A 69,832-nucleotide genomic window follows, 5' to 3' on the forward strand; every position below is an offset into this window, starting at 1 on the left:
CTCTCTGTGTCTGGATTTTTTCACTCAGCATAATCACTCTGAAATTCATTCATGTTGTTAGATGTATCAGTCCATTTTTATTGCTGAGTATTATTTCATTCTATGGATGTATCACATTTTGTTTATCCATTCGCCAGTTGAGATGTTTGCATTGTTTCCAGTTTGCGGCTATTATAAAAAATGAATAATTAGGGGCGCCTGGGTGGCTCAGTTGGTTAAGCGACTGCCTTTGGCTCAGGTCATGATCCTGGAGTCCCGGGATCGAGTCCCACATCGGGCTCCCTGCTCGGTGGGGAGTCCGCTTCTCCCTCGGACCCTCCCCCCTCTCATGCTCTCTCTCCCATTCTCTCATAAATAAAATCTTTAAAAAAATGAATAATTAGCCTTTTTCAAAGCGGGAAAAAGGGTAAACCCATCTAAAGCAAGTTGGGTTATATTTTATTTTCTTCTCCCCGTGAGGTGTTAGTACCATGATAACATCCTTTTACTTAAAAAAGGATAAGGAAAACAAATCTCATACATTTTGGTCATATCACTCCTCTAAATATCAGTGAATGGTAAGTGTTAAATAATTAAGTATCTGTGAATCCTAATCAATGTAAGGAAAAGAAATTCCAAATTTTCTGAAAGTACATTTAGAGTCGATAATAGAAATCTAAAAAGAAAGAAAGAAAAAAAAAAACACAAGTCTTTCCCCCAGCGAGGTAAACTTTGGATAACATTGGGTTACCTGAGGAAAACGAAGCCTACAGAACCTAGCTTGCTTTCTTTCTTACTTTTTTTTTTTTGCAAAACCTATCTTTTGATCTGAAAATCACTAAACTTTTTTTTTTTCATTTTACTTATTTATTTTTCAGAGAGAGAGAAAGCAAGTGAGTACAAGCAGGGGGAGCAGTAGGCTTCCCGCCGAGCAAGGAGCCCGATGGGGGACTAGGATCATGACCAGAGCTGAAGGCAGACACTTAACTGACTGAGCCACCCAAGCGTCCCAAACACTAAACTTTTTATAGTAAAGATTCTATTTACTACAAATAGAGACACTGAGCTAAGGCTCCAGAAAGCCCGGCCAGAAGCGGCTAACCACTTTGTATGCCGGGATTTGTAGTCCGCGAAAGAGTCGTTCTAGCCAAGATGGCGGAGTTGTTAATGACGCGAGAAGAGCGGCCCCGAGGGAGTATGGGCCGCGAGGGGATTGGGCGGTGCGGGGATTCGATAGGCGGGAAGTTAAGACCAGGTGCTAAAACCTTTCCATCAAAGGAAGCCTGGCGCCCTGAAGTCTCGCGAGATCCTGGAGGGGCCCAATGGAACGTGGGGCCCGGCTTATCACTAGGGGCGTTTGTTGGGGGCGGAGCTCGACGGGAGTGGGCCGGGCGTCGTAGGTGCCCGGCGTAGCGGCGTTTAGGCCCGGCAGCCGCTGTGAGGAGCGAAGCCGTGGCCATGAAGGAGGAGAAGGAGCATAGGCCTAAGGAGAAGCGAGTAACCCTGTTGACTCCCCCGGGGGCCACAGGCAGCGGCGGTGGGGCTTCGGGGGACAGCACCAAAGGGGAAGATAAGCAGGATCGAAATAAGGAGAAGAAAGAGGCGCTGAGCAAGGTGCCTGGCCGGCGGTTGGCCCGGGAGAGGGCGGGACGGGTCCGCCACCCGCGAGGATGGTTGGGAATGGGGCTGCCCTCTTCCTCCCCCAGTCTGCGCTTCTGTTTCTTCACCTGAGTGAAAATCGCGTCACCTTCTCTTCATCCATTCGCCCGAGATGGGGGCGGGGGGAGAGCCCCCTTCGGCCAAGCCCCGGGGTGCGAGTGAGGGAAAAGGAGGGGATTCCCAGACGAGAAGGTTTAGGTCAGAGCCGTGAGATGATAGTGGGAGGGGGAGCGATAGTAAAGAGAATGAGGAATTAAAAGGTTAATTGGGGGGAATTACTAAATAGTGAAGGGGCCAGCAGGGGTGGGAGTAGTTTGTGATAAAGAGTATTAATGGAGGCGAGTTGAGCAAGAGTGGGGGGATTAATGGTCGGGGGGCCAGGTCAGTTTCACCCTATCTGGGGAGCAACGAGGGAACTTTTGAGTATTCTGTGGAGTTTTGAATTCTTTACGCCGAATGAGGAAGGATTTTGTTTTAGGATGTGTCGGATGTGGTAGGGCGATAATAAGTCAAATGTTCGTGGCACCTACGAAGATCAGGGTTAGCCTACTAATTTCTTGCTAATATATCTATTGAAAAATGGGTGCTAGAAAATGATGGCGAAAACCAAGTGAACTGCGGGGCTTCCGTTTAACAGAACCTGAGATTTTCCTTGCTCCTTGCAGTTCTCATTTCTAAGAGTTTATTAAAAAAATTAATATTTTGTTTGACTAATTCTCAGCATTAGAATAATATTCTCCGGGTTTTTATAAGTGAGCTCATCTTTTAAAGACCATCTATTTTCAGAGACAGTGATTCTTTCGGGTATGACAGAAAATTGATCTGTTCTAATTTTATTTTCCTTATTCATTTCTTAAGGTGGTAATTCGGAGATTACCTCCCACTTTGACCAAGGAGCAGCTTCAGGAACATCTTCAGCCTATGCCGGAGCATGATTATTTTGAGTTTTTTTCTAATGATACTAGGTAAAATGAATAAATAAAAGAGGGCGGGGGTAAATGAAAAATTTTCTTCCATTCTTTTTTATCCTGTTTTCCATTTGATTTTTGAACCTGTCTCTTTAATATATGCATACTTGTAATTCAGCCAGACACCTGCAAGCACATTTACATAATTGCTTTCCTCTCTGCAGTCTGTATCCTCATATGTATGCCAGAGCATACATCAACTTTAAAAACCAAGAGGACATTATTTTGTTCAGGGATCGCTTTGATGGTTATGTATTCCTTGACAATAAAGGTGAGTCCTTATAACTGAAGGGGAGTTTCTTTGTCATTTGTATGTTTAAGACAATGTGTGTATCGCTGTTTTCTCAGTGCCTTCGTAGCTTTTCTAAAATTCTGGGTGATAAAGTTTTACACATTTGCTGAGCTTACTGTAGTCTTATAAACAGATGTGTGACTTTTCACAGCCCTTGGGTATTTTTATTAACCTGTTACTTCTGTAGTTTGATCAGCTGAATGAAATTGCCACTATTTTCTCTTCCTGTGGCAAATTTTTTTGCCCTGGATTAGATGATCTGTTGTTTTGACTATTTACTAGTTGGAGCAGTAATACTGATAAATGACTCTTTGAACTTGTATGACACATTTTAAATACTTACTTGTCATCTTGCTTCAAGGACCAACATTGATTTATTTTAATGTAAATCCTTTAAGCCAGTTGGAATACTGTTCAACTTTCTGATTTGTGTTTGTACTTAAAACATCGAACTTGATGATTTCCCACTTTGTATCCAGGAGTCTATAGAGAAGAAAAACTTCAGCCTTAACTCTCTCTCTATTTATTATCTCCCCCTTGCAACATTTAGCCAGAGAATGTCCAAGCTGCCATTTACCACTTTTCTTTTGGCTTTGTGATCATAGGTAAATGACGTGTCTTTTTGTTGGGCTGTTTCTCAGTGTCAAATTAGGTAAAAATGAAATCTTTGTCAGGGAATATGCCAGTAAAAGTTGAAGAATTGCCACCGGGTTTGACCAACTTTTATTAATCTCTGCCCCCCCTTCCCCCACCAAAAGCAGTTACTTCTCTACTCCAACTTTATTCCAGTAGATAGCAGTGTGTTCCTGGAAATCTGAGTTGTGTTTTAACTTTTTCTGATCTTTCTTATCCCTTATATTTAAACACGTGATGAATCTTGTCAATTTATTGTTTTTAAATATCTCGCTCATCTATTTATACTCTAACACTGTGTCCTTCCCTCCTAATGCTTAGACAACCATTGTCTCTAAACTTACAGAATTTTCCTTTTTTTTCATTTTTGTCTAACTCAGTCTGTTATATTGCCATGAAATTAATGTTTTTGAAAATAGTGATTTAAGATAGCACTTGCAGGGGAAAAAAGTCCAAATTCCTTAGCCTGGTAGTCAGAGTCCTTCAGAGCCTCGCCTCACTGCTGGTTTTTTGTTTGTTTGTTTTTGTTTTTTTCAGCCTCTCTTCCACAGTTCCTTCTGCTTCAGTCTGGTTTATCTGTTCCTTCTCAAATAGATCAGTTAATAAGCTAATCTGATTCTGCATTCACTAGGATTTCCAAAATCATGTTTTCTCCCTGACCGCTTTGTGATGCCTTCTGGTCACTTCTGCTTATTCTATTCTGGCTTACGTCTACGTGCCAATGATAGTATTTTATACCCTTTATGACATTATTCTATAGCAGGGATCTGGTGTATTTTCTTTTTCCCGCAGTCACTTGGTCTTTTGTATTGAGATATAACTTACATACTGTAAAATTCAGTGGTTTTTAGTATATTCACAAAGTTGTACAACCATCACCACTATGTGATTCCAGAATGTTTTCATTATTCCAAAAAGAATCCTATAACCGTTAGCAATCATTTCCCCTTCTCCCTCTTCTGGACGAGTCATATAATATGTAGCCTTTGTGACTGCCTCTTTTACTTAGCATGTTTTCAAGATTCATCTGTGTTATTGCATATATTACCTGATTTCTTTTTTTTGGTTACATTTTTGAATGTAAAATACACATAAATAAAATTTACCATCTTAACCATTTTAAGTGTATAGTTCAGTAGTGTTGAGTACATTCACACTGTTGTGCAACCAATCTCTAGAACTTGTTTATCTTGCAAGACTGAAACTCTATACCCATTAGATTAAATTTACCCAGTAAATCCCCATATCCCCATTTCTCCCTCCTCCCAGCCCCTGGCAACTACCATTCTGTCTCTGTGAACCATCATTCTGTATAAAGTTGACCATTCTAGGTACCTCATATGAGTGGAATCATATACTTTTTGACTTTTTGAGATTGGCTTATTTATTTAGCATAATGTCCTCAAGGTTGATCCATGTTGTAGGGTGTGTCAGAAATTCCTTTTTAAGCCAGAGTAATACTCCATTGTGTGTATATACACACACTGCATTTTGTTTATCCATTTATCTGTTGAGGGACATCTGAATTGCTTCCACCTTTTGGCTATTGTAAATAATGCTCCTGTGAATGTGGGTGTACAAATATCTGTTCAAGTCTCTGCTTTCACTTCTTTTGAATATCTACCCAAAGGTGGAATTGCTGGGTCATATGGTAATTCTATTTTAAATTTCTTGAGGAACCACCATATTGTTTTCCAAGCAGCTGCACCATTTTACATTCCTACCAGTAATGCACGAGGGTTCTGAGTTCTCCATGTCCTTGCCAACACTTGTTATTCTGTTTTTTTTTCCTTTAATAGCTACCATTCTAATGGGTGTGAGGTGATACCTCATTGTGCTTTTGATTTGCATTTCCCTAATGATTAGTGAGGTAATATTTTAATCTTTTCATATGCGTGTTGGCCATTTGTATATCATCTTAGTAGAAATGTCTATTCAAGTCCTTTGAACATTTTTTAATTGGGTTTTTTTGTTACTGAGTTGTAGGAGTTCTTTATATATTCTGTATATTGACCCTTAATGAGATAAATGATTTGCAAATATTTTCTTCCATTCTGTAGGTTGCCTTTTTACTCAGTTTTGTCCTTAGATACACAGAAGTTCTTAATTTTGATGTAGTTCAATTTATCTATTTTTCACTTTTATTGCCTGTGCTTTTGGTGTCTCCTGGTGTAAAAAGAGCTTTATTGAGATATAATTCAGATGCCATAAAATTGACCCTTTTAAAGTGGTTTTTAGTATATTCATAGAGTTGTGCAGCTATCACCACAATCTAATTTTAGAATACATGTAGCACTCCAAAGAAACCCCATATTCATTAGCTGTCATTCCCCACTCTCCCCCAACTATGCCCCAGCTCTAGGCAATCACTGATCTTCTTTGTATCTTTATAGATTTGCCTAGTCTAGAGATTCATGATGTATTTTTGAATGAAAATTGATTTGTAGATTGTTTTTTCCCCACAAATCAAAATATCACACTTTACAAGTTGAATTTAAATGAATATTTTACTTCCCTGCCGTATCTTTTTCATTATGTGAATTTGGGGCTCCTTTGGTAACACATCGATTTTAGTTGTGCCCATGTGATTTGTGCTCATGTGATTTATGCCCATTGAGAGGCCCTATTCCGATGACTCCCATCAAAGGCCTAGAGAGCGGTGGGTTGACTCTCTTGTATCCACTTTTTGACTTTTTTATGTTATAGCAAGTGTGGTATTTTTTCTAAACAGGTCAGGAATATCCTGCTATAGTAGAATTTGCACCTTTTCAAAAAGCTGCAAAAAAGAAGACTAAGAAAAGAGATACCAAAGTTGGGACTATCGATGATGGTACAGTATAGCTCTAGTTATGTAATGCTATTGCCATTAAAAAATATTATCTTTGTGGGATTTAATTGGATTCCAATCTTCTAATAGGAAAACATACAGAATAAGGTTCACGAGAAATGTAATTCACTGATGAAAGCTTTGTTTAATTGTTAGAATGGAAGTGGGTTTCCTGTGGAAGTCCCACTCTTCCAACTACTGCCATTTCATTCCTCCAGCATCAAGCAATGTATTGTTGACTGTTGAGCAGTAAATTACCTTTGGTTTGTTGATTAGAAGACAATGGGGAAAAATGAGATGTATCAAAGTACAACAACTCCTTAAGGTCTCATACTATTTTATGACGATTTTTTTTGGTTTCCATTTTTGAAAGGGGGGAGGTTTATCACTGAGAGGTGGGATGGAAAAATTTCTATACTCCAGTAACTCAAGTAACAATATAAAGTAGCTGAAGTGGCCTATTTTTTTTTTAGGCTTTAAATATGCGGCTAACTGCACACATAGTAATTACATTGAACTGGAATAGAGGAACTGAAAAACTAGAATAATTGCCATGTAGGGTAAACTGGATCCAGATTTTGAGCTCTGTAAGGTTATGTTGGATAAGACTTACCTGTAATATTTTATATCTGATTGACACTTTGGAATCATCTAGTTTGATTTCCATTATTTATTATAGTGGGTATTTTATAAAGAAAACATGGAAAAGATTCACCACACAGGTACTTACTGATTGTATCAAAATTCAGATATGGGAGACTAGATCAGTGACATGCTCCACAGTGTGCAGAAACTCCACAAGTACAAGCAATGGAATGACTCAGATGTGTTACCCTTTCTGATGTCGGATGCATCTAAAAAACAACTCCAGGAATTACCATAAGCTCCAGTGCAACATCTAGGACCTCAATTTATCTTTCTGGAACACCTGATTTTCAGACGTTCGGTTTACTTAAAGCGAGGTGTACCCATACAGGAATTGCTTACATGCTATCTATAATACTGTGAAGGTCCCATAATTATAACTTTCAATTCTCACATAAGTGTGACTTTGGGTTGGTTAGAGCAGTGACTTTTAAAGCAAACTACTGAACATTCCTGTGGTGTCTGATTATCCCTGACTCCGTATTATACCAGACTCCCTTAGTGCATATAGGGAATAGGAGTTCTGAGAGTAAGGGACCGATAAAGCCCTAAATAGTCTAGTGGGTATGTTTAGGTTTATTTTTAATCTTCCATGATGTAGAAAGTTTTTTTAAGGTCTATATTTTCTGTTTACTTAAACAATGGTTTAGATCCAGAATATAGAAAATTTTTGGAAAGTTATGCTGCAGATAATGAGAAAATGACATCTACTCCAGAGACACTGCTAGAGGAAATAGAAGCAAAAAATAGAGAATTAATAGGTAAGTGGGCAACAGGAATTAAGGACAATGGCTTTTTCCTCAGAAGACTTGTCTGACTCCCACTTCTGGCACTTGCTGTGTGACCATGGGGAAGGCATTTACTTCTCTGAGACTGTTTCTTTTGCTGTAAAATGCATATAGTACCTCCCTCACAGGGTTATGTAAATGCATTGATAAGATGGGAAAAATTCTCTGTGACCTGTTTTAATGCCACATAAATATAAGTAGAAAAAGTTTAAAGACTCATGGGACCTTTAGATGTTGGTAAGCCTTTGAAGATCAACTGGTATTTTCTAGTAACAAGCAGCTCACATTGCTGAAAAAAATTTGAAAATACCAAAAGGTGAAATTAGTTACTGCAAAATTGAAAACTTTTTGAGAAAGTCTAGTTTGGATGTTCTAGTAGTAAATTGTCACTCTTCTAGTAATAAATGGTCACTCCTCTATCAGCTCTAAACATAAGCAAAGCCCCTGACCCAAGATTTCCACTCCTAGGAATTTATCCAAAGGAAGTATGCTTTCAAAAACCTAACTATAAGGCGGGGTGCCTGGGTCGCTCAGTCAGTTAAGCATCCCGACTCTTGATTTAGGCTCAGGTCATGATCCTCAGGGTCATGAGATCAAGCCCTGCGCCGGGCTCCACACTGAGCATGGAGCCTGCGTAAGATTCTCTCCCCTCCCTCTGCCCCTCCCCATTCTCTCTTTAAAAACAAAACAAAACAAAAAACCCCAAAACATTAAAAAAAAACTATTTACAAGACTAGATAGCATTATTCAGGATATTGAAAATTACATATTCTAAAACTTTTTTTTTAAATATTTTATTCATTTATTTGAGAGAGAGTGCGAAAGAGAGCACGAGCGGTGGGAGGGGTGGAGGGAGGGGGAGAGGGAGGGAGAAGCAGACTCTTCAATGAACAGGGAGCCCATAGGGTCCAATCTGAGGACCCCGAGATCATGACCTGAGCCAAAGGCAGACGCTTAACCAACTGAGCCACCCAGGTGCCCCTAAAATGGTTTTTATTAATAGATGCAGAGTATAAGCCCATCTCTGATGATTTCCTTAGAATAAATTCCCAGAAGTGGAATTGTAGGGTCAGAACGATTAGATGTTTTTAGCTCCTTCCTCCAATTTCTTCCCAGTTGAACAAATTTATATTCCCATCTGTAAAACAAGAGAATGTCCTTTGCACTCAATTCTCACCAACACTGGGAATTACTGTTTTAAGAAATTGTTTTAATTTGAATTTCTTCACTTTTTAAAAAGTATTTTAAACCTTCAGAATTGAAGTAGAATATCGTGAAACTTCTTTCTGATAACGTACTTGTGAACTGTTTTAAGGGGTATACTTTTCCCACCTTGGGTGGTTGGCAGGGAATGTCAGAAAATGGAATCCTTTCTAGGGGTTGATAAGTATTATTAATAATCTGTTTACATTTATGTAGCTAAAAAGACAACCCCACTTTTGAGCTTCCTGAAAAACAAGCAGGTAAACCTTTTGTTTTTATAGTTCTCTCAGTACTTTTATTTCATTGGTTCATAGTCTGTAAACATACGAGCATTGGGTTCCTAGAGGAGAAATAGCTGCTTCTTCCACCATTATTCTTTAAAGATTTAGCTCATTGGCCTCACTCTCTGGCCCTCTCCTTCAGTCTGGTTGTTGGACCAAGGATTCACTCGGCAAACCCAGAGAGTCTTTAGCTTGTTCCAGAGACACTCCCTTGATTTTCTGAAAGCCTCTGGAAATATAGCAAGGCAACAGTGGGAGACTCTGATACTAGCAGGCTCTGGTCTTTATTCTCATATTCATAATGGGATGGGGAAGGGGGTTAAAGAGATAGGATGCCACTTTGTAGAAAGTAGGAAGGAAGGACGATCCAATTTAGTGGGTTCTCACTATACCTTTGGGATTAAGTTTTTGGTGATGATTATCTTGTTTGCAGCCTTATGTTGATGTTTCTTTCCAGAGAATGAGAGAAGAAAAAAGAGAAGAAAGAAGGAGACGAGAAATAGAAAGGAAAAGACAAAGAGAAGAAGAGAGGAGGAAATGGAAAGAAGAAGAAAAACGAAAAAGGAAAGATATAGAAAAGCTAAAGAAGATAGACCGAGTTCCAGAAAGGGAAAAATTAAAGGATGAACCAAAGATTAAGGTATGGAAAATCACTTAAATAGACTGCATGTTGCTAAAAATTGCATGTATCTACTTCTTTAAATATGCATGCATCTTGTGTTGGTGTAAATACAATTTTTTGGTTTTGTTGTCTTTTTGGGGGGGGGGAGGTGAACCAATAGGAATCTTTACTATAATGCTAATAGTATTATTTTTTAAAATTCTTGATAATTTAAACAGATTACATAACTTATATATTTCTTCAGTGAATATCTGTGTTATTTTTATCATTGAGAATGTTCAATGTTTGGATTATTATTCTCAGTTCTTCATAAGTAAGGGCTTAGGGCTGGCTGGCATGAATTATGGGTTTTATGCAGCTTTTCCTTCATATTTGATACATGAAGTTGCCTCATCTGTTTGTTTTCCACTGTCTTCAGGTACACAGGTTTCTGTTACAAGCTGTGAATCAGAAAAATGTAAGGACCAAGTACATGATACAGAGCACCTAGTATCATGTCACACACACAGGTCTTAGTTAATAATAAGTCCTTTTGGTGGTGGTGGTAGTGATACCTGTAGAAAACTCCTTCAGACTGACTTGAGTCTTATTAAAATCTGAGCCATTTTAAATTCCTACTTTAGAAGGAAGCCCAGATGACTTCCTGATGCTCTGCTGGGACCCAGAAGCTTCAACAGTATACAGCTAGAGGATAACTGTGCCTAAATAGCTCTTTCTCTTCCTGTGCCTCTCCTAACGGGCTGCCTTATGGGAATATTAGGGATAAATATCCTGTATCCCATGCTTCCCCTCTCACGTGATTCTCCCTGTTACCTTCTCTCATCTACCTGGGAATCTGTGAGCGGCAGATTCTGATTAACACACTGCATGTAGGAAGAGGAAAACTTGTAGAAAAATCCCAGCCTTACTGCTTCCCTTCTGAGGGCATGGCTTAGGCAGCTTCTGCTCCCACAAACCTCCTGGGGAAGTACTAGTACCTAGTACTTCAGAGAAAGTCAGAAAAAAATCTCACAGAAATGGTGGCAGGGTCTCCTTTTACCTCCTCAAAATTAAGCACTTTCCGTGGCCAGGGCCTGTTCCCCCAAGGCTCTCCCGGGCTCATTATTGGCGATAAGGAGCTTGGTAGTGGGGTGGAAAGGTTCCCATCTTAATTCCTTCTAGTGATCTCTCTCTCTGCCATGCCACAAGTGACCTGACTGGCTATTCCTATCAGCAAGGCAGAAGGTAGAGCCAGCCATACTAGAAACATTCATTAATGTTCTTAATAGAGTAATGAACATCCTGGCTTCCAACAAAGATGTTCATTAGAAAAAAACACTTCCAGTGAAACCTGCCTCACTTTACATTGGTGCCTCCTCAGTGTCCAGTCTGGACTCGCCATTTGCAGTGGCTATGTGCTGAAATACTTCATGCTTAAGTCTTGTGGTGCTTTGCCTTTTGCTTGGTGACTTGTGTGATGCCTTCACCCTGAGATGAAACTTTGTATGATGCCTTCACTCTGAGACTTGAAATTCTTCTATTTTGCCTAAGAATCTCTCTGAATATCCAACGCTTGGGGGTATTCTAGAGAGGTTTGTGGCAGTGGTGACAAACTATTTTGATAGCAATTTGGACTTTATAAAGCACGTTTATTTTAGAATTCCATTCTGTCATATATATGTGTGCATCTCATATATATGTATATATATGTATGTGTGTATACATATATATATGTGTATATACATAGTGACATTGAGCAGAGTTCCTACTCAGTAGAGATGGAACTTCACTGTTCTGTGAGGTATTTGGATTTTTAAATCAAATAATGAAAACTGTGATTGTACCATCATAAGTGTGTTATTCTCAGGCTCAAGGCAAAGTTATTCTTGCAATGGATCTCTCCTTTGGTGACAAAGGTATTTGTCATTCCAAGTACTACAAGAAAACGGTCCAACAGTGATCTGCCTAGAATTTTAAATTGTGGCCAATTTTCTCATCAAGTTATATCAATATGCTAGTTGGCTACAGAAGGCGTACTTGGAAGTGGGCACTGGTTCACTGAAAGGTTGACCCATCTAAAGCCAAAGGAGTCTTGATCCTGTTGCCACAAGTGACTAAACCACTTTGAGTGGATAACACTTTCACATTAATAGCATCCTTTTAGTCAATCACTGCTCTTGTGCACTATTCACCTGTAAGTTGAAGAGTACCTGCAGAAAGAGGCCTTCTATAGCCTAGATTTAAAATATTTAGTATATTGTTTTCTTTATAGAATCAGAAGAGAATGTCCCACCCTTCAAAATAATAAATTTGTTCTCTTTAAAGCTACTCAAGAAGCCAGAAAAGGGAGACGAAAAAGAATTAGATAAAAGAGAAAAAGCAAAGAAACTGGACAAAGAGAATCTGAATGATGAAAGAGCCAGTGGGCAGAGTTGTACACTGCCCAAGCGCTCTGATGGTGAACCTAAAGATGAAAAGCCTAAGAGGTCGGTAGCTGAGGGCTCTTTGGTACACTTGTTTTCAACATGTTTCTACGTGCTACTTTTCCTGCCCTGTCCTGGACGCGTGCCTGAATTATGAGGGGTGGGGGGATGAGGAGGAAAGGTTTCAAATACTCTAGCATCTTAACTGGGTGAATGACTTCTGGTGTGCACTTTTTGGTTTGTTTGTTTGGTTTTTTTTTTTTTTTACTGGTTTTCAAAACGCTAGTAGTTTTTGACTCGGCTCCAACAGTGCCGCCTCACTGTAGCAGCCAGGTACTAATCAGAGCACTGGTGCGTGTGCGACTAGATGGGCTCTGAGGGCCCGCTCAGCTCTGTTTCCCAGCAGGCCCGAAGAGGAGAGTGGCAGAGACTACCGGGAGCGGGAGCGGGACTACGAGCGAGACCCAGAGCGCGTCCTGCGGGAGAGGGAGAGGCTGAAGCGGCAGGAAGAGGAGCGCCGCAGGCAGAAGGAGCGCTACGAGAAGGAGAAGGCTTTTAAAAGGAAGGAGGAAGAGCTGAAGAAAGAGAAAGAAGCGGTCCGGGATAAAGGAAAGAAGACTGAAAGTACAGAAGCAGTAGGCGGCTCCGAAAAAACTGAAAAGAAAGAGGAAGTGGTTAAGAGAGATCGCATAAGAAACAAGGTGCTGCTTTTCGTTCTGTTTTCGTGAGGACTTTTTTTTCCCCCCTGCAAGTGTAAAGGAAAGGGCTAGCTCCCCGTTTATGACAGACTTTGTAAAGGGCAAGTTGAACTGTCTGCAACTTTTTTTCAGTCTCGGTTGGGTCCTTTCATTAACATTGTGGAAATTTCAAACGGACACAAAAGTAGAACAGAGTTTTTAAAGATAGATAGATAGATAGATAGATAGATCTATTTATCTATTTATTTATTTATTTATTCATTCATTCGAGAGAGTGAGCACAAGCAGGAGGGACAGAGGGAGAGGGAGAGAGAATCTCAAGTAGACGCCACACTGAGTGCAGAGCCCGATGCGGGGCTCGATCTCACAACCCGGAGATCTGGACCTGGGCTGAAATCAAGAGTCAGATGCTTAACTGACTGCGCCACCCAGGCGCCCCTGGATTATTTTTAAGCAAATCCTAGACATACCATCTTCTTTAAATACATCAATATTAGAGACAGATTTTTTTTTTTTTTTTTTTTTAAGATTTTACTTATTCTTTTGAGAGAGAGAGCACAAGCAGGGGGAGAGGCAGGGGGAGAGGGAGGAGGCTCCCCACAGAGCAGGGAGCCCGATGTGGGACTCGATCCCAGGACCCTGAGACCATGACCTGAGCCGAAGGCAGATGCTTAACCATCTGAGCTACCCAGGCGCCCCAGATTCTTTTTCTTAATACAACCCCAATAGCATTTTCATACCCCCCAAAAAAACCCTAATAATAATTCCTTAATGCCCTACCTTCTGTGTTGTTTTTTGCAATTGTCTCACTAATAACTTCTTTATAGGCTCTAAACATGGTCTTGTATCCTTAAGTGTCTTTTAATCTAAACAATCCCCCCTTCTTTCGTTATCCTGCCATTTATTTGCTACAGAAACCTGTAGTTTGTCCTGAGGAGCTATCGGCTCTAAATTGGTTGGGCTAATTATATCCCTGTGGTACCATTTAACATGTTTCTCTATCTTCTCTGTTTCTTTGAAAACTAGTAGTTATACCTAGGGCAGGGGTCAGCAGATTTTTTCTGTAAAGGGCCAGATGGTAAATATTTTAGGCCTTGTGGGCCATATGGTCTCTATTAGAACCACTAAGCTCTGTAGGAAAGCAGGCATAAATATGTAAAAGAATGAGTATGGCTGTGGGCCAATCAGACTTTATTCATAAAAACAGGTGGCTCCTCACCTACAGGCCTGAGTATATTCAGGCTCAAGTTTTGGCAAAAATACTTCATAGATTGGGGCACCTGGGTGGCTCAGTCAGTTGAGCGTCTGACTCTTGATTTCAGCTTGGGTCATGATCTCAGGGTCGTGGGTTTAGGCCCCACCATCAGGCTCTGCGCTTAGTGGAGTCTGCTTCTCTCCCTGCCCCTCCCCCTCTGCCCCTCCCCATGTACTGTCTCTCTCTCAAATAAATAAATAAATCTTAAAAAACAAAGAATACTTCATAGATAGAGGGGCGCCTGACTGGCTTAGTCAGTAGAGCATGCGACTCTTAATCTCAGGGTTGTGAGTTCAAGCCCCACGTTGGGTGTAGAGATTACTTAAAAATAAAATCTTAAAAAGAGAATACTTCGAAGATTGTGTTGTGTACTTCCTATTGCATCATATCAGGAGGCATGGGACATAAGGGTGTCTTTCTAGTGTAATGTTCTGATCAATAGCAATTGTATTGTGGTTATGGAACAGGATGTCCTTGTTTTTCGGATATACAAGCTGAAATATTTAGGGATGAAAGGTCATGATGTCTGCAACTTACATTTCTATAGATTTAAAATTTCTCAAGGTGATAAAGTTGAAAAAACCATTGATCAGTAGGTTCAGGTATTGTAAGCCTGATCCATCTACTTGTGTATTGATATATACCAAAAACAACTCCTACGAGATCAAAAATGTGAGGGCACAGTCCCTGACAGTGCTGATGGTTAACTTGCCTCTTAACTGCCCACTTCCTTTCCTTAAAAAACATTTTTAGCCTGAAATTCAGTTTATATAGGAAAGGCGGGATAAACACTTTCCCTTTATGTACCAGCATTCAGAGTAATGAGTTGGTATCCCAGCCGCTTCTAGGTAATCAGTGTTTTGTTTTGTCTGTAATAATTTGTGGATTTAGAAATATTTGGTGTATTCCAACTTGTTATTATCAGTTATTGTCCTTGTTGAGGTTTACATTGTCCCATCTTTGCACAGTGGGAGCCCCATCATCCATTTCTTTAAATACTATGCAGGAATCTTACCTGTTTCAACATTTTGTCTTATAAAAATAGTGAAACATTTTGCTGGAATTATTCAGTTGAGAATAATGCTTTAAGGCTAACTTTTTTTTTTTAAGATTTTATTTATTTATTTGAGAGAGAATGAGAGATAGAGAGCACGAGAGGGAAGAAGGTCAGAGGGAGAAGCAGACTCCCTGCTGAGCAGGGAGCCCGATGTGGGACTCGATCCCGGGACTCCAGGATCGTGACCTGAGCCGAAGGCAGTCGCTTAACCAACTGAGCCACCCAGGCGCCCTACGGCTAACTTTCATACACTCGGGAGAAAGAGTAAGGAAGGCTCATGTAATTTTTTGTTGAATTCTAAAAAGGGCCTATACATCTAAGTTTTCCAGGATCATACTGTCATAAACCACACACGTTACTTGAACTGAGAGGTACGTGATGACTTTAATTGGGGCTTATTTAGGAATCTGAGATCTAAAATGCCACCTAGAGAGTCTCAGGCTGGGGTGTTAAGTTGCCATACATGAATTAAGAAATAATCATGTTTGTGGCAAGTTGCATGGGGTCTGAGCTCGTAATTTCAGGGAGGTCTCCATTTAAGACTTTGCATTCTTTATTTACTATTTTTTTTTTTAAGATTTTATTTATTCATTTGACAGAGAGATAGAGAGCACAAGTAGGCAGAGTGGCAGGGAGAGGGAGAAGCAGGCTCTCCGCTGAGTGGAGAGCCGGACGCGGGGCTGGATCCCAGGACCCAGGGATAATGACCTGAGCCAAAGGCAGCCGCTTAACCGACTGAGCCATCCAGGCGCCCCTCTTTATTTACTATTTTACTCCAAAAATTTTCTTACGTGGTAGCGAATGTTAAAGTCAATTTAGTGATGGGGAAGAGAGACAGGCAATGGCTGAGGTTTTGAAGTAAAGGAAATTCAAGCTAATTCAGTTCATCTTGAAATGGTTAAGAAAATTACTGAAAACGTACCGTAGGCTTAGAAAATAATACTTACAAAATGGTTGCTTTTATTTGGAGATAGGGGAAAGGAAGTGGGCAGTTAAGAGGCAAGTTAACCATCAGCACTGTCAGGGACTGTGCCCTCACATTTTTGATCTCGTAGGAGTTGTTTTTGGTATATATCAATACACAACGTATGACTCTGAAAATCCCCTGTAAATGTTTAGTAGCAATGTTGTAACATTAACATTTAATTTTATTTTAGGATCGCCCAGCAATGCAGCTTTACCAACCAGGAGCTCGAAGCCGAAATCGACTCTGTCCGCCTGATGACAGCACCAAGTCTGGAGATTCAGCAATAGAAAAAAAGCAGGAAAGTGGTATTAGCCATAGAAAAGAAGGAGGAGAGGAGTGATAAGTCCAAAAGGCCTTAGGTGTCCTGACTGTCTAGGCAGCCAAAGAGCATGTATTAAGCAATCCAGAAGTGCCTTCAGGGCAAAGGAGTAGAGAGAGAGAAAGGGGATCGCTGTGCTGGTGGGGTACACTGCAGAGGAGTATGTTTTTTTCTTTGCGTCAAAGCAGGAACCTGATCGCAGGTTCAGGTTGGAAGTTCAATTTCATTTTTTATGCAGTTCCTACAAATTAGTTTTAAAGTGTCAGACAAAGATGAGGGAGAGGACATGCATTGCAGTTTGCAGGCAGGAAAGGTCAGGTGAGGACTTAATTAGGTATGACATGAGGAGGGGGAAAAAAAAAGACAGCTGGTTCTAAAAGCAAGGTTTTGTTAAATCCTGGATTGAATTTTCTTAATTTGAGTGGAACAGAGTCACTGTGAAGTCTTGTTCAGATCTAGTTACATTCATTGTTGATGATAACTGTTGACTTTGTGTAGTGTAGATGCAGCAAGCATGTAATTGTAGTACAAGGACAGTGGAGGATATAACAAATTTTCGTCTGTACAAAAATTTAAAGTCATGTTGTGTCTATATCCTGTGTCCTAAAATTTTAGGATTTAGTTTTTTGTTTGCTTACGTGAGCTTAGCATAAAGAGTATTTTTAAACATCTCCTTTTGCCTTTAGCAGTTTTTATATTAATAAGTAAAATTTAACCCTTGTTTGTTTCTTGACAATCCAGTCTTTGTTTTAATCTTAGGTCTCATGATCTGAGTGCATACCCTCTCCAGGAAGGAAACCGTATCAATATTTGTTCCTGTCAAATAGCAACTTTTAGTCCTGGCTTGTTTTGCATTGATGTCAATAAATATCAACATCACTCAAGTGTGAAGCCAAGTGTATTTATTAACTTTACTAAATTAGCTATTCATTTTGAGACATTAAACTTTTGATACTGAATTAACCCCTTGGGTATTTTGAAAGGGGAGGAAGGATGCTCATTTCTGCCTTCACTAGCATTATTTTATTTTGCCCACCAAGAAGATCAAATCATGGTTCACTACTCTTGTTCCACAAGAACCAAAATGTGTGGACAACATCCTTGAGCTGCTGCTTAATATTCATCCTGACAGCTTCTCCTAATGTGGCGTCAGTCTGCCTTTACTTAATAAGCCACTGCTTTAGTTTTACTCAGCTTTTAGAAACCGGTATCCCAAGAGGCAGGTAAAGAGGACTGAAGATGACTAAAAGAATGGTCCTCAACTGGGAGAGAGGACTAAAATACAGGAAGGGAAAATTTCAAAGAGAATGGCTGGCAGTGGTCTGTGCCACAGAGCGGTCAGGGAAGCTGAGACGCGCTCACCGGGCTTGGCAGCACTGAGGTCAGTAGTGAATTGCCGAGGCAGCAGAAACCATGTTACGGTGAGGGGTGAGTGGCGGGTAGGAAATGCAGATGGGGCAGCTGGATAATTGGACCTTGGAGCTCAGAGAAGAGATCCGGGCTGGAGATAGAGATTTGGAATTCATCTAGTTCTAGGTGATCATTGAAGCCATGGGTCTAGATTTAGTCACTTAGGGAAAGAGAGTGAAGAAAGAACAAGCAGACCTAGGGCCCAGCCTTGAGGAACCCTAAGGTTACAGGTGAGGAAAGTATCTACAAAGACAGAAAAGGAGGAGCCAGAGAGTAGGTGGGAAACCAGAAGACTCCGACATTCCCTAACCCAGGAGAAAAGACTGAAGAAGGCGAAGGAAGTGGCCATTAGGGTTGGATGCTGCTGGAAGGTCAAGTGTGATGCTCAAATAAAGGCCACAGGTTTCAGTGACTTAAAATCTCTGATGACCTGGAATCATAGGGCGTGGAAGCCAGACGAGGTTGAGAATGGAAACAGCACAGAGAGAAGTTTGGCAGTGAGAGAATGAAGACCGGTGAATGGTGGTGATATGAAGGATTGTTTTAAATAGAACTACTAAAGCCTGCTTGGAAGCTGAAAGGAAAGCTCTGAGAGGCCCCAGGGGAAGCAATCATCAGTAGCGTAGGTCTCCCGGGAAGGCAGGCGAAAGCGGGGCAGCACAGGGGACAGCAAGGCCTGCAGAGAAGTGGAGAGGCGACGCTCCGCAGGCCGCAGCCCGCAGCCCTGAGCCGATAGCGCCTGCCTCCCTCCCCAGCCTGGGACCCACAGCCAGCCCTCTCTGGGCTGTTTGCCCATCGGCACCTCCCTCGTTCGTTCTGCTTGCCTTGCCAGTCCGACTCGGTAACCACACTTCCCTGCACCCCTTATATTTTTTCCATTTACGTTCATTTTAGCCAACATTTACTAATCACTGACGGTGTGCCAGGCCCCGGGGCGGGGGTGGGTGTCAAGGACTCAAGTCGTTGTCTTTGAGAAACCATGGTCTAGTGGTGGCAAGAAACAACTAGAAATAACCAGAGCACGGTGCCCCGTTGTGAGCAGGGCTATGATGGCCTGGCCGGGTGTGGGAGTCTCCCGCCCCTAAGCTGCCAAGTGTTGCTGGAGAAAACCCCGAAAGAAGATTGGCTGCTGAGACTACAGGCGGGCCCTCCATCCTGCTGAGCAATTTAAAACATCCATGCTCACTTCCTTTTCCACAGGGCCGCCTTGCTTTCCCTAGTTGGCTCCCCTTCCTCCTAACTCATCCTTTCATGGTCTTAGTGAAAACCAACTGCTGTAAATAATGCAAAAGTAAGCATTCATTCCATTTTTGCCTACTTCAGACAAAGGTTTGGTTTGTTTGGGAACAACGACAGGATGGAGACAGCTGAGACAAGGGGTATCGGAACATTCGCTGAGCATCTCGTGTGTGCTGGCACCAACACTGTGGTAGTGAACAAGGTCCCTGCCCTCACGATACTCACAGCCGTGCGGAGCTAGCTGCTCTGGTGGACAGTGACACTAAGGGAAGCAGGCAGGAAAAATTCAAGGGGCGAGGGCAGTGGAATTCGGTCCCTTCAGGGCAGTGACAAACAGATGGCTTTGGGCATTCAGGCCTTCAAAAACAGAAACCGCACCCCCTTTCCCCAGCAGGCCTACATAAGGTAGTCCTGAGGCAGTAACTGAACTCGGGTAGTAAATGAAGATCTAACTCTCCGTGGTATTCACAGATGCCATCTTTAATTCCATAGGAGAAAGGTTAATAAGAGTTTTGTAGCCTTTTGTTGGTATACAGAAACTCCGTGTATGTTTTATGTTTTTATGGGGCCTGCCCAGAATTTTCTTTATAATCTCTGGGGCCGTATTCTATACCACAAAAATCTATTATGATCACTTACGTCATTATTAAGGAAGGCAAGGTAGCAAAGATAGGTTCACATGTGGTGAGTCCTTGGAAAGTATATATTGACAGCTACGTACATAGGATTAGCCATCCTTAGAAAACTCATGTTCATTCATTCACCAAATAATTATCAGTAATGACCAAGCTCCTACTATGGAGACATGGGTAAATACATAATTGTTCATTACTACTGTAATATATGGTAGATTATATTTCCAGACTTTAAGGTTCTCTTCCGTATCTCCGGCCCTGACCACCCCCCTAATCTCAGATGCAGCTGCCTGCTAGACATCTGTACCCAAATGACCCACAAGTATTTCTGGTCCCAAACAACTCAGGTTCCTCCCCCTCCTGTCGAGGATGTCAACCACCTATCCACTCAGCCCTGAGGGTCATACTTGACTCCATCCTCACTCCCTACAGCCAATCACTATCGTTTGTCCAATTCCTCTCCCTCCTCTCCATTCCTTCACTGCCCTTGTTCAGGTTACCATTATTCATTCATTCATTCACTATTTTTTGAGCATACACCATGTGCCATTTATGTTCTAGACTCTGGAGTTACATCAGTGACTAAAACACAAAATTCCTGCCTTCGTGGAGCTTACATTCAAGTGGAGAAAGTCAATAAAACAAGCACAATAAGCATCGTTAGAAAGTGACAGTTGCGGGGCGCCTAGCTGGCTCAGTCAGAGCATGCGACTCTTGATCTCAGGGTTGTGAGTTCGAGCCCCATGTTGGGTGTAGAGATTATTTAAAAGAAAGTGACAGGTGCTTGAGAGAAATAATAAATGAGGGAAAGGGAATATGATGTTCATGGCTGGGGAGTTGAGAAAGGCCTACATGAGAAGGTGACTTCGGAGTAAAGACTTGAGAAGGTAATGAGGGAGCTAGCTCCATGGGCGTCGGGGGGTACAAGCCTCCAAAGGAAAAAGTATGTGAAAAGGCCCTGGGGCAGAAGCGTGCCTGGTCTGCTCAGGAATGGCAAAGAGGCCATAACGGCTGGAGTAGAGTGAGCAAGGAGGAGGGCAGCCAAAAGGGATGGAGTGAAGTCGGAGAGCTAACGGGCAAGATCCTATAGGTCAGAGTTAGGACTTGGGCTTTTCCTCCCAATGATATAGGAACCACCACAAAGTTTTGAGCAGAGGTGTGATATAATCTGACTTAATACTTTAAAATAAACAGATCCCTCCGGCTGCTGTGTTGAAAACAGACCAACGCAGGGGAAAGAAGGACAAAGAGAGGATAAGCTCTCTAGTGGAGAAATGATGGTCGCCTGGACCGGATGGTGGCAGTGGAAATAGTCAGAAGTGATCACATTCTGAACATACTTTGTAGGTAGAGCCCACGGAATTTGCTGACTGACCAGATTGGGGGAGGGGGGTGAGAGAGTCAAAGATTTTTTAAGCAACCGGAAGGATGGAGAAAGGATTCAGATGGGGAAAACTGCAAGAAAAATGGTGTGTGTGTGTGTGTGTGTGTGTGTGTGTGTGTGTGTGTGGTTGGTTTGGTGGTGCAGGGGTTATCAGGGGCTAGGTTGTGGACATGTGAAGCCATGAGATGGAGATCATCATGGGAGTAAGTATAGACTGAAGGGAAGAGATTTGGGGCTGAGGTCTGGAGCGCTCAAGCATTTAGACATAAGATAAAGAACCAGAGAGGGCGCCTGGGTGGCTCAGTTGGTTAAGCGACTGCCTTCGGCTCAGGTCATGATCCTAGAGTCCCGGGATCGAGTCCCGCATCGGGTTCCCTGCTCAGCAGGGAGTCTGCTTCTCCCTCTGACCCTCTTCCCTCTCGTGCTTTCTCTCTCTCATTCTCTCTCTCTCAAATAAATAAAATCTTAAAAAAAAGATAATTTTATTTACTTACTTGAGGCAGAGAGAGACAGCACAAGCGGGGAGGAGGATCAGAGGGAGAGGGAGAAGCAGGCTTCCCACGGAGCAGGGAGCCCGATGCGGGGCTCGATCCCAGGACCCTGGGACCAGGACCTGAGCCGAAGGCAGACGCTTAACGACTGAGCCACCCAGGCGCCCCTCTTTTTTTTTTTTAAGATTTTATTTATTTGACAGAGTACAAGCAGAGGCAGAGGGAGAAGTAGGCTCCCCGCCGAGCAGGGAGCCCGATGCAGGACTCGATCCCAGGACACCGGGATCATGACCTGAGCCGAAGGCAGACGCCCAACCCCCTGAGCCACCCGGGCATCCCCCAAGAGAAAGAGATTCTGAAGGAGCAGTCAGCAAGAGGGGAAGCAAACCAAGCAAGTGTACTGTCCTGGAAGCCAAGTGAGGAAAGTTGATTTCAAGAAGTCAACTAAGACAAATGTTGCCGACATGTCAAATTAGATCCTATCAGAGAAATTAAGTTGGGATTTAGCAACAGAGAGGTCACGGGTGATCTTCAGAACAGTTTCAGTTTGCGTGCTAGGTGAAAACCTGATTCGAGTGGGTTCCTGAGAGGATGGGCACCCACTAGGATGGCTATCAAATTTTTTTTAATGGAAAATAACAAGCATTCACAAGGATGTGGGAAATCGGAACTCTCCTACATTACTAGAGGGAATGTAAAAATGATGCAACCACTGTGGGAAAAAACAGTCTGGGAGTTATTCAAAAGGTTAAACATTAAGTTGATAAGTTATCATGGGACCCAACAATTCCACTGCTAAGTATATACCTCCAATCACTGAAGACAGGTGCTCAAACAGATAACTGCACACCAGTGTTTACGGCATTATTCACTAGAGCCAAAAAAATGGAAGCCACCCTCGTGTCCATTGACTGATAGACAAAATGGTATGTCCATACGGCAGAATATTATTTAGCTGTAAAAAGGAATGAAGTACTAACATGCTACAACATGAAGGCCCCCTGAAAACATGATGCTAAGTGAAAGAAGCCAGACACAAACGGCCACATAACGTATGGCTCCATGTATATGAAATGTCCCGAATCTACAAAGCCATAGAGAGAAAGTATCTTAGTGGTTGCCTAAGGCTGGGCAGTGAAGGGGCATGGAGGGTGACTGTTAACAGGTACAGGCTTCTTTTGGGGGTAATGAGGTATTCTGGAATTAGTGGGGATGGTTGCAAGCCTTGTGAACCTCCTGAAAAGCACTGAATTGTATACTCTGAAGTGGTAACTTTTATTGTCTGTAAATTATATCGCAAAAAAAAAAAGGGAAGAGAGTGACCGGGAATGGCAGCTATAGACAAATCTTTCCCAGTGTTATTGTAAAGGGAGGAAGGGAAAGAGCTGTAGTTGGAAAGAGAGCTGGGGTAAAGGGCAGGTTTTTAAGATGGGAGAAGTGACCCTGTGTACTCAGATGTGGATGGGAACGATGCCATGAGAAGTGGGGACAGAAAGCGAGGAATTGCCAGAGCCAGGTTCTCGAATAGGTGACAGGGCTTAAAATAGAGGCTGGTTGTGGCAAGGACACTTCATCTGTAGGAAGGGGGACAAAGGCAGGGGAGATGGGCACAGATGCCCGTGGCTGGGACGTGGTGGGTGAGTTAGGCAAGTTCTCCCGTGATGGCTTACGGTGCCTCTCGGACTAGGGAGCAAGGCCATCAACTGCGAGAACAGAGGAAGGACTGCAGGTCTGAGGACAGGCGAGAGGCTTGAAACTGTCATCCAGGCCACAGGCTGGCTGTGGGCCACACTTGGCCACTGCACATTTGTGCACAGCCTGCAAGCTAAGAAGGGTTTTTGTATTTTTATATGGTTTAAAAAAAATCAGAAGAACTGCTTGCGACAATCACAAACTCTCTGAAATTCACATTTTAGCCTCTCTAACGAAAATTTTATCGGGACACGGCCACACCCCTCGGTTTACGTATTGTCTAGCTGCAACAGCAGAGTTGAACGGTTGCGGTAGACGCAGGTCGCCCGCAAAGCCTAAAATATTTACCATCAGAAGAAGTTTGCCAGCCTCTGGTCTGGGCCCTTGCTACTAAAAGTGTGGGTCCCCGGCCCAGGGTCACACATATCACCCGGGAAGTTGTCACAAATGCAGACTCCGAATCTGTATTCTGCCAAGACCCCCAGGTGACTGGCTTGCGCATGAAACCTTGAGAAGAACTGCTCTAGGAGAATGGAAGCGAGGCTAGATGAAAGGGATGTAGGGCTAGTGCTGAGGGGGCCGAGGAGCTGAGCGGCACGGAGAGCGAGAATGGACTAACGCCAAGGTCAGAGGTATGGCAAGGGATCGACTGGCTGCGGTGTGGGGAGGACAAGATCACCGGAGGACAGGAGCCCAAGGAGCTGGAAGCATCTTCATGGATATTGCACTCATCAGGAATTAGGACAGGCTGGCTCAGTCATTAAGTGTCTGCCTTCGGCTCAGGTCACGATCCCACCGTCCTGGGATCGAGCCCTGCATCAGGCTCCCTGCTCAGCGGGGAGTCTGCTTCTCCCCCTCTCTCTCTCAAGTAAATAAATAAAATCTTAAAAAAAAAAAAGAAAAAGAATGAGGACATCAGTGGTGTTCGAGAGAGTGCCAGCGAGCCAGGAGCTAAGTCGCCAAGGAGTGAGAGGGAGAGACCCAGGGACCACTAGGCAACTGCAACAAAAGAACATGGTGGCGTGGGGGCTGTGGCGCTAGCCCCCCATGGGTCTCTTTGTTTCCACTCCTGCCTCCGCCCCCATCTGCTCTCCATACAGCTGCCCATAGGGTCTCTCTAAAATACTTCCATAATTGCCGCTTACCCTTCCAAAGCTTTCAATGGCTCCCATTTGCCTTCAGTAGTTATTTTCAAACTACACTGAGGAACCTTTTTAGCTGGGCCGAAGTGCCTCAGGGGTTCCTCAAAACAAGAAGTGCCCAGGCCAAGCAGTGAAGATGTAAACTGCCCCGAGGAGCCTGTTCTTGTATTTTGGCTGGTTGGTGTATTAGACTCCATTCATCCATTCTTCAAATGTTTACTGAGCACCTTCTGTGGCACTAGTCTAGGCTCAGGGAAAACGGCAGTGAACAAAACATAAGACCTCCCAGGATTTACATTTGAGCCCCATGTTGGGTGTAGAGATTACCAAAAAAAAAAAACTTAAAAAAAAAACAAAAAACCCACAGGGGCACCTAGTCAGTTAAGCGTCTGCCTTCGGCTCAGGTCATGATCCCAGGGTCCTGGGATCGAGCCCCCATCAGACTCTCTGCTCAGGGGGGAGCGTGCGTCTCCCTCTCCCTCTGCCCCTCCCCCTGCTTGTGCTCTCTCTCTCTGTGTCAAATAAATGAATAAAAAATCTTTAAAAGAAAGAAAAAAAGAAGTTGCAGATTGTTGGCCTCCAGGATAAAGCTCAGACTCCTGGGCCTGCCCTGGGAGGCCCAGAATACCTGCTCCGGGTCTCTACACCTTTGCAAATATAGAGTTCCCTCTTCCTGGAAAGCCAGAAAGCCGTCCCTCACTCCCCTTGTCTGCCCCTTCCTATTCCTTCGTCAGGATTTCCCTCAAGCAGCCACTTCTCTGAAGACCTTTGCCCCGACCTTCTCCTGCCCGGGCTGGGGGAAGGGGGTGCTCTGCGCTCTCCCAGCATCCCATGCGTCCCTCTCAGCACATGGGCTACACTGGGCTGCAGATAACAGTACCGTCCATCCCACTATTGCACACAGTAAGGGCATTCGACTTCCCCAGTAAACACACGCAGCCATTCCACATCCTTTCCCCTTCCTCCAGATGCCTTTCCTCCCCGCAGAAGGCTGGTGAGCCTCATTTCCTACACTCCACTCCACCTGCCGTGCGCTACCCCGGCCTCCTTCCATCCACCACAGGCTCTCTTGTATGTGCCAGGCTGCTTTTGTCATAGGAAGGCAGGGGCGGGTGTTATTCAAACAAATATATGAATATCTGAAATAACATGAAAATGAAAATATTCAGGGGGCGCCTGGGTGGCTCAATCGGTCAGGCAGCTGACTCTTGGTTTGGGGCTCAGGTCATGATCTCGGGGTCATGGGATGGAGCTCCAGGTCAGGCTCCATGCTCAGTGGGGAGTCTGCTTGAGATTCTCTCTCCCTCTCCTTCTGCCTGCCCCTCTCCCTGCTCATGCTCTCTCTCTCTCTCTCAAATAAACAAATCTTAAGAAAAAAAGAAAATATCCAGATATTTTCCAAAAGAAACAATGGAAGGAGAAATCGGCAACCAAGAAAAACTACCTATGGGGACAAACTAGCCGATGGGGTGGCTGGGGCAGACTGGGATGGCAGAAAGTCCTCTGTAAATTGTTTCATCTACAGCCTCGTCTGCAGACCCAGGGAGATGTGTTTTGAACTTTACGTTGAAACAGAACCCCCATACAGAAAAGGGCGCAAACCCAGAGCGTACAGCCAGATGAACTATCACAAAAGTGAACACAGCCACGGAAACAGCACCCAGAGCGAGGACCAGAGTATGACCAGCGCCCCCTCCCCGCAAGGATCACCACTATCCTAACTTCACATGGCACAGAGTCCGTTCTCCTGGCTTGGGCCTTTCCGTAAATGGAATCGTACGGTATGCGTGCTTTTGTCTGGCTTCCTTTGCACCACGTTCTTGCGGATGTTTATGAGATCAGCCGTGCCGCTGTGGGTAGTTGGAATTCATTTTCATTGCTGGAGAGGAACGGTTGGCAAATGTTTTCGTCTTTTTTTTTTTTTTTTTAAGATTTTATTTATTTATTTGACAGACTGAGAGAGAGAGCACAAGTAGGCAGAGCGGCAGGCCGAGGGAGAGGGAGAAGGTGGCTCCTCGCCGAGCAGGGAGCCTGATGCGGGGCTCGATCCCAGGACCCTGGGATCGTGACCTGAGCCGAAGGCAGATGCTTAACCCACTGAGCCACCCAGGCGCCCCCAAATGTTTTAGTCTTAAGCCTCCTTTACACTTAAAAATCACTGAGGAGGGGCACCTGGGTGGCTCAGGCATTAAGTGTCTGCCTTCAGCTCAGGTCATGATCCCAGAGTCCTGGGATCGAGCCCCACATCGGGCTCTCTGCTCGGTGGAGAGCCTGCTTCTCCCTCTCCCACTCCCCCTGCCTGTGCTCCCTCTCTCGCTGTGTCTCTCTGTCAAGTAAATAAAAATAAAATCTTAAAAAAAAAAAAAATCACTGAGGACCCCGGAGGACCTTTGTGTGGATTACATCTACAGATACATACTGTAGGACACATACTGTATTAGAAATTGAAACAGTAATATTTAAAACACACGAGCATGCATTCTATTGTCGATCAGATCAAGGAAGTCATTCTGAGGCGTGGAGCCTCTTGAAAACTCCACAGTACACTTAGGAGAGCATGAGAGTAAAAGAAGCAAGTAGCTTCTTTGTATTATTATAAAAATAGTTTTGACCTCGCGGACCCTCTGAAAGGGTCTTAAGGACCGCTCCCTAGCCTTCTGTGGATCACACTTCGAGAACTGCTCCTGTCTAGCAGCTCTTGGTAAATGTGCAATGTATCCGTTTACCTGGTGATAGATTTGGACCGTTTCCAGTTTGAAGCTGTTACAAAGAATTCTGCTACAAGCAATTTAGTATCTACCTTTGGATGCACATGTGTTCACCTTCCTCTTGGAGAAACACCTTGGAGAGGAAAGGGAGGGTTATATAGGATGGAACCATGTGAAATATTTACAGAATTTAAAAACTAAGTTTACAAAAAACATTCTCTTCATGTCTTTCTTCTTCCCTCCCACTGCAGGAAACGACTGTTCTCCTCTCCAAGGGAAGCTCCTCTCCGGATGCCCTTCAGCCTGCCCCCACGTGTCCTCCGAGCTCCCCCCCAGGACCCACTATACCTGCATTTCCTTGCATCTTTAATCTCTTTGCTTCCCATCTTCTCCAAGATCTACCAAAAAAGACCAACTCTTGAGCTCACCACCCTCTCTTACGGCCCTTCTTTAGCTCCTTCCCTTCACTCAGACGTCCTAAAAGCATCTCCTCCCCTCAAGCCCTGCCCCACCGCACCACCCACTCTTCCCCCTTCTTGCCACCTTCCTCACTTCCTATCTATGTGGCCCACCTTTCACGGGCACCAAGGAACACCTGAGGGCAAATCCTGGAGCCTCTTCCCAGCCCTTGTCCCTTCTGACACCTGTGGGACCCAGCTCTGCTGGATTCTGGTCCCTGAAATTTGCCTCTCCTGGCTCCAGCCAATCGCAGTGTACTGCACATCCATTCTTGGGGCGTGCTGCACCTTCTGGCTGGAACGCCCTGCTCCCCAACTCCCCACGTCCTGTTCCTACCTGTATTCGTCTGGTAGGGCTGCCATAACAGAACGCCAGACTGGGTGCCTCAAATGACCGAAATTTCTCACAGTCCTGGAGGCTAGAAGTCCAAGGTCAAGGCATCAGCAGGTTTGGTTTCTCCTGAGGCCTCTCTGATTGGCTCGCAGATGGCCGGACACCTTCCACTGTGTTCTCACGTGGTCTCTGAGCATCCCTGCGGTCTCCCTGTGCATCCTAATCGCTTCTGATAGGGACACCAGTCGGATCGGACTAGGGCCCACACTAGCAAGCCTCATCTTAACTTAATCACCTCTGTTAAGGCCCTAACTCCAAACAGTCACATTCTGAGGCCCTGAGGGCTAGGGCTTCCACGTATGAATTACAGGGGAACTCAGGTCAGCCTGTAACACCACCACTCCCCTTCTAAGGCTGGATTCAAATGCCACCCCCTCCCCTTAGCTGGCAATCAGCACCCCTTCCACATTCTCGTAGTAGTTTATTTGGCTCCGAGCACTGTCTGCCCTGTTACAATACAAGGGAATGAAAGTAATCGTGACTGCTGTGTACGGAGTTGGGTGGCTCTGATGGGCCAGGCGTATCCGGACGCAGGGCTTACTAGGTGCTTAACATGTCTTTTTTTTTTTTAAGATTTCATTCATTTATTTAACAGAGAGAGAGACAGCGAGAGAGGGAACACAAGCAGGGGGAGTGGGAGAGGGAGAAGCAGGCTTCCCGCCGAGCAGGGAGCCCGATGCGGGGCTCGATCCCAGGACCCTGGGATCGTGACCCGAGCCGAAGGCAGACGCTTAACGACTGAGCCACCCAGGCGCCGCTTAGGTGCGTAACATGTCTTACCAGTGACCCTGAACCCTCGCCACAGCACTAGGAGGTAGGTAATAGGATTTCTCCCCATTTTCCAGAGGAGAGAACTGAAGCACAGACAGGCTCAGTGATGGATCCAAGGACACGTGGCTAGTGTTTCGCACTGCTGGTATTCGGACTCAGGTTGTCCTGGCTTCACAGTCTACCAGCCTTCATTTAGTGCCCTTTTCGGTTCAACAGACACCCAGGCCTACCATGTGTCAGGCTCAGGTCTTGGTGCTAGGGATACAGGAGCAAACACATCCAACAAACAAAAACACAAACAAAACCTGCCCTCGTGGAGGCTTGTGGTAACGGTACAGTTCTGTATTTTAGCGTGGTGGTAGTTCATGAAGTTACACATGGAATAGAACTCTATAGACCCATCCATACACACACACAGACAAGGTGAAATCTGAGTAAGCTCTTTGGATTGTTCCAACGTCAATTTCCTGGTTTTGCTATTGTATGTTAGTGACACAAGACACTGACGCTAGAGAAGGCTGAGTGAAAGGTGCACGGGACTTCTCCGTAGATTTGGGGGAGTTCTTACGGATCCCCGATTATTTCAAAATAAAGGGTTAAAAAAAATCTCTCTGCCCTCACTGAGCTTCATTCCACTGTGGACTTAGATGATAAATAAGGGATATGACAGGATGGGAGGTGTTAAGTATTACCAAGAAAAGCAGGGAATGGGGCTACAGACTGTTGGGGGGATGGTCTCTCTTAAATGGAGACATCTGAGCCTTGACTTGTAGGAGGCGAGGAGACCAGCCACGGGCTACCTGGGGAAATGGGAGTCCCAGGCAGAGAGAACACCTAGTACTAAGACTGTGAAGAGAACTGTGTCTAGTGTATGTAAGGAAGGGCAAGGAGGTCGGTGAGGCTTTAGCAAACTAAATGAGAGGTAGAGTAGCAGGTGGTTGGGTCAGAGAAGTAAGGTAGTCCAACCTTACTTATTTGCCACAGCAAATTCCTGTACTTTCTTTTATCAGGAGAGGGAGAGGGAGCCATTGAAGAGTGTTGAGCAGAGGAGTGAGGTGATCTGCCTTAGGTCTTGAAAGGGTCACTCCGAGCCAGAACAGAAGCAGAGAGACCAGTGAGGAGCCTTAAAATCATCTAGGTGAGAGCGGGTGGCTTGGACCTGTGGAGAGGTGATGAGAAGTCCTCAGATTCTGGATAAAATTTCAAAGTCAAGCTGACCAGATTTGCTGACAAACCAGATGCGGGATGTGAGAGAGAAGAGTGGAAGATAAATTTTGGCCTAAACCACGGGAAGAACGGAGGTGCCATTTGTTGTAATGGGGAGACTTTGAGTGACCCAGTTGGGGGGGGAAGATCAGGAGCCCTGCTGGGGACATATTAAGTTTGAGGTATCTATTAGACATCCAAGTGGCTGTTGGGAAGGCAGGAGTCAAGGAAGGTCCAGATATATGTTTGGGTATCATCAACCAAGAGTATTTAGAGCCATGATACTGGATGAAATTGCCAAAGGAGGGAGTATATATAGAAAAGAGAAGTCCAAAACGAAACATTGGGGCTCTCCAATGTTAAAAAGGAATTGAGATAAGGAAGAATAAGCAAAAGAAACTCAGAATGGGTAGCGTGCAAGGCAGAAGGAAAACCAGGTGGAACGAAGAGCACCCTACAAAGCTGTAAGAATTAAAAAGATGATTTCCCCTCCTCAGTACCTGTTCCCGGTGGCCCTGAGGGTGCGCAGGCCAAAGAGTAGGAGGCAGAGGGGAGCTGGTGTGTGGACCTAAGTACCGTAGAGGTGCACTCCTGGCAAGAACTGGGAGCAGGAGGAGGAGACCGCAGGAGCAGGCTCAGGACCAATGGCATCCAAAGAGTAACAAACAGTAAAAAAATCTCAACGTGGAAAATGCCAACCAAGAAAACAAAATAAAACAAAAGGACGGAAAGGAGCAAGTTGCCAATAAAGGAGAGCCCTTGGCCCTCCCTTTGGAAGCTAGGTGAATACTGTGTGCCTAGAGTCAGTGGTCGGTGGTTCCGTTAGGCAGCCCAGCCTGCAGTATGGGTGGGCCCTGATTCAGAGGCTTGGAGAGCGACAGGTAAGGATGAGAGAAGAGAACATAGAAAGGACTGGGGAGAAGGGGAGACAGCCGAGGGAGAAGTTGAAGGGGGGGTGGGGAGCAATTCAGTCACAGTCTGTGGGTGGTTAGCGCCGACCCTCCTTACCGTGACCATCATGATGAGGTTCGCCTTATGTCTTGAATCTTGATGTGTTCCCTGAAGTGAACAAAGAGACACACCTGCTTCCTAAACTTACATGTTCTCAATGTATCCTTGTTGTAATCCTTTTGTTACATGTCTCCTGTGGGTCTCCTATTACTTCTCCCTCTGCCCCTCCCCCCCACTTGTGCATGTTCTCTCTCTCTCTCAAATGAATAAATAAAATCTTTAAAAAAAAAATAAAAAGGCAAAAAAAAAAAAAGATTTAAGGGCACCTGGGTGGCTCAGTCGTTAAGCATCTACCTTCGGCTCAGGTCATGAGCTCAGGGTCCTGGGATCGAGCCCCGCGTCGGGCTCCCTGCTCTGCAGGAAGCCTGCTTCTCCCTCTCCCTCTGCCTCTTCCCCAGCTTGTGCTCTCTCTCTCTCAAATAAATAAAATCTTTTTTTTAAAAAGGATGATTTATATAAGCTCTTAGCAGTGTCAATCACACCTTAAACCTGAGGTAAATAGTAGCTATAATGATGATGATGATGATGATGATAATTTAGCAACTAAAGGTTTATCTGCTGCTCTTTGGGCCACCAAAAAGAAAATATTGGCTCTCAAATAAACAGTAAAAATCTAGGTTAAGAAGCCTGAAGTCTCACTTCAATTAAATGTAAAATTATCTGGATGATGAAAAAAATTTGTCTGGATGACAGTCTGAATTTAAAAACTGGATGGGGGGGCGCCTGGGTGGCTCAGTTGTTAAGCGTCTGCCTTCGGCTCGGGTCATGATCCCAGGGTCCTGGGATCGAGCCCCGCATCGAGCTCCCTGCTCAGCGGGAAGCCTGCTTCTCCTCTCCCACTCCCCCTGCTTGTGTTCCCTCTCTCGCTGTGTCTCCTCTCTCGCTGTGTCTCTCTGTCAAATAAATAAAATCTTTAAAAAATAAAAAAAATAAAAAAATAAAAACTGGATGGGATTAAAGTAACTAAACATTTGCTGTTAAAAAATGCTTATTAAGTTGGGCTCAAGCTTCCTATTGTTTGTATATTTCCTCTCTAGACCTAAGGCACCAGCATCCAGTTGCTCAAGACAGAAACTTGGAGACCAAGTCCTGTTAATGTCACAATCATCTCTTGATTTTATTTCTTCTTATTCAACATCCTGGGGACTACTTGACTTTGGGCCACCCAACGTGGGGCTTGAACTCCCAACACCAAGATCAAGAGTCGCATGCTCTACCAATTGAGCCAGCCAGGCGCCCCATGGGCCATCATTTCTTGCCCAGACTATTTCCAAAGTCTCCTACTAGTTTGTTTGTTCTACCATCTGTCACGATATGCCAATACAGGGATTCCTAACCATTTTTGTGCCATGGAATCCTTTGGCAGTCTAATGAAGTTTATTTTCAGAATGTTTTTAAATGCATAAAACAAAGTACAAAGGATTACAAAAAAAAAACAATTACACTGCAATACAGTTATCAAAATATTTTCTAAAAGGAATGTGTGCTGTAGTAACTTATGAGCTTCTTTTTAAAAAGATTTTATTTATTTATTTGAGAGAGAGAATGAGATAGAGAGAGAGAGCATGAGAGGGGGGAGGGTCAGAGGGAGGAGCAGACTCCCCGCTGAGCAGGGAGCACAATGCGGGACTCGATCCCGGGACTCCAGGATCATGACCTGAGCCGAAGGCAGTTGCTTAACCAACGGAGCCACCCAGGTGCCCCACTTATGAGCTTCTTAACACAGTTCTCCTTAGGGGTCTAATAACTACAGTTGACCCTTGAACAACACAGGGGTTAGGGGTGTCAACCTAGCATAGTGGGAAATCTGCATGTAACTTTTGACTCCCCCAAAACTTAATAGCCTACCGCTGACCGGAAGCCTTACGGATAACATAAACAGTTGGTTGATACATATCCTATACAGTATACATATTATATACTGTATCCTTACAACAAAGTAAGCTAGAGAAAAGGTTATTAAGAAAATCATGAGGGGGCAACCGGGTGGCTCTCAGTCAGTTTGATTTCGGCTCAGGTCATGATCTCAGGTTTGTGAGATCAAGCCCTCTGATGGGCTCCGTGCTGGGCCTGGAGCCTGGTTAAGATTCTCTCTCTTTCCTTCTCTCTCTGCACATCTGCTCCCCTCTCCTGCTCTCTCTCTCAAAAAAAAAAAAAAAAGGGGGGGGCGCCTGGGTGGTTCAGTCAGTTAAGCATCTATCTGCCTTCCGCTCAGGTCATGATCCCATGGTCCTGGGATCGAGCCCCACATTGGGCTCCCTGTTCAATGGGGAGCCTGCTTCTCCCTCTCCCTCTGCGGCTCCCCCTGCTTGTACTCTCTCTGTCAAATAAATAAATAAAATCTTAAAAAGAAAAAAGAAAATCATAAGGAAAACACATTTATAATATTGTACTGTATTAATCGAAAAAATCCACCTATAAGTGGACCCATGCAGTTCAAACCCATGTTGTTCAAGGGTCAACTGTACTGTAATTTCAAAGAAGTGATGAATGTATAAATGATATTTCAAGACGTCTGCGTCAACTGCAGTGTGATATGAAACCATCTTTGATTTCTATTGGTGACAAAGTCATAGGTACTGTTAATGCCACTACAGTTTGCTGCTTACGTTTGTAAATAAAGAGAGCACTAAATTTCAGACAGTTCGATAAAAACGAGGCTGTGATTTTTTTTTTCCCCATCCAAGTTCATGTATTCTGTGAGTTCTATACATGGACCATTTGGACCATTAAAAACCCTTACCTTAATCTACTGGTGCAAAAACTGCTTGAGGTGACTGCAAAGATACAGAGAGGTTTTTGTTTTTAAATGTGGAGAAGAAAAACATGAAAACGGGGATCATTAACATCCAAAACGTATGCCATTAATTCCTATACATTTTTGCAAAGTGGGCTAGAAGCCTGGGATTCCTAGCAGCCAAGGAAAAGGTTGTCCCGAACTTTCTCAGCTTAGACCTCGATTAGCCACCTCTTGCCTAGGCTTACCGGACCCTCCTAGCGCAGCCCCCGCCGCCCTCTCCTGCTTCCTCCAGCATCACCATCCCTTCCCGTCCAGCACGGCCCAGCCAGGTCGAAACGACTTCTCGAGGTCGAGACAGGACCGAGACGGGCGCCGCCGGCCCACCCCTGCGGAGGTTAGCCCTCGGGCCACTCCCTCCGGAGCCCAGGCCCGAAGTCCCTTGCACTCGGACGTGACGTCTCCGCTGCCCGTCCTGGGTGTCAGCCCCGCCCGCTCGGCTCCCGCTGCCTTCGGGAAGGGTTACCACTTCGGGATCTACCGCGGGCTGGGTGCCTCACCCACGAAGCACGGCGCCCGTGGCACACTGACCGGCTCCTGAGGGACGCACTTACGGAAGCGCTGCAAAGCCAATTCCATTTCTCCCGGACGGTCCGGTTTGCCAAGTTCCCACAGGAGCGCGGGCGCGCGCGGGGGGCGGAGTGGGGGCCGCCACCCGCGGCCTTGGGCCTCTGGCACAATCTTCTAAGCTCCGCCCTCGGCGGCGTCTCCTAAATACGTCCTTCCGCCCGCTTCCTCCTCTCTCTTTTTCGCCGCCATCCTGCTCTGCGTGGCTGGCTGCTTCTCGCCATGGTAAGTGCATCCGTTACCATCGGCTCCGGGGTGGTTTCCCGAGACCTGAGGCCCCTGCGAGCTCGCTGGCGCCGCACACTGCGTCGAGGTGCGGGCGCCTTTTAGAAGCCTTTTTCCAGGGAAGGTCGAGTTCGGCCACCGCTCCAGTCCGCGGGCCTAGCGGGGAGCTAGCAGGCGTTCGAGGAGGGGCCAGCTGAGCTGGCCGTGCGAGGTCGGAGGGGTGGTGCTTTGTGCGCCGCCCAGGCTAGCAGGGGTTCCCGCTGCCCTTCGCCCTTCTGGAGCGAACTGTGATTCTGGGGCAGGGAGAGAAGTCGGGGAGGGGGGGGGTCCACTGCAGAAACCGTGGCCGCCACGCGCGCCGGGCATCGAGAAGGGAATGGGGTCTGCTGGTTTTCGGAAGATTTTTTTAAGTTGGCGGCCAGGATCATACCACGTTATGAGCTTACAGAACTTGTTAGTCCTTTGTTAGGGACTTGGGCATCTCCCCGTGGAAGCACCTGGAAGGAGGGGTGCTGCGGTGTGGATCAATATGCCATTCGGGCGTTCTTCGTAAACTGCAAGCTGCGGACAGTTATGGTCGTGGGTTTTAACCTGTGATCGTTTTCTGAGAAATTAAAATTGCTATATGCTTCTAGGTGTGGAGAGGATCGGTATCTGGTTTTTTTAGTTGGCAGGAAATTTACAACTGCTACAGTGAGCTGGGAGAGAGGAGTGTAGTCTTCGCCTTCTTTGTAATGGGCCCCTATTATGCAAGGTGCAAGGGTGTCGGACCACGTTGGCCAGGCTTGAGACTACCTGCCATTTCTGGGTTGTCCCCCAAACTTGAGCGGGAGTGGTTGGGGTTGGACTTAGATGACCCAAGTTCTTAAAACCAAAAAATGAAATGAGAAATTGGGAAAGTCGTCCTTGAAAACGATATTTTAAGTACAGGAGAATTTATACCAAAATGGTCAGTGATGGGGGTGCCTGGGTGGCTGGGTTGTTCAAGCGGCCCAGTCTTTGATTTCGGCTCCGATCATGATCTCAGGGTCCTGGGATCCAGGCCTGCATCTGGCTCCGCCCTCAACGAGGAATCGGCTCCGCTGGGGAACTGTCTCTCCTGCCCCGCCCCCTCGCTTTGGCGCACGCGCTCTCCATGTCGTTAGCCACCCCTGTTTTACATAGTGCGCCGAGACTCAATTGACTCGCAAGTGCTAGATTGTTCTGGTTGACAAAAAGCTGGGTTCTTTTGTGAAAACCAAGTTCCCCAGCCATCCCCAGTGGTCCGCTGGGTCCTGGGGTGACAGCAGGGAAGGGAAGATGGGAAGGTACCCTAGCCTTGGAAGCATAGATGACCTGGGTTTGAATCCCAGCTCTGCGCATTAGTAGTAGGTTACTTACTTGCCTGACGTTTATCGCTGATTTTTATTCGAACAATGGGGATTATGGTATCTGCCTCCAGAAGTTGTGAGGAACAGCAAAGGGCATGATGGGTTTGGCATTGAGGTTGTTTTTGGTATAGATGAAGCATTCAAATGTTTGTGGATTGAGGGCGTTCCTGACTTCGGATCAGTGGAGCAAGCTCTGGTGCTGCTGTCTAAATTGATTACGTTTCCTTCCTAGTCTTCTCACAAGACTTTCAGAATCAAGCGATTCCTGGCCAAGAAACAAAAGCAGAATCGTCCCATTCCCCAGTGGATTCGGATGAAAACTGGTAATAAGATCAGGTAAGGACCCCCACAACCACCTGCTTGTTTTTGTGGTTGCTACTTTATTTTTTTAATTAATTAATTTATTTTTTGGTGGGCAGCAAAGCAAGGTTTATCGGGCGATAGCGAAGTGATAGTACGAAGCTTCCGAGGAGGGAGGGGACCCGAGAGGGTTGCCCTGTGGTGGTTCTTTGAACGCGCTTCCTCAGTGTTTCTGGACAGCAGCCCAGCATTGGCTCCCTTTTGCAAGATAGAGACTTTGAAGCTGAGGAGTGCAAGACCCTGACACCAGTATAGAACTCTTGATTTGATTGAATTACAGATCTAAGTGGGATTAGTTTGCTGGTGTGAAGACTAAGATGTGAATTGGGGGCCTGTTTCTTTAATTCTTTTAGCCAGTTAAAAAGACAGGTGAAAATCACCACACGCTGTTGCCTTACAGGCCAGTTAGTTGCTGCCTTTAGTTTATCCTATACTGAACACTGGCTTTTATTATTTATAGTAATATGTGTAGGAGATGTCTCACTGTTAGAAGTGCAATGAGATCTTAAAACCCCTGGTGTTGCCTCATAATAATACTGAGAAAAGAGCATTGAGTCACTTGGCGAAATGGTTACTTTGGAGCTCAGCCCTTGTACGAGCTTGATGAGTTTTTCTTGAGAACCTCAGACATCATAGTAATGCCCCTTTTTAATGTGTTGACATGAACATAGGCTTCTGTGTCACATCCCCATCTGGTGGTGGGACTTACCGTTCCCGGGTTACTGTGCGCAATGAAAGTGTATGGTGAAGAGTATACACTCAGCCCGGAGAACTGGCAACAATTGATTTTTCTATTACCTCAGCTATCTTGCAACTTTTTGAAGTTACTGAAAGCAGGTTGCAATTACAGTGCTTCCTTTTGTGGAAGTACTGACATTATCCTGCTGAAAGAAAGAATCTGTCAGTCATGTTTGATTTTGCCTTAATGAGGGTAAAGTCGTGACCGATTGACATGGACAATTCTGAGGTGGCCTTAGCTCTACAAAGCTCTTGCTTTGATTTTGAAATGATTGGGTGTGTTAATCTCTTGTAAAATTTAGTGTGGGGGCTTTTATATGTGTGTGACCCATGATGTAGATAGGTTGATTTTGATGAAGTTTAGAAGGGGGGGTTCAATGGAAATGTGGCTGGGTCTACCCCCCAGGTGTGTTGAATCAAAAGCAGGTGGGTGTACTCTTGGGCGGGGAGGGAGCTTCCCCACCCGTCCTGTCTCGATTAAGAACCAGTGTGTTTTCCTAGCCTGGAATCATTTTGAGGTAAAAATTTGATTTGACGAGTTCTTAAACACATCTAGCAAATCACTTTTTACTCTCTAAAGAGAGCTCCAAACCTGTTAAGGAAGGAAAAATGGGACCCTTTGCCTTCCAAAGATTTTATGGTACTGACAAGGCAGAGTTTGTGGTGAATGAGGGCAGCGAAACTGAGGTCAGACCGCCTTTGTAACCTGCAGTTTCTTTCTGTGCAGGTACAACTCCAAAAGGAGGCACTGGAGAAGAACCAAGCTGGGTCTGTAAGGCGTCACACGTCAGGAGATGACACACCTAATTGGCACACATATTTAATTAAGCTGCGTGAAGATCATGTGTTCTGTCATTCTGTAAACATCCTTCCTACCTGGCCATAGACTTGTCTTATCATGGAAATGATTTTTCTCTCTTTACTATGCCCCTGCACCAGTAGGTTGGTTCAGTAATAAATGTGAGACCTCTCGGCTCTACTACTGTTGTGTTTCTGATTTGCAAAGTACTGAATTCCCCACCTGTCAGATCATGCACAGCACTGTCAGAACTTCCTGCAGTGATAGAAATGTCCCTTGACAAGCAAGTAGGTAAAGTGTGGCTAGGGGGTGCCTGGGTGGCTCAGTGCCTTAGGCCCAGGTCATGATCTTAGGGTCCTGAGATGGGGCTCCCCAGTGAGCAGGGTATCTGCTTGCCCCTCCCCTGGCTCGAGCTCTCTCTTCTCAAAGAAATAAAATCTTTAAAAAAAAAAAAAAAAGTGTGGTGAGTTTGAGTAAAGAACGGACTTGAATTTTTATTTAATTTTAATTAAGAAGCTCCATGTGGCTAATGGCTCTTAACACCTTATGGGAAGTGAGTATGTGTGTCCTCATACCTCTGGGTAGCACATTCTTAAATAGCATCTTTAGCTGCTGTTCTGTAACGCCAGTCTTCTTACAAGTCTGTATTTGTAAAAAAATCTACAACTAAAGCTAATTTGATTTTTAAAATCAAAGTTCATTTAGTGATAATGTACAGTTTATAATAAAATTGTAAAATACAGTTGATGGTTGAAACAATATCATTCATGTAAAAACATTGCATGTAAAATTAGAAAGTTCATAGCTCACAAAATTATATTTTGCTGGTAGCTCATGAGAACGTTACAGTAAGTTTACTCAGGATACAGAACAAAATTCACAGGCTTGACATTAGTACTGTAAGATTTTACACTGAATCCATTGACATTTCTGTTAAGGTACACTTGAAATAATTGATTCAGACCACCAATGAACTGACATTTTATTGTATACCGAGATCTATTGGTTTTACAATATGGCTAGTAATCAGTTATTTCACCAATAATTTAAATGAGAGATCTAGTTTTAACACCACTGACATCCACCCTTAGGATAACTAAAATGCACTAGCAGCTTTGGTTTTCATTTTCATGAATACATACAAATCTGTACTTTTATAGTTAAAATTTGTACGAAAAGTCAAGCTCTGAAGTATTTTACCCCCAAGAGAAAAGTTCAGATGTTAAAACATTGTTAAAAAAACAAAGTAGTATGTGAAAGGATTTTTACTTACTGTTGAACCCCTACACCACTTAATAAATGAAATTTAACCTACGTGTTAACATTTTGCTGTTCTAGAGTCAAATTTCTACACCTCACAAGGTTAAAGCTGGAATGCCGTTAACGAATAGCGGTATAGAAGTGGAAGGACTTGGGTGAATTCAACAAAAAAGTACATTGTATTACATAACGTGCAGTTGATAGTTCAGTGGTAATCTGTTTAGTGGTAACGTGAACAAAGTATTCTAAGTGACCTTCAAGACTTCCTTGTATCTTTACCATGAGAGAAAATAGCACTTAATTGTTTCCGTAGCATGCAACTGTTAAAAGGTACCCATTCTAGCCCTACCATGAAATTAGTAACTCCGAGAAGTAGCCATAAGCCACAGGAAACTTAGGCCTGCTGCAGTGCTCGTGCATGTTGTACAGGGAAATCAGGCGAGGAATAGAAGTCAGCAAGCAGCCTTACCCTTCGCTTAATTCTAAGTGGGTGCGTTGGAAAGTAATAAATAGCCTCATAAAATAAATGGCAATAAACTCTACCTGTCCAAGGTGAATATATTTTTTTCATAAAGTGTAGGCAGTGTTCCTAGAAATCCCATTAGGGAAAAACCAAATACTATAGAAAAGTGCCCAAGTTTGTCCTGTGTGTAAAAGTCTCTTTGGGTGCGTTTTATAATCCAAAATGATTCATACTACTCAAATACATTTGCAGAGTATAAAAGCACACCAACAACAAAAGGAATGATTTCCAATGAGATGGGAATGAGGATTAGAGGAGATTAAGGGAGTCTTGCATATTACCAGTTGATGGAACTGCCTTTTGTGTCATTAGTTAGACACATATGGAATGAGTCTGTAAATGTGACATAGGAAGAACAAGCTTTGAACTTGAACAATGTTACAGGTTCTTAATTCAGGAGCATGGCTTCAATGCTTTATGATATAGGAAGCAACTCCTCCAAACAGGCAATTGGTTTGATTTCTTAGATACTAGGGAAAAAAAAAAAACAGCACTAAAAATATTACTTGTGGGATGCCTGGGTGGCTTGGTTAAGTGTCTGCCTTCGGCTCAGATCGTGATCCCGGGGTCCTGGGATCGAGTCCCACGTCAGGCTCCTTACTCAGGGAGTCTGCTTCTCCCTCTGCCTGCCGCTCCCCCTGCTTGTGTGCTCTCTCTCTCTGACAAATAAATAAAATCTTAAAAAGAAAAGAAAATATTACTTGTAACAATTAGCAACAGAGGAACAACATTAAAAAATCAAAATAAAATACAGGGAACATAGGAGCTGAGGTCCCCAAGGTACCAAAGGACAGAATCAGACTTCTTCACATTAGAATTTTTAAAAAATACAGTTAAAGGAAAAGCTAACTGGGCTCTGCACAGCAGGTTAAATACACAGCAACTTCGAACGGAAGTGATCTGGTCCTCTCATAGTTATGAGAATGTGCGCTAACATCCAGTGCCCTAGAGACAAAAATAGCAAAAGCACAGGGCGCCTGGGCGGCTCAGATGGTTAAGCATCTGCCTTCGGCTCAGGTCATGGTCCCAGGGTCCTGGGGTCGAGCCCCGCATTGGGCTCCCTGCTCGGCGGGAAGCCTGCTTCTCCCTCTCCCACTCCCCCTGCTTCTGTTCCCTCTCTCGCTGTGTCTCTCTCTGTCAAATAAATAAATAAAATCTTAAAAAAAAAAAAGACTCTTCCGTGAAACTTCTATTCCGTTAACTTCTAAAATTTCATCATTAACAGCTAATAATCCTGTGCTTTGAGCCAGATTTGGTCTGGATATAAAGATCCCTGGGACCTTCTCTAAGCCATGCTGTATGACCCTGACACTGGAGCCATCCCGGATGTAGAACCCTAAGGGTTTCTCAGTGCGGTATTTGTCAAAAGACGAACCCTACGATGTGTTTCTGGGAGAATATCCACATCTATAATAGAAGACACAGGTGTGAAGTCTTGGGGCATACTGGTGACTATATGTGGCTTTTTTCTATGGTTGTCAGGACGCAATAGATTGGTTAAAAACATTTTTCTTCCTTATTAGTGCGTCTGTACCAAAGGCACTGGAGTCTGCTTCTCCCTTTTTTTTTTTTTTTGTATAAAAATCCTAAGCTAGTGGATTGGCCATTGAAAGAGCTTTGTGATAATTATCATCATTATAGGTAGTAAGTCTCCATGGATGTCTGTGTAGCCTACTAAAACGTCAATGTTGGGTATCTTCTGAACATGTCGCAGTAATCCGTAAAACCCAAATTTTCCAGGTTTTGATCTGTCCAGTGAAAACCAACGAAATTCAGCTCCAAACTTGCTCTTCCCCTCCATGGTGTCCAGGCAGCTGCTGGCCGGCCCGTGCCAGTGGCTGTGCTTCATTCTGAGGCCCGGCCGCCCCTCGGGAGCGCAGGGAGCAGGGAGTGAGTGCAAGGCCCGCGGGTTGGGGACGCGGCACCTGCCGAGGGGCGGCCTGGGCTTGGGTCTCTGCGCAGAGCTCCGCTCAGGGGGCTCCTCACGCGGCAGGACCGAGGGTCAGACTAATGCCTGTCTTCAATACAAGTAGGAATCCTCTGATCCAGGGGTTATCAAACTGGTCTGCCTGGTCTTGTAGAGCCTGTGAACTAAATTTCTGCATCTTTAAATTGTTGAGAGAAATCGAAAGACCATTTTGGCATTTACTAAATTTAGATTTACTGGGCATTGATGTGTCAGGCACCGTTCCCTAATTACCTGTGGAATGAAGGTGAAACTATAGCAAGAGAAAAGGAGGGGAATCAAGTTTGGTGGCAACCCCGTATCTAGTTTGTAGGGACCCCATGCTGGGCATAGCAGAAGCAACAAGTGGTAGGGGTGGCATGGCACCAGGGGTCCCTAACCTAGGACCCCGTTAGCAGGCTCTGATGACCATAATCCTTAAGGAGCAGGGTTGGCCAGAAATTGGAAGAGTGGGCTACAGAATACCAACTAGCCAGCCTAGGAAGCTGGGACCTGCGGCTGTGTGGCTAGCAGTAAGCGTTGGCCTGCTATAGATGCTCTCCCGGGCCAAAGCGGAGGGACTTGGTCTAATTGGCAGCCATGTGATGTGATGTTTTGGAGCCTTAAAAATACCTTAGCCTCACTCTTCAGGGGAGGTTGGCACAGGGCGAAGGTGGCACTGATGCAGAGGGAGCTTTCCTACAGACCTTACATAGGTAGTATTAGAAATGAGAGGGGAGGGGCGCCTGGGGGGCTCAGTCGTTAAGCATCTGTCTTTGGTTCAGGTCAGCATCCCAGGGTCCTGGGATCGAGCCCCGCATCGGGCTCCCTGCTCCGCAGGCAGCCTGCTTCTCCCTCTCCACCGCTTGTGCTCTGTCTCAAATGAATAAATAAAATCTTTAAACAAAAAGAAGAGGGAGACTTAGCCAAAATCATACCTACCTTGGGTTTGTAAGGACTGAAAATGTCTGTAAAAGATCAGTTGTACGAGGTGTTCTCCCATTGTACAGATTCAAGAAGGCTCTGCAGCTTTCATTCCTGCTAATAATAGCAACTAGCATTTTGAGTGCTTAAGCTGCCCAGGTAGCTGCTGTTAGCAGGAGTGGCGATGAGACCCAGATGGAACAGAGTGAAATATTAACTATGTACCCTTCACTGAACCTGTTCCATTCCAGAGAAGTGAACATCAAACCCCTGCCCACACAAAACCCTGATGGGTGTTTGGGCAGCCAGAGACGAGTATGACCTGCAAGAGTACTGTGGTCAAGGCCACGTGCACCTGTGTATGTGTCTGTGTCCATCATATGTGCATATCTGGGAACGGAGGGAGGGACGGTGGCAGACCCTCATCAGAGAAAACTGATTGGCCTGACCGAAATAAATGGTTTGACAGTCATTCTTCATTAGGAGCGATTTTGCTGCTGGAACCCTCCCTGCCCTGTCCAGAGGACATTTGACAATGTCAGACCCCTTTGCTTAGACAAAGGGAAAGAAGGTGCCACTGACAGCTAGTGGATAGAGGCCAGGGATGCTGCTAAACATTCTCCAATATGGGGTGCCTGGGTGGCTCAGTTGGTTAAGCATCTGCCTTCGGCTTGGGTCATGGTCTTGGGGTCCTGGGATCGAGCCCTGCATCGGGCTCCCTGCTCAGCGGGGAGTCTGCTTCTCCCTCTGCCTCTCCCCCTGCTCATGTGCTTGCTCTCTCTCTCTCTCTCTCAAATAAATAGATAAAGTCTTAAAAACAAAAAAACCATCCTTCAATGCACCGGGCATTCCCCCAAAGCAAAAAATTGTCCGACTCCAAATGTCAAGAGCGACGAGTTGGAGAAATCCTGGCTTCCTAGCACAGCAGCCAGCCAGAGTGAGCTTTTTGAGACACCGATCTGCTCAGCACACCGCTCCCCTTTTGAGCCACTTCACACTACCCGCGGGGCAAGTCTTAAAACGACCCCAAAGAAGCATGGCATGGCTCCTAGCCCCTTTTCACTCTAAGCTGGATCCAGCCACACTGGCCTCTTCGTCTCCCAGAGCACCAAGCTCCACCCTGACTCAGAGCCTTCCCACGTGCTGTTCCCTGTAAGGAATGTTCTCCCTCTTCACCTGGTGAAACTCCTATTCGTGCTGCAGGTCTCAGCCTACTTCTCACTCCACGGAGAGACCTTCCCTGACTCCCCCTCTCTCCCCTCCTGGGTCCTTCTGCTTAGTACCTCGGAAATCGGCCCGTGGTGTCCTACACACTGTCACTGTGAAGAAAATGTGTGTGTGGTTCATTATGCGCCTCCCTCACTAGACTGGGCTCTGCAAGGATAGGGGTGCGTCTGTCCTGCTCCCTGCTCATTGTCTCACCTAACCCAGCATCTGACGCAAAGGAGGTGCTCCAGCAATGTACGGACGGAGCAAGTGAGTGGATGATGGGGGAAACAGGCATGCAAGTGAGCCAGAGGAGTACAAACAGTGGGCCTTAACACGTAGACAAGGAGTGATGGGGCAGTACTTGCCAGGGGACTTGGGGAAGGCCTCAGCCAGGTTCCCAGCGGCACACGCTGTGAGCTCCACCCCCCACATGCCCAGTGGGTAGGTAGCTGGAGTGTGAGGGGCTAGGGAAAGCATCTGGAGAAGGGGGCATATCAGGCATGGCACGGTTCACACCACTCACCCTCGTGTAGGAGCCCCTCCTTCGCCACACCAGCAGGCACCTGAAGTACGGTCTCTAATGAGGCCACTTGGGGCTGCTGACGGAGACCGGCTGGGGCAGCCAGACGGGCACTTGGCTTGGCTCTCAGCCGGCCCTTAAATGCAACTGTTCTCTTGATCAGTTTGAATAATTTAGATTCCAGCGGAGCTGATAATACAGATCGTTTAGAGAGGCTCCAGAAAGACAGAGATGCACAGAACAAGTAGCAGGGAGGGAAATGTTAGAAAAGCAAAGACGGGCAGCGTAGGCCAGACCCAAAGTCATTTCCTAGGAGAAGCAAAGAAAACGAGAAAGTTAAAAAAAATTTTTTTTAAAGATTTTATTTATTTATTTGACAGAGAGACAGCGAGAGAGGGAACACAAGCAGGGGGAGCGGGAGAGGGAGAAGCAGGCTTCCCGTGGAGCAAGGAGCCCGATGTGGGGCTCGATCCCAGGACCCCGGGATCATGACGCTTAACAACTGAGCCACCCAGGCGCCCCGAGAAAGTTGAAAATTTAACGCCTTCCTCCCCCCCAAAAAAAATCTGGAATTAGAGGCTATTTTAAAAATTCTATTAAAATATACAGGGACGCCTGGGTGGCTCAGTCGGTGAAACATCTGCCTTCGGCTCAGGTCATGATCTCAGGGTCCTGGGATCGAGCCCCGCGTCGGGCTCCCTGTGCTCAGCAGGGAGTCTGCTTCTCCCTCTCTCTCTGCCGCTCCCCCTGCCCATGCTCTCTCTCTCTCACTCTCAATCTGAAATAAATAAATAATCTTTAAAAAATAAATAAAATATAACATAAAGAAAGGTGCACGTATCTACTCTAAGTGTATAGCTCGATGAATTTGCACAGGGTGAATCCAGTTGTGTCACCACCATCCAGGTCAGGAAACAGAACGTGATCAGCATCCCAGAAGCCCCTCCTTTTTTTTTTTTAAAGATTTTATTTATTTATTTGACAGAGAGAGACACAGCGAGAGAGGGAACACAAGCAGGGGGAGAGGGAGAGGGAGAAGCAGGCTTCACGCTGAGCAGGGAGCCCGATGCGGGGCTCGATCCCAGGACCCTGGGACCATGACCTGAGCCGAAGGCAGACGCTTAACAACTGAGCCACCCAGGCGCCCCCCAGAAGCCCCTCCTTGAGCCCCCTTCCAGTCACTATCACCCTCGAATGTAACCACTGTCCCAACATCTAACGGCAGAGGGTAGTCTTGCCTATTTTTGCCTTTTATATGAAGGGGATAATTAACTTTGCCCTTATTGTGTCTAATTTCTTTTGCTCATTCACCATCATATGAGATTTTGTTATTGCGTGCAGTTGTAGATGATTCATTCTCATTGCTGTATAATATATTAACCTTAAAAAAAAATAAAACTCAGTTAGGGGCACCTGGGTGGCTCAGTCGGTTAAGCATCTGCCTTCGGCTCAGGTCATGATCCCGGGGTCCTGGGATGGAGCCCTGCATCGGGCTCCCTGCTCAGGGCGAGCCTGCTTCTCCCTCTCCCTCTGCCATTCCCCCCGCTTGTGCTCTCTCTCTCTCTCAAGTAAATAAATAAAAATCTTTAAAAAAAATAAAATAAAACTTATTTTACCAGCAAAAATGAGTTTATTCAGGAATAGCAGAGAATTGCATTTCAGGACATGCAAACTAAGGCAAAAGCAGCAAACAACGATGAAGGCTCTTTTGGAGAGGAAAGGAGAGAGTTGGAAGGGGCTGTTATAAACAAAAAGTCCTTTGGTGTAAACCGGGAATTCAAAGTGTGGTGGCTTTTCACTGGCTGAGTTGTGACAGTTGCTCATTGGCAAGGAGAAAATCATTCTTCTTCCTCCTAGGGTAGTAAAGTATAGGCTTCCTCCTGTGGGCAATGCAAGGTACATCTCTTCCTGTTGGGGTCTGCAATTGACCATGAATGGTAGGGCATGGGAGCTCACCTTTCTGGCCGCCTGACTCCATTTTATTTTTATTATTTTTTAAAGATTTTGTTTATTTATTTTGAGAGAGAGAGAGAACGAGGGCGGGGCAGAGGGGAAAGGAGACGGAGAGGACCAAGGAATCCAAAGCGGACTCCACCCTGAGCGAAGAGCCCGTGGTGTGGCTCAACCTGGGGCTCAGTCCCACCACGGGGAGATCGTGACCTGAGCCGAAACCAAGAGTCAGACACTCAACCGACTGAGCCACCCAGGCGTCCCCCCTGACTCCATTTTAGATAAGGTTTCCTTTAATCAATTTTCACAAGTGTTCCAGCGTGTGACTATAACACAATTTATTTCCCCATTTTCCTCTTGATAGGCATTTGGACAGTTTCCAGCTTGGGCCTTTATAGAGCTGCTATGAACATCTCTGTACATGTTGAACATGTGTATGCATCTCATTACAAGTGATTTAGTTTTCATTTTATATTTCTCAGGATGTATAGACCTAACAAAAATGTTTTTATAATGGGAAGAAAGCTAATTAAAATTTCTACAAGGAACATGTGTTTATAATCAGAAAAAAATTTCTTTGTAAAGAACAGGAAAAGTAAACTTAACTTTCGGGGTTAGAATGGAGCCACTCACATATGTTGCCTTTTTGTGTGTGTGTTTAGTGGGGGCCTTCATACAAGCCTGCAAAGATGTCTTGTGGAGCCCAAGGGCAAGGGACAGCCAGACTTCGAGAAGAACGAGAACCAGGGTCTTGAAAGCCCTTAAGCCAGGCTGTTCTCCCTCTGGGGCCTTTCTTTCAGCTTCTTTCTGAATGTCCACTTCACTCTTGTCCTTCTTGACAGACCTGTTTCCCCTGTTTCTCTTAGAGCAAAGCCAGACATGGCAGCCACTCTTTCCCAGAGAGAAATGGGTGGGAATCTCTGAATCGCAACAGCAAGATCAAGAGAGATCTTGATCAAGATCAAGAGCCTGAGGGAGTTGACAGTCAAGAATCAGTCAACTATAGGGACGCCTGGGTGGCTCAGTCGGTTAAGCGGCTGCCTTCTTCAGCCCAGGTCATGATCCCGGGGTCCTGGGATCGAGTCCCACATCGGGCTCCTTGCTCAGTGGGGAGCCTGCTTCTCCCTCTCTCTCCCTCTGCTTGTGCTCTCTCTGTCAGGTAAATAAAATCTTAAAAAAAAAATCAGTCAACTATAGATGAAGGGCAGGGTCCTATGGAAGCATGACTGCCCAGTGGGTGGGCTGGTGCCTGGAGAGTACAGTACGAACAGAGGGGACCTGCCCCCGCTCCGAGCTGGGGACAAGACACCTGCACACGAGGCCTGGTGTTGCTTCCAGCAATATCTTCCTTCTCTGGGCCTCTGTCCTCTTTTGGCTGCTTCTCTTCACCCAGGGCTTTCTACAGTTCTTTATGTTGGTTTTTGTTTAAGTTTGCTTTGCTGTGTGTATTTTCAGAAGTTTCCAAGAATACTGAGATGTGGGAAAGATGACATGTCAAGTAAACAAGAGAGAATCCTGAAATAAATGAGACAAGCTTATGAGCTGTGGGATTTGAAAAAGACATACCCTTTTGACCTTAGACCAAATTCTTAGTTTGGGCCACAAGGCCAGTTGGAAGTTGAAGCTAGAATAAAATGTTACTTCTCTTTAGAGACTCAGGGATGAGTCCCATGTTCTTATCTGGAGCTGCTTATTCTGGAAGAAGCCCTCGTGGCCGCCTTATACACTACAGCCTGGCATCCGAGTCCTCTGAGACATGTATTTTCTTTTTAAAGATTTTATTTATTTATTTGACAGAGAGAGAGACACAGCGAGAGAGGGGAACACAAGCAGGGGGAGGGGCAGAGGGAGAAGCAGGCTTCCTGCTGAGCAGGGAGCCCGATGTGGGGCTCGATCCCAGGACCCTGAGACTGTGACCTGAGCTGGAGTCGCTTAACGACTGAGCCACCCAGGCGTCCCCTGAGCCATGTATTTTGATGGGTTCCAAACAGCACATGATAGAGGCAACTTGTTTGATTGCTATCAATTCATTATTGTGGTTGTGTTTGAAAGCGTTTTTTGAAAGATTTTATTTATTTATTTGAGAGAGAGAGAGAGAGAGAGAGAGCCGAGCGGGGTGGGGGAGGGGCAGAGGGAATGGGAGAAGCAGACTCCCCGCTGAGCAGGGAGCCCGTCCCAGGACCCTGGGATCATGACCTGAGCCAAAGGCAGCCGCTTAATGGACTGAGCCACCCAGGCCCCCTTGTTTGAAAACATTTAAAAAATACAGTAACCATAGGGGAAATTGCATGCGGGACATATGGGAACTCTCTGTAATATTCTTGCAACTTTTCTGTATATCTAAAACTATTTGAAAATAAAACATTTATCTAAAAATAGAATGAAATAGGGGTGCCTGGCTGGCCCAGTCGGTAGAGCATGCAACTCTTGATCTCAGGATTGCGAGTTCAATCTCCACGGTGGGGATAGAGATTACTTAAAAATAAATCTTTAAAAAAATAGAATGAAATAACCAACCAAACACCTAAGCCTAGGGGTGAAATTAATTAAGTATGCATTTTAGGGGTGCCTGACTGGCTCAGTTGGTAGAGCATGCAACTCTTGACCTCAGGGTTGTGAGTTCGAGCCCCATGTTGAATGTAGAGATTACTTAAAAAAAAGTTTTTTAAAAAAAACCAGGCATTTTAAAGTGTGGTGCTCAAGAAAGCATGCTGATGGGAAAGTGAGTTCCTGGTATGTTTACAAATCACCCAAAGCTGTTGAGGTCCACTGATGACGTCTACATCATTAACACCTATCTTAAGGTTGTGTCTACACGGATTGTTTCCCCATTGGTTGACAGAGAAAATGTACTATTTGTAGGCTGTCTGGTCTGAGTAGAAGCCTCTGTGTAGGTGTTTCGGTTAATTGTGTGGGAGCAGCAGAAGAATGCAGAAAGTTCATGGAGTTTTGGAGCTGGGCAGGTCTGGGTTTACATCACCTACCTTTCACTGGCCCGCTGGGTGACTTAGGGGAGTTACTTAACCTCCCTGAGGACATATGAAGTGGAGGTTAATGCTGTGTTACAGACTTGCTGTGAAAATTAAATGAGATGGTATGTCAAAAATACCTGGTCTGTTGTTGGGACTTAGTAAATGGTAACAATTTATCTTTAAGAGTTCTAGAGTAAATCTGTACCAATATTTTTTCTTCTTTCTCTTTTCTCTCTCTTTTTTTAAAAAGATTTTATTTATTTATTTGAGAGAGAGAATGAGAAATAGAGAGTATGAGAGGGAAGAGGGTCAGAGGGAGAAGCAGACTCCCTGCTGAGCAGGGAGCCCGATGCGGGACTCGATCGCGGGACTCCAGGATCATGACCTGAGCCCATGACCTGAGCCGAAGGCAGTCGCTTAACCAACTGAGCCACCCAGGCGCCCTCTTCTTTCTCTTTTCTCTTCTCTTCTCTTCTCTTCTTTTCCCTTCCCTTCCCTTCTCCTCCCTTTTCCCTCCCCCTCACTCTGCCCTCCCCTTCCCTTCCCTTCCCTTCCCTTCCCCTCCCTTCCCCTCCCCTCCCCTTCCCTTCCCTTTTCTTTCTTCCTTCCTTCCTTTCCTTCCTTTGCTTCCTTCTTTATCTTTTGACTGGCTTGGAGGAGGGATGGACAGTTTCTGTTTCAGCAGGCAGTTAACAGAAAGCTCACACTGGTGCAGATATTTAGGAGCAAACTGAAAACTAAAGACTGAAAGTGAATGAATAATAAATAAGCTGCTGTAAGACTCCCTAATTTATGGAAGGAGTGGAAGCCTGGAGCCCAGCGTTATTAGGAAACAGTAAAGGGTCCCAAGAAGATGGGGATGTTCATCTTCAAATAGGAAATGTCAAGAATAACATTCACTCATGTAACAAATATTTTAGTAACAAATATTCTCTCATGTGTCAAATAGCATATGCTGGCTGCTGGGGGTACAGTGGTGAGCAGGCTAGGCATGGACACTGTACTGGGATCTCACAGTCTAGTCCAGTAGACACACACAGACACACACACACACCTGCAAGTTTCTTGACTTAACACTTGTGTGCAGCACATACTCATTTTTATTTTATTCTATTTCGTTAAAAAATACATTTCATAACCCATTAATAGGTTGCATCCACAGTTTGAAAAACATTGATCTAGTCAGGGGGTTAGACACACAGACTGTTAATTATCCGACACTGTTATAAGAGCAGCGACAGGGCGCCTGGGTGGCTCAGTTGGTTAAGCGACTGCCTTCGGCTCAGGTCATGAACCTGGAGTCCCGGGATCGAGTCCCACATCGGGCTCCCTGCTCAGCAGGGAGTCTGCTTCTCCCTCTGACCCTCTCCCCTCTCATGCTCTCTCTCTATCTCATTCTCTCTCTCAAATAAATAAATAAAATCTTAAAAAAAAAAGAGCAGCGACAGAGGGGTATTTCTAGGGGCCAAGGGGAGTATTCTGAACTCACATATTTTAAATTAAAGGGTCTGGTTAAATCTGGTGCCAAAACAGCATATGCCCCTAGTGTCAGCTGCCTTTTTTATCTTTTTTTTTTTTCATTTTTACATTTTTTATCTTTCTGGTGCCAAAACAGCATATGTCCCTAGTGTGAGCTGCCTTTTTTATCTTTTTTTTTTCATTTTTACATTTTTTATCTTTAATCACCAAAGTGACATTCCTATGTTTGTAATATGCATAGAACCATATATTTTGTATGGAATTTGGGGGTCCCAGCATGGTAGCATTTTATTCAAATAAAAGCTTTGTGCTTTAAAAGCTTTTCACTGACATTTCGAAACACACTAGAGACAGTACATTTTCCCATTATCTATTGCTGGGTGACAAACTGTCCCCAAAATTAGTGGCCTAAAACATTTTGTTTCCATCATCATTTTGTGGGTCAGGAACTTGTATAGGGGCCTTGGCTGGATGTAGAGGGCAACAGGGACTGGAGGATCCCAGGATGGCGTCTTCACTTAAATGTTGAGAAGGAAAAATCTCCTCTACCTTTCAAAGTTCTTCTGGCTGGTCTAAGAAGTGTCTTGACATGAGACAGATTGACAAGGGAAAATCAAATTTAATTGTGTATGGGTGGGGAATCCACATAAACATGAGCGACTCCAATGACAAGTGAAACAAGGTGTATATGTTGTCCTGAACCAAGGAGAAGAGGGTAGGGACCTGGGACTTCAAAGGGAAGGAAAGCAACCCACAGGAAGATAGAAAAGAGAAAATGTTTGGTAAACCAGTGTTTGCTGGGCCACACAGAAACAAGGGGACACAGAACTTGGATCAAACAGGCCTTGCTAGGTGCCTCCTTGTCTACCATACTTAGTTCATATTATACTGTAGCTATATACGGTGTTAGCTCTCTTTCTGGAGCAGGTTCTTTATCCAAATTCTTTTAGGCAGTTGAGGGGAGGGTCAGAGTTTCTTCCCGAGTCTTTTGGGCCTTGATTGTTTTCAGCTCGAAATAATCTGTGTGCAAAAGTGGCACATCTTGGGGTGATCGTTCTGAACCCCGACACTCACATGCTGAGAACCTTGGCACTCCTCGGTCTGTTTCCCTCCACATGGCAACTCATCCTCCAGGGCCTCTCCATGAAGCTTGGGCTTCGCACAACGTGGTGATCTCAGGCTAGTTGACTGCTTATGTGGCACCTGGCTTGACTGAATGTTCCACGAAACAGGAACCGGATGCTGCTGGCAGACTCTTCTGACCCGAGCCCTGAAACTGGCAGCAGGAGCATGTTCATGGTTGTACAGACTGTGTAACCACACAGGGCTCCACGCTGAGTTTGATCCCCTGCTTTCTGCCGTCCTGAAATTCTTTTTTAAAATTATTCTATTTTTTTAAAGTTTATTTATTTATTTTTAGTAATCTCTATACCCAGTGTGGGGGCTTGAACTCATGATCCTAAGGTCAAGAGTCCCATGCTTTTCCTAACTGAGCCAAGTAGGCGCCCGCCCTATTGAAATTCTTTTTTTTTTTTAAAGATTTTATTTATTTGAGAGAGAGAGCACGAACACAAGCCGGGGGGAGGTGGAGGGAGAGGGAGAAGCAGGCCTCCTGCGGGGCAGGGAGCCCGATGCGGGGCTGGATCCCAGGACCCCGGGATCATGACCCAAGCCGAAGGGCAGATGCTTAATGACTGAGCCACCCAGGCGCCCCTGAAATTCTTAATAAATGCTTAGAAGGGATCCTACATTTTCAGTTTGCGCTCTGCCTAGTATATCTCTTTTGCTGTATTTTTTTGGTCTAAGCAGTTACAGAATCCACTGGGATGCAAGGGAAGGGCATATAGAGCCCCCCATTGGGAAGAGTGTCAAAGAACTCATGATCACCTTTAATCCATCACAGCATGGTGTAAGAGAGGGGTTAGAGTGCAAGAATCAAGAAACCTGAGGTCTGGGGGCACCTGGCCGGCTCAGTCAGAAAAACATGTGACTCTTGATCTCGGGGTCATGAGTTTGAGCCCCACATTGGGTGTAGAGGTTACTTAAATAAATAAACAAACTTAAAAAAAAAAAGAAATCTGAGGTCTAGTCCCAGTTTTATAGCTACAACGGGCCTGCCCCTCAAAACCACTTCAGCTCTTGGGACTTCAGTTTCCTTCCACTTGAAATGAGGAAATTGGTTCTAAAGTCATGAACCTCTAGTGCCGCATTTGTAACTTTCTAAATGTACATCTGATACAGTATTCGTTAGAAAAAGTGTTTCCACGGGGCTCACCAAAGGGAGAAAGGCATGGGAACGGAAGGCAAATGAACTACAAAACAGTGATTATTAGTTTAATCAGGAGGACCGTGGATCTAAATTCAAGGTCAACTGCCTCCGTCTGCCACTTGTTCATTCTCGAAACACCCGTTACAGACTGTGAGGCAGACCCACAGTGCTGGGTACTGGGCTGCAGTGGTGAACCACATCCACAGGCGCCCATCTTCACGGGTTCACAGTCTACAGGCGAGCATGCAGGCAGTTGCAGCCCGGAATGCTAAGTGCTGTGGTGGGGAAGGCATTAAGTCCTTGCGTACCTGTCCTCAACAGGGGAGGGGCTGAGGAAGAGCAAGCTGAGCTCTGCGGCTGAAGAGGAGTTAGGTCTGGGGAATGGAGTGTGGCATGTTCATATCCTCTGCAGAAGAAAGAGACCGTGAAAAGGCCCAGTCAAGAGGAAGCTGGGAGACTTTAGGGAACTGAGAGTCACTGTGTGTGGTGGTGCTAGTGCAGACGGGACGTGTTCGGTGGTGGCCGGAGAGAGTGCTGACAGGAGTAGGAATGAGGCTGAAGACATAAGCAGGGTCAGATCTTGGGGAGCCTCTAAGTCTTGAGAGGGACTTTGGATTCTATCCTGAGGCCCAGAAAAACATTGAAAGTTTCAAAATTGGACAGTGGTCTATCTGGTTGGGGTTTAAGGAATCATCGGGGTTACTGTGTGGACCGGTCAACTGGGGGGCAAGGTAGGCTAAGAGTGGACTGGTAAGAGGCTGTGGTTTGTAGTCTGGGTGAGAAATGATGGTGATAGTGCTAAGGCAGGGGCAGTAGAGATGGAATGAAATGGACAGATAAGAGAGATTTTGTAGAAGCAGCAAGCCTTGCGATCGAGTGTACGGGAGGAAGAAGACGGTGGTGGCAAGGATGATGCCCAAGTTTCTGGTTTGAGCAACAGGGTGGATTGGATGGTGGTGTCATTTACTGAGAGGGCAACAATAGATTTTTTGGTGGAAAAGTGGAGGGATCAAGCGTTCAGTTTGGCATCTATTTCGTTTGGGACGGTGGTAAGACTTCCAGGTGAAGATATCCAACAGAGGGTTGGGTGGCGGGTATGCAAGTCAAAAGAACTGGAGGAGGCTGTGGGTTAGGAGAGGGGTTTTGTTTTGACCTAGGAGTAACAGCTTGTTTGCATAATGATGGGAAGAACACAGGAGAGGAAAAGTAGGAAGACAAGAGGCGTCAATAGGAATAGTCAATGGATCAAAGCTCCTGAGGGCTGGGAACCGGGATGGGTCAGCACAGGACTAGGGATTCGTCTTACAGAGGAGGAGAGCCTACGAATTAAGAGTTCAGACTCTTGGGTTGGGGGGATGGGTGAAGTAGGTGAAGGGAATTAAGAGTGCACTTACCTTTTAAAAAAAAAGGTACACTTTCTAAAAAAATTTGTACTATTTTTTTCCTTCAAAATTGTTATTTAAATTCTAGTTACTTAACATATAGTGTAATACTGGTTTCAGGAATAGAATTTAGTGATTCATCACTTACATATAACAACCAGTGCTCATCACAACAAGTGCCCTCCTTAATACCCATCCCCCATTTAGCCCATCCCCCCCCATCTCCCTCCATCAACCCTCAGTTTGTTCTCTATGGTAAAGAGTCTCTTATGGTTTGCCTCCCCCTCTCTCCTTCTCTTTTTTCCCCTTCCCACATGTTCGTCTGTTTTGTTTCCTAAGTTCCACACATGAGTGAAATCATATGGTATTCGTCTTTCTCTGACTTTTTTGGCTTAGCAGAATACACTCTAGCTCCATCCACATTGTTGCAAATGGCAAGATTTCATTCTTTTTTTAAAAGATTTTATTTATTTATTTGAGAGAGAGAGCATGAGCAGTGGGGAGGGAGGGGTAAAGGGAGAGGGACAAGCAGACTCCCCAGTGAGCGGGGAGCCCAAAAGAGGGCTCCATCCCAGGACCCTAGGATCATGACCTGAGCCAAAGGCAGATGCTTAACTGACTGAGCCACCCAAGCATCCCAGAATTTCTTTTCTCAGGGGAGCTTCAACCCTGCTCTCAAGGCTTTTCAACTGATTGAATTGGGCCCACCCAGGTTATCTAGGATAACTTACCTTACTTAAAGTGAACTATAGATTTAATTACATCTGCAAAATACTGCCCCCTCCCGACTGCAACACCTAGATTAGTGTTTGAATAAATGGGGACTGTAGCCTAGCTAAGCTGACACATCAAAAAGACCATCACACCTTGGGGCGCATCACCCCCTTATGAACTAACTAAAGCTTTCAGACTGTTACATATTCAGAACAGAGTTTTGTTTTGTTTTGTTTAAGTAAGCTCCATGCCCAACTTGGGGCTTGAACTCAAGACCCCAAGATTGGGAACCACATGCTCTCCCAACCGAGCCAGCCGGGTAACCCCCTAGACTGTTACATATTCAGGATGCCCATAAACTTCTTGCCTTCTTCAGCTGAACACTGAATACTTTGCTCTGGTTGTAATTACCCAGGGTCTCCAATGTGAACATCATTTATCATACTGAACTGAGCTCACAGAGGTGCTTCAGGGCCTCTGGGGCCTGGAAGATGACTTACCCCCAAGCCCAGGATCCTCGTTGCTCCAGGTCTTTTAGTTCCTCTGTCAACTTTCTTTTAAAGTTTATGTATTTATTTCAGTCATCTCTACACCCAATGCAGGGCCTGAACTCACGACCCTGAGATCAAGAGTCAGCAGCACACTCTTCCGCTTGAGCCAGCCAGGTGCCCCTTCTCCGCCAGCTTTCTATTGATAGACTTCCTCCTTTCCTTTCTGAAGGGCTGCCGCTTCTCACTGTCATTAGCCTGACTCTCCCACACACTACACGCAACAACTTTGCTGGGTGATGGGAGCTGAAAGCCAAGGGCACACAGGTTGCTCTGGGACCAAACGTCGATCCTACAGGTGTCTCTCTGTCCTTGGGGTTGAGACAAGTGTCAAATATGAAATGGATCGACCAAAAACATTATACAAAATGAATGCTCATATTTCTGTACTGGGTACTAGAGATACAAGGATAAGTAAGAGCTGATACTTTTCTTTCCTTATTTATTCAGTAACTCTGTCTCTCTCTCTCTCTTTCTCTCTGTGTGTGTGTGTGTGTGTGTGTGTGTGTGTGTGTGTGTGTGTGTTGTGGACAAGGGAAAGCATATAAGGCTATCAGCTAATCTTTCAGCAGAAAGTTAGCAGGCCAGAAGAAGGTGGCATGATGCATTCACAGTGGTGAAAGGAAAAACCTACAACCAAGAATACTCTATCCAGCAAGGTTATCATTCAGAATTAAAGGAGAGAGAGAGTTCTAAGACAAATAAAAGTTAATGGTGTGCCTGGGTGGCTGAATTGATTGGGTGTGCGACTCTTGGTTTCGGCTCAGGTCTTGATCTCAAGGTGGTAAGGTTAAGCCCCATGTCAGGCTCTGCGCTCAGCGTGGAGTCTGCTTGAGATTCTTTCCCCTCCCTCTCTCACCCCCTGCTCCTCACCCCTGCTCTCTCTCTCTCTTTCTAAAATAAATAAATAAATAATCTTTAAAAAAAAGTTAAAGGAGTTCATCACCACTAAACCAGCCTCCCAAGAAATGTTAAAGGGTCTTTCAGTGGAAAAGAAAACAACATAACTAGAAGTAAAAAAATTATGAAAAAAATTTCACTGGCAAAAGCAAACATGTAAATGTAGTATGGGTCAGTCACTTATAAAGCTAGTATGAATATGAAAAGACAAAAGTAATAAAATTAATTACATCTAAAAAATTAATTCAGGGATTCACAAAATAAAAAGATATAAAATATGACATCATATACATAGAAAGTGGAGAAGGAGGAGTAAAAATGTAGTGCTTCTAGAATGTGTTTGAACTTAAGTGACCATCAACTTAATATACACTGCCATATACTTAGGATGTTACATATGAAACTCATGGTAGCCACAAACCAAAAACCTACAATAGATACACAAAAAATAAAGAGAAAGAAATCCAAGGGTAACACTGAAGAAAGTCATCAATCAACAAGGAAAGTGAGCAAGGCAAGAAAAAAAGGAACAGAGGGGCGCCTGCGTGGCTCAGTTGGTTAAGCGACTGCCTTCGGCTCAGGTCATGATCCCGGAGTCCTGGGATCGAGCCCCGCATCGGGCTCCCTGCTCGGCTCGAAGCCTGCTTCTCCCTCTCCCACTCCCCCTGCTTGTGTTCCCTTTCACGCTGTCTCTCTCTCTCTCTCTGTCCATGAAATAAATAAAATCTTTAAAAAAAAAGAAAAAGAAAAAAAGGAACAGAAAACTACAAAAGCAACCAGAAAACAATTAGCAAAATTGGCAATAAGTACATGCCCATCAATAATTACTTTAAAAGTAAATGGTCTAAATGCTCCAATCAAAAGACTAGGGTGACTGACTGGATTAAAAAAAAAACAAGACCCATCTATATGCTGCCTACAAGAAACTCACATCAGACTTAAAGACACGTACAAACAAAAAGTGAATGAGTGGAAAAATATACTCCATGTAAATGGAAGCAAAAAAAAAAAAGCTGGGGTAGCAATACTTACATCAAACAAAATAGACTTTAAAAGAAATAATGTAATAAGAGACAAAGAAGAACATTACATTATGATAAAGGGATCAATCCAACAAGAGCATATAACAATTGTAAATATCTATGTACACAATAGTGGAGTGTCTAAATATATAAAGCAGATATTGACAGATATAAAGGGAGAAAGTGACAGTAATACAATAATAGTAGGGAACTTTAACACCCCACTTACATCAGTGGATAGATCATCCAGACAGAAAATCAGTAAGGAAAAAATGGCTTTGAATGACACATTAGACCAGATGGACTTAACATATACATACAGAACATACCATCCAAAAACAGCAGAATACATGTTCTTTTCAAGTGCACATAGAGCATTCTACAGGATAGATCCCATGTTAGGTCACAAAACAAATCTCAATAAATTTAAGATTGAAATCATATCAACCATTTTTTCCAACCACATGGTTTGAAACTAGAAATCAATTATAAGAAAAAAAACAGGAAAAAACACAAACATGTAGAGGCTAAACAATATGCTACTATGCAATTAATGAATCAACAAAGAAGTCAAAGAAGAAATCAAAATATACCTGGAGGCAAATGAAAATGGAAACACAACAGTTCAAAATCTTTGGGACACAGAAAAAGCAGTCCTAGGAGGGAAGTTTATAGCAATACAAGCCTACCTCAAGAAACAAGAAAAAAAGTCTCAAATAGATAATCTAACCTTACACCCAAAGGAACCAGAAAAAGAACAAAGCCCAAAGTTAATAGAAGGAAGAAAATAATGAGAATGGAAATAGATAAAATAGAGACAAAAAAAAAACAACAGTAGAAAAGATCAATAAAACCAAGAGGTGGTTCTTTGAAAAGATAAACAAAATTGATAATGCTTTAGCCAGACTCATAGAGAAAAAAAAGGGGAGAGCTCTAATAAATAAAATCAGAAATGAAGGAGAAGTTACAACTGACACCAAGGAAATACAAAGAATTATGACACTACTAGGAAAATTATAAGTCAATCAATTGGACAACCAGGAAGAAATGGATAAATTCCTAGAAACATACAATCTTCTGAGACTGAATCAGGAAGAAATAAAAAATCTGAACAGACCAATTGCTAGTAACAAAATTCAATTGGTAATCAAAAACCTCCCAACAAATGAAAGTCCAGGACCAATTGGCTTCACTGGTGAATTCTACTAAATATTTAAACAAGAGTTAATACCTCTCCTTCTCAAACTATTCCAAAAAAGAGAAGATGAAGGATAGCTTCCAAATTCATTCTATGAAGCCAGCATTACCCAAATACCCAAATCAGATACTACAAAAAAAAAAAAAAGAAAAAAAAGAAAAGAAAATTACAGGCCAATATCCCTGATGTACATAGATACAAAAATCCTCAACAAATATTAGCAAACCGAATTTTTTTTTTTTTTTTTTTTTTGACAGAGCCTGCCACAGGTTTATTTGTACAAAGAGCAAAGGAGGACACCAGCCCCGTGCAGATAGAAGCCCTGGGGTCACACCAGTCCTGTCCTCACACTGACAGACACAAGCCTCTACACTGGAGCCTTTGTGGGGGCCTGGGCACCTTTGGGAGCCGGAGCTGCAGCAGGAGCTGGAGCCGGAGCCAGAGCCGGAGCCGGAGCCACAGCCTGGGCCTTGGTTTGAGCCTTGGCCTTGGCCTTTGGCCGGCAGAGCCTGAGACCCTTGGCAATGCGGGCACGAGCACGTTTCCCGAGCTTGGGGTGAGCGATGTAGGCAAGTCGACTGAGCTTGCGGCTGCCGCCCTTTGGGATCTTGGGCTTGACCTCCTTGGGCTTGACGAGGGCCTTGATAGCCTCTGCACGTGCACTCATGGCCTTGGCGTTGTTGGCCTGCATCTTCTTCAGGCCCTTCTTGTTGTGCTTCTTGGCAAAGCGCATGTTCCTCAAGAACTTGGGGTCTACCCCCTTAAGAGATTCGTATCTTTGTGACCGGGGTTTCTTGATGCCATTTCTGTGCCATTTTCGTGACTGGTTGTGCGTGGTGTGGTTCTTGGACTTGGCCATGTCTGCACCGAAGACCGCGGCTCCCGAAGCTAGCAAACCGAATTTAACAATACATTAAAAAATCATTCACCATGATCAAGTGCAGTTTATTCCAGGGATGCAAGGGATTATTCAATATCTGCAAATCAATCAACACGATACACCACATTGACAAAATGAAGGATAAAAATCATATGATCATCTCAATAGATGCAGAAAGAACATTTGACAAAATTCAACATCTGTTCATGATAAAAACTCTTGACAAAGTGAACTTAGAGGGAACATACCTCAGCATGATAAAGGCCATATATGACAAACCTACAACTAACATCATATTCAATGGTGAAAAGCTGAAAGCTTTTTCCCTAAGATCAGGAGCAAGACTAGGATGTCCTCTCTCACCACTTTTATCCAGCATGGCACTGGACGTCCTAGCCACAGCAATCAGCCAAAAAAAAGGAAAAGAAAAGAAAAGAAAAGAAAAGAAAGAAAAAAAATAAAAGGCATTGAAATTGGTAAAGAAGAAGTAAAGGGACACCTGGGTGGCTCAGTGGGTTAAGCCTTCGACTCTTGATTTTGGCTCAGGTCATGATCTCAGGGTTAGTAGATCGAGCCCTGCATGGGGATCTGTGCTGGGCATGGAGCTTGCTTGGGATTCTCTTTCTCCCTCTCCTTCTGCCCCTCCCCAGTTCATGCATGTGCTCTCTCTCTCTCAAATAAATAAATAAATAAATAAATAAATAAAATGTTTAAAAAAGAGATTCTTTCTCTCCCTCTTCCTCTGCCCCTACCCTCCCATTCGCTCCCTCTCTCTCAAATAAATAAATAAATCTTTAATTAAAAAAGCAATAATCGGGGGCGCCTTGGTGGCTCAGTTGTTAAGCGTCTGCCTTCTGCTCAGGTCATGATCTCAGGGTCCTGGGATCAAGCCCCGCATCGGGCTCCTTGCTCAGCGGGAAGCCTGCTTCTCCCTCTCCTGCTCCCCCTGATTGTGTTCCCTCTCTCGCGGACTCTCTCTGTCAAATAAAGAAATAAAATCTTAAAAAAAAAGGAGTTATTTAAAAATAAATACATAAAAAAAAGCAGTAATCTCTTAGACAACAGCCTTAGCAATATTTTTCTAGATCTGTCTCCTCAGGCAAGGGAAACAAAAGCAAAAATAAATAATTGCAACTACAGCAAAGTAAAAAGCTTTTGCACAGTGAAGGAAGTCATCAAGAAAACAAAAAGGCAACCTACTGAACGTGAGGTATTTGCAAATGACATATCTGATAAGGGGTTAATATCCAAAATATATAAAGAATTCATACAACTCAACATTAAAAAACAAACAAAAATCCAACTAATCTGATTTAAAAATTGCCAAAGGGCCTGAATAGGCATTTTTCCAAAGAAGACATACAGATGACAAACACACACATAAAAGGATGCTCAACATCACTCATCATCAGGGAAATGCAAATCGAAATCCCAAAGAGATATTGCCTCACACCAGTCAGAATGGCTAGTGTCAAAAAGACAAGCAATCACAAGTGTTGAAGAGGATGTGGAGAAAAGGGAATCCCCATGCACTGTTGGTGAGAATGCAAGTTGGTGTAGCCACTATGGAAAACAGTATGGAGTTTCCTCAAAAAATTAGTAACACAAATACCGTATGATCCAGTAATTCTACTGCTGGTTATTTACCCAAAGATATTGAAAACACTAATTCAAAAAGATATATGCACACCTATATTTATTGCAGTGTTATTTATAATGGCCAAGGTATGGAAGCAACTTAAGTGTCCATCAGTAAAAGAGATTGCGGCATATATAGGCAGTGGAATCATAGCCATCAGAAAGAATGAAATCTTGCCATTCATGACAATGTGGATGGACCTAGAGGGTATTATGCCACGTGAAATAAGTCAGGGAAAGACAAATACCATAGTATTTCACTTATATGTGGAATCTAAAAAACAAAAAGAACAAACAAATCAGAAAGACTCATAAAGAGATAGAACAGATAACAAAATGGTGGTTACCAGAGGGAAAGGCTGACTCAGTTGGTAGAGCCCGTGACTCTTAATCTCAGGGCTGTGAGTTAGCCCCACATTGGGTGTGGAGCCTACTTAAAAAAAAAAAAAAAAAAGAGGTACAAACTTTCAGTTATAAAATAAATCACAGGGATGAAAAATACAGCACAGGGAATACAATCAGTAATATTATAAAAATTTTGGGGCACCTGGGTGGCTCAGATGGTTAAGCGTCTGCCTTCGGCTCAGGTCATGATCCCAGGGTCCTGGGATCGAGTCCCGCATTGGGCTCCCTGCTCCTTGGGAGCCTGCTTCTCCCTCTGCTTCTCTCTCTCTCTCTCCCTCTCTCTCTCCTCCTCTGTCTCTCATGAATAAATAAATAAAATCTTTAAAAAAAATAAAAAAATAAAAATTTTGTATGGTTGACAAATGACTACACTTCTCATGATGAGTATTTTGTAATGTATATAATTGTCAAATTACTATGTTGTACACTTAAAACTAATACAATATTGTATGTCAACTATACTTCAGTTAAAAAAAATGAAGTGTGGGGGCACCTTGGTAGCTCAGTCAGTTGAGCATCCGACTCTTGATTTCAGCTCAGGTCATGATCCCAGTGTAATGATCTCAGGGTCATGAGATCGAGCCCAGGGTCCCGCTCCACGCTCAGTGGAAAGTCTGCTTGAGATTCTCTCTCCCTCTCCCTTTGCCCCCACGCCCGTTCATGTGTGTGCTTTCTCTCTCTAAAATAGAAAAATAAATCTTTTAAAAAATAAAGTGTACAGTTTAGTGGTTTTTAGTATATTTACAGCTATGTGCAGCCATTACCACAGTCAATTAAAAATTTTTTATTTTTATTTTTTTAAGTTTTATTTAAGTAATCTCTACCCCCAACATGGGGCTAGAACTCACCATCCCGAGATCAAGAGTTGCACGCTTAGGGTGCCTGGGTGGCGCAGTTGGTTAAGGGTCCAACTCTTCATTTTGGCTCAGGTCCTGATCTCAGGGTTGTGAGATCAAGCCAGGCGCTGGCTCCATGCTCAGCTCAGAGTCTGCTTGATTCTCTTTCCCTCTCCCTTTGCCCCTCCCCCTGCTCTCTCTCTCTCTCTCTCTCTCTCTAAAATAAATAAATAAATCTTTAAAAAAAAAAAAAGAGTTGCATGCTATTCCAACTGACCCAGCCAGGCACCCCTCCATAGAATTTTAGAACATTTTCATCACCTTAAAAAGAAATTCCCTGCCCTTTAGCTATCACCTTCTAGTCTCCCATCCTCCGAAGCCCTAGGCAACCATTAATCTCCTTTCTACCTCTATGGATTTGCCCATTCTGGATGTCTCATATCAGTGGGATCATATAATATGTGGTATTTTGTGACCGGCTTATTTCACATATCATAACCTTTACAAGGTTCATCCACATTATTGCATGTATCAGAACTTCATTCCTTTTTACGGCTAAATAACATTCCATTGTATGGCGACACCACATTTTGTTTATCCATTCATCTGTTGATAGACATCAGGGTTATTTTTACCTGTTGGCTATTATGAATAATGCCGCTATGAACATTCATGGAGAAGTTTTTGTGTGGACATGCGCTTTTATTTCTCTTAGGTAGATACCTAGATACCTAGGAGTGGAATTTCTGGGTCATATAGTAAACAGGTTCTTGTACCAAATCCAACGTGTGTGTGTGTGTGTGTGTGTGTGTGTGTGTGTGTGTGTGTGTGTCGGTTGGGGGAGATCCCCACACTAACAAGGAGAAATTCTTTGACACCAGCTGGGTATCCTACATTGTAACTCAATTCCACTTAATTCTGACACTATTTACCGGGAGGTAGCATCAGATTCCACAGGTTGAGGACGGAGTCCTACAAGACTCATCCCCTCCCCTGCCAACTCTAGATACCAGTCATAAACCCAGGTGTCACCTGTGCAGCTGACCGACCAGCTGTAGATTGCAGGTTCCAAGGCCCCTTTTCCTTGGGTTCGATTAATTTGCTGGAGCAGCTCACAGAAATCAGAGAAACATTTTACTTATTAGACCCCTAGTTTATTATAAAAGGCTATAACTCAGGAAGAGACAGACGGAAGAGATGCCCAGGGCAAGGCATGGGGCAGGGGCTCAGAGCTCCCACGCCCTCCAGGGTGCCACTCACCCAGCACCTCCATGTGTTTACCAGCCCAGAAGCTCTTAGAACCTTGTCCTTTTGGGTCTTTGTGGAGGCTTCATCACATAGTCACAATTGATTTAAATCATTGGCCATTGACCATTGACTCAACCTCCAGGCCCTCTTCCCTCCCAGGAGGTTTGGGGGAGGTACTGAAAGTTCCATTCCTGTAATCACGTAGTTGATTCCTCTGGCAACCAGCCCCCCTCTTAAGGGCTTTCCAGGGGCGCCTGAGTGGCTCAGTCAGTTAAGCGTCTGCCTTCGGCTCAGGTCATGATCCCAGGGTCCTGGGATCGGGTCCCACATCAGGGAGCCTGCTTCTCCCTCTCCCTCTGCCGCCCCCCTGCTTGTGCTCGTGCTCTCTCTCTCAAATAAAAGGATAAAAATCGTTTAAAAAAAAGGGGGGCTTTCCAAAAGTCACCCTGTTTAGCATAACAAAAGACACCACGATCACTCTTATCACAGGAAGTTCCAAGGGTTTTAGGAGCTCTGTGCCTTGGAACAGGGTCAGAGACCAAATGTATATTTATGATAAATCATAATATTGCATATGGTAGCTCTATGTTTAACTTTCTGAGGAGCTGCCAGCTTTTCAGAACTACTTTCCAAAGTGGCTGCACCATTTTACATCCGTACCAGCAGAGTATGAGGGTTCTCATTTCTCTGCATCCTTGCCCAATGCTTGTTATAATCTGACTTTTTGATTATAGCCATCCTAGTGGATATAAAGTGGTATCTCATCCTGGGTTTCACTTGCATCTCCCTAATGACTAATGATGTTGGGGCACCTGGCTGGCTCAGTCGGTAGAGCACGCAACTCTTGATCTTGGGTTCGTGAGTTCAAGACCCACTTTGGGCCTAGAGCTTACTTAAAAAAACAAAGAACAGGGGCACCTGGGTGACTCAGTCAGTTAAGTGCCCGACTCTTGATTTCGGCTCAGGTCATGATCATAGGGTCATGAGATGAAGTCCCATGTCGGGCTCCACGCTGAGCATGGAGCCTGCTAAGATTTTCTCTCTCTCTCTCTCTGCCCCTCCCCCCCAAAACAAAACAACAAAGTCCTAACGACTAATGATGTTGAGCATCCTTTCATGCGCTTGTTGGAGATTTGCATATATATCTTCTTCGGAGAAATGTCTGTTCAAGTCCTTTGCCCATTTGTAAGGCAGGTTGTTTATATTATTTTGTTGTTGAGTTTAGGATTCTTTATAGATTCTGGATACTGGACCCTTTTTTTTTGAAGATTTTATTTATTTATTTATTTATTTGACAGAAAGAGAGAGAGAGAGAGACAGCGAGAGAGGGAGCACAAGCAGGAGGAGCGGGAGAGGGAGAAGCAGGCCTCCCGCGGAGCAGGGAGCCAGCCGCGGGGCTCCCATGACCTGAGCTGAAGGCAGACGCTTAACGACTGAGCCACCCAGGCGCCCTGGATACTGGACCCTTATGAGATATACGTTTGCAAATATTTTCTGCCATTCTGTGGGTTGTCTTTTTACTTTTCCGATAGTTGTCCTTGGAGGCCCAAAAGTCTTTCATTTTGATGAAGTCCCATTTATCTATTTCTTGTTTTGTTTCCTGTGCTTTCGAGTTCAAATCTATGATTCCATTGTCAATCAGTATCTATTTATTGAGCACCTTCCGTCTACCAGGAGCTAGGGATACTGTGGTAAATGAGACAGACTCAGTCCCTGTCCTCATGGAATGTCAGTCTAGTGGTGGCAGGGGAGAGAGCAATCTACTAACTGCTGGGATAATTTCCTCCTGTGTAATAAGGACTATGAAAAGGAGCAAAATGAGTGAAGTGCTAACCTAGGCTGAGGGGGCAAGGAAGTCCTCCCCAGGGTGGTGACTAACATCTGAAGGATGAGCGGGAGTGGGCCAGGTGAAGAGGGCAAGGAATAGAGGGAAGAGTGTTTCTGGAGAGGGAACAGCACGTACAAATCCCAGAGGTCAGAAGAACATGGCTCTTTAAGGAACAGCAAGGAGGACTGTGTGGCAGGAGCAGAGGGATGGAGGGAGAAGGGCAGGGAGTGGAGAAGGGAGAAAAGGACTTGGGGAGAGAATGTAGAGCGAAAAGAAAGGTTTGCTGAGACTTCAAGTTGGTAAACGCCAGCAATTAAAGCTATAGGAGGTCTTGGAAGACTCGAGAAGGGAGTTTCAAGGAGTAGGAAGTAGCCAACACTGGCTGGTGAGGCCAAGAAGTGAATCAAGATAAGGACTTGCCTTTGGCAGCTGGGGGGTCATCGCTGGAGACCCTCGTGGGGGGGGGTCATCGCTGGAGACCCTCGTGGGGGGGTCATCGCTGGAGACCCTCGTGGGGGGGGTCATCGCTGGAGACCCTCGTGGGGGGGGTCATCGCTGGAGACCCTCGTGGGGGGGGTCATCGCTGGAGACCCTCGTGGGAGGGGTCATCGCTGGAGACCCTCGTGGGGGGTGTCATCGCTGGAGACCCTCGTGGAAACAACTGGGTTGGGATGATGGAAGTGGAGGGCAGAATGCAGAGGGCTGAGGAGAGATTAAGAGGTGAGGAGACAGAGACACTGAGGGGAGGAGACCTCCCCTTGGAGAGGTTTGGCGGTGAAGAGGAGAGGGAGAGTCGGGAGACTGGGCCAGAAGGTGGGGCGCAGGGGAGAGTCTCAAGCCTGTTTGTCCCCCCAAGAGCCTGGCTTCTTAATAAATGTTTATTACACGGAGCCACACTGATGGGGAGCTTGGAGATACCGGAGAGGGACCATTGACAGCATTAGGCCCGGAGGAGCCAGTGTGGAGAGCTGGAGTCACATCTTGAGAGGAGAGACTGGCATCTCCTTCCTTCAAATGAGTGGCAAGAGGGAAGAAGAGCCCTTAGGAGGTGGGGTGTGGATGGTGGGTAGGGGATGGAAGGGGGCTTTTGTGTAGATAATAGAGTCAGGAGATGAAGGACTTGCATGCTTTTATTCTCCTCAGAGGACTTCGGGTTTAGCCCTGACTCTAGTCTATGACTTTCTCCAGAAACGCATCTCGCCTACTTAGTACTTGGTGGGCCCTTCCTAACTTGCTGCTTTGACTTGTGTGGGCCATGGAACAAGCTGTGGGCTCGCTGCCATTCTGTCTGAGGTCCAAGTATGTCGGTTGTGGAGAATATTAGCAAGGGAGGCACCATCTCCTTTGAGGAACAGCAGAGAGACAGGAACCTGCAATCAGTGTGCACGCATTTTAAAGAGAGGTTAACACAGGTAACCACAAGGACCTTCCAGGACCACCCGGGCCGAGAAACCAGCTTCACCACAACAGCCCGCCGAACACCTCTCCGTTCTTCCAAACGGCGGCCCATTTTCTCTGCAGCGCGCTGCGGGGGATGCGGATCCGTGATGTCAAACCCTCTGAACCCTGCGAGGGAGATTGGATCGGTCCCCTTTTACCGATGAGGAAAGCATGACTCCAAGGGGTGAGTGACCGGTACTGCCCATCGGAACCTGGGTCAGGCCGAGCGCAGAGCCCACCAGTGGTTTTGAGCCTGGCTGGGGGTGGGGGTGGGGGTTCTGTTCGCCTGGGCCTTTCCCACATGGGGCTTCGAGGTAAGCTTCGTGACAGCAAATTCTATGGAGGAAAAAAAAAAGTTTGAAAGCCAGCGCTCCCCACAGGGTTCTTTGAACTTCTCAGCTGAAGCCTGACTTTTCTTGAAGCGTTTCGTTTAGCCAGAATGGCTCTGCTTGCGTGATGCTCCCCTGCCCCGCGCCCCTCACCCCCTGCCCCCTAAGCCCCTGTTGTCGCCCTGCTCCCTGACACATCCATTCTCCCCATGACTGCCAGAGGGACTCCTCTAGAATCCCATCAGGTTACTCCTCTGCTTAGAAAACTTCTCTGGCTCCCTGCTACCTTTAGGTTAAAATCTCCGTTCCTCTTTTAGCCTCATCTATGAGACCCTTAGTGATCTGAGCCCGCATCCACTTCTCCAGCTTTGCCCTTAATCACTCCCCAGCTTCCACCTTCCTGCCAAACCGGCTGACTTACATTTCCTGGTACTTGCTCTCTTCTCCCGGATGGACCAGACCAGACGTACCGTACTCCCGGCCGCCCTGCCAGGAAGCCCCTCCCCTTCTCCACGGGCCAACTCCCACTCACCCCTAGAGCCTCAGATCAGGCCTTACCTTCCTCCCTGAAAAGCCTTCCCTGCATCTCCCCCCCCCCACCCCCCCCGCCAACTGCCATGCTCACCTGTCACAGCCCTGCTTCTGTCACCTTTGCTTGGCACTTGCTCCACTAGAAAGCAGATTTGCATCATCTGCCTAATTCCGTTTTGCTCCCCTGGAAAGCAGTTTCTTAGGGAATTTGTTCTTTCTCTTGGGGTAAGCATACCAGTCTTGCCTCAAAAAGCATACCAGAAATGCCAATGGCTTGATGTTAGGCAGGGAGAGTTTTCAGCATGGGAGTTTGTCCCCTGCAGCCAAACCTCAATTTTACATGGAGGAGGTAGGCTAGGGACTATCACATGATGAGAAAAATCTGTGGGGAAGAATAGCTGACTGCAGGAGAAACGACAGAAAGCGCTCTCGAACCTTCCAGCTGACTTGGTTTTCTTGTTGGAAAAAGCAGGGCAGATGCTTGTCTCCGGTCCCCAGATCTGCTACTAGTTAAGATGCTTAGGTTCAGACTTTTCCCGTGAAGAGGGGACTACCATTCTAAGTGTCCTCTGAATGTTGGGCAAAGGCACAAGCCACTCTTCCCTCCAAGCCAGGAGCCCGCAGACCCAGCCATTGGGCAGGAAGGCCCTGTCCCGGCGGTCTTCACCAAGCCCCACCAGCCTTGGCAGCTGTCAAGGGCGACTGTGGAGCAGAACCTGCAGCCCTGCATCTATAAAATGGGCATGTGCGGCGGGGCGGGGGGGGGGGGGGCGGCACCTGGGTGGCTCCGTCGGGTAAGCTTAAGCGTCTGACTTCCAATCAAGGTCATGATCTTGGGGTCCTGGGAGGGAGCCCTGCTCAGCGGGGAGTCTGCTTTTCCCTCTTCCTCTGCCCCTCCCTGCTGGCTCGTGCTCTCTCTCTCAAATAAATAAATCCTTTAAAAAAACTATAAAATGGGCACAGGAATGGAGGCAGTTATGCCAGATGCTGATGCCAACTGCCAGAATCCAGGAACCATTCGCCTTCCTCCTTTCAAACATTGAAGAAGTTCATTGAGAACAAAAAGTTATTGCTACATCACACTGTGTAAATTTGTTTTAAGGTGTAGTTCCTAGAAACATGTGACAGGCTGAAAACATTGATAGGGAGGGTTTGGATCATTTCAGGGATGAGAAGAACCTAATGGGTTATTAAGGGAAGATCGGAACATTTCTAGCACAGAGGAGGTAATGGGGGGGCAAACGGGACCGCCAGGCGGAGATGGAAACCTGTATGGATGAGTTCAGGGTAGTGTTTCTGGGCTTTCTGTGTTTGGTGATGACTGTTTCTCCCTGGTGTTCAAGGGCAGGGAGGGGAGGGCTGGGGATGCAACAGTCCATTGCAGGGGCGGCCCAAGCTTCTAGGGATACAGTGCTATTTTGAAAATGCACTGTTCTCTGGGGCGCCTGGGTGGCTCAGTCGGTTAAACATCTGCCTTCGGCTCAGGTCATGATCCCAGCGTCCTGGGATTGAGCCCCGATTCAGGCTCCCTGCTCAGGAGTCTGCTTCTCCCTCGCCCTCTGCTCCTCCCCCTGCCAATGCACGCCCTTTCTCTCTCTCTCTCTCTCTCTTGCTCATTCTCTCTCTCATGTAAATAAATAAAATCTAAAAAAAAAAAGAAAGAAAGAAAATGCACTGTTCTCTAAGGCAGCATGGATCCCTAGCCACCAACTGCTTTCCCTCCTCTCAGCCAAAGTCAACCCTCCTGTATTCTACTGGCTTCATACAATTTCTGAATGGGAGCCAGTTTCCAAACTACAACTTATGTATTAGATGTAATTAAAAAGCAATGCCGAGGATTAAAGCCCCATCTTGGAAAAAGTGTCAATGGGTGTGTCTCCCAGGAGGGTA

The 69,832-nt window shown here is 45.1% G+C and overlaps 3 protein-coding genes, 1 non-coding gene and 1 pseudogene across 9 annotated transcripts; 3 read left to right on the plus strand and 2 right to left on the minus strand.

Annotated features, from left to right (window-relative positions):
• The first annotated feature begins 1,304 nt into the window (after nucleotides 1–1,304).
• UPF3B (UPF3B regulator of nonsense mediated mRNA decay) lies at nucleotides 1,305–17,484 on the plus strand. 6 transcript variants are annotated; one of them, XM_027608222.2, is made up of 12 exons: nucleotides 1,305–1,593; nucleotides 2,497–2,603; nucleotides 2,771–2,877; nucleotides 6,263–6,361; nucleotides 7,654–7,764; nucleotides 9,211–9,254; nucleotides 9,733–9,915; nucleotides 10,316–10,354; nucleotides 12,202–12,362; nucleotides 12,703–13,000; nucleotides 16,467–16,574; nucleotides 17,355–17,484. In XM_027608222.2, the coding sequence occupies exons 1-12, from the start codon at nucleotides 1,438–1,440 to the stop codon at nucleotides 17,361–17,363; spliced, it is 1,422 nt and encodes a 473-aa protein (XP_027464023.1). In that variant the 5' UTR covers nucleotides 1,305–1,437; the 3' UTR covers nucleotides 17,364–17,484. The 6 variants fall into 6 exon arrangements, with proteins under 6 accessions (XP_027464023.1, XP_027464021.1, XP_027464026.1 ...); XM_027608220.2 differs by having other exon boundaries at nucleotides 1,308–1,593; nucleotides 16,467–17,478; XM_027608221.2 differs by lacking the exon at nucleotides 17,355–17,484 and having other exon boundaries at nucleotides 1,315–1,593; nucleotides 12,706–13,000; nucleotides 16,467–16,947.
• A 16,989-nt stretch (nucleotides 17,485–34,473) lies between these two features.
• RPL39 (ribosomal protein L39) lies at nucleotides 34,474–38,172 on the plus strand. The gene is made up of 3 exons (XM_027608226.2): nucleotides 34,474–34,725; nucleotides 36,328–36,431; nucleotides 37,921–38,172. The coding sequence occupies exons 1-3, from the start codon at nucleotides 34,723–34,725 to the stop codon at nucleotides 37,967–37,969; spliced, it is 156 nt and encodes a 51-aa protein (XP_027464027.1). The 5' UTR covers nucleotides 34,474–34,722; the 3' UTR covers nucleotides 37,970–38,172.
• Nucleotides 37,286–37,417, plus strand: LOC113931668. Its single transcript, XR_003522820.1, has one exon. It is a non-coding gene; the product is annotated as a small nucleolar RNA SNORA69 (small nucleolar RNA).
• Nucleotides 38,173–40,932: 2,760 nt separating the features above from the next.
• Nucleotides 40,933–41,624, minus strand: LOC113930493 (annotated as a pseudogene).
• A 17,434-nt stretch (nucleotides 41,625–59,058) lies between these two features.
• LOC113930788 (60S ribosomal protein L29-like) lies at nucleotides 59,059–59,696 on the minus strand. The gene has a single exon (XM_035725569.1). The coding sequence runs from the start codon at nucleotides 59,664–59,666 to the stop codon at nucleotides 59,175–59,177; it is 492 nt and encodes a 163-aa protein (XP_035581462.1). The 5' UTR covers nucleotides 59,667–59,696; the 3' UTR covers nucleotides 59,059–59,174.
• Between the last annotated feature and the right edge of the window lie 10,136 nt (nucleotides 59,697–69,832).

The sequence above is a fragment of the Zalophus californianus genome, chromosome X, assembly GCF_009762305.2.
Source record: "Zalophus californianus isolate mZalCal1 chromosome X, mZalCal1.pri.v2, whole genome shotgun sequence".
Taxonomy (NCBI): Eukaryota; Metazoa; Chordata; class Mammalia; order Carnivora; family Otariidae; genus Zalophus; species Zalophus californianus.

Excerpts from the sequence above, each read along its gene's own strand:
- UPF3B (XM_027608220.2), top strand. The coding sequence starts at position 1,438 with ATGAAGGAGGAGAAGGAGCATAGGCCTAAGGAGAAGCGAGTAACCCTG. Across the intron at positions 2,878-6,262 it reads TGTATTCCTTGACAATAAAG|GTCAGGAATATCCTGCTATA; the intron begins GTGAGTCCTTAT and ends TTTTCTAAACAG. Across the intron at positions 12,363-12,702 it reads AAAGATGAAAAGCCTAAGAG|CAGGCCCGAAGAGGAGAGTG; the intron begins GTCGGTAGCTGA and ends TCTGTTTCCCAG.
- RPL39 (XM_027608226.2), top strand. Across the intron at positions 36,432-37,920 it reads AAAACTGGTAATAAGATCAG|GTACAACTCCAAAAGGAGGC; the intron begins GTAAGGACCCCC and ends CTTTCTGTGCAG.
- LOC113930788 (XM_035725569.1), bottom strand. The coding sequence starts at position 59,666 with ATGGCCAAGTCCAAGAACCACACCACGCACAACCAGTCACGAAAATGG.